The following is a 60,948-nucleotide window of genomic DNA, read 5'->3' on the forward strand; positions in this document are numbered from 1 at the left end:
TGAGTCAATATTTAGGAGAAAATGAATGTAAATAGTGTAAATATTATAGTCATGTTTTAGGAAGAATATATTTGTGTCCTTTATTGTTTCCTTATGGAACAAGGATTGTATGTACTTATATTCATAATTATGCAATACATGAAAATTAAGCCGTATATTTCTATTTGGCATCCGAGCCGAGTAGTAACCCTAGAAAAAAATCCCACCATGATGTTGCTGTCATGCCCAAAAAAAAAATCTGCATTTTTTTGTTCTTCAATGCATCCCTGCAAGGAGCCGAGATTGTTGTGGTATTTCTTGCTGCTTGTGTATGTTGTCGCAATGGCTAATGTTGAAGAAAATTCACGGCTGAAGTTGGAGGGTGGTTCAACCACCAACAATTCCTATGTGAGCCTTGTAGTGATACAAAATGATGCTTCAAACGTACCAAATACTGTAAAACTCAATGGATCAAATTATCCTCTTTGGTCCAAAGTATTCGAGATGCATATTGCTAGACGTGGTAAGAAAGGGTTCGTGAAGGGGAATATCAAGGAACTCAAGGAAGAAAGTGTCGAATATGAAACATGAGAAACCGGGAACGCAATTGTGAAATGATGGTTGATTAATTCCATGGATCCTACCATTATGGGTTTTTTCCTCCATCTTCGTACTGCTAAAGAAGTATGGTAAGAAGTTGCTCGGACATATTATGATGGTTTTGATATTTCTTAGATTTATGAGTTAAAGGTAAAGTCGTTTCGACTTCGTCAAGAAAGGCATCCTATTGGTGTGTACTATGTCGATCTCAAGGCAGTATGGCAAGAACTGGATCAAAAAGACCAATTAAGATGGAGTGTGCTATTGACTTGAAGACGCTTCGAGAGGAGATCAAATTGGACCGGGTTTATGCCTTCCTGGTAGGCTTGATTACATATATGATAGGGTACGTAGTGATATTTTAAGAACTCAACCCCTACCATCTGTCGAGGAGGTGTTTTCTGTTGTTAGGCGTGAAGCCCCATATCATGCTACCATGATGGGAGGAAGTAGTGTCAGCAGCCAAGGAGAAATCCCAACACCATCTATAACCATGGTGTCACGACCACTCTCTGCTGGCCAGCCATATGTTTGACCTTCGTCAACAAATTCCCGTCTTTTTACTCAAGAAAATAAAGATGATTGTGTACTTTCTATTGTCAAACCCATCATACTGAGGATACTTGTTTTCAAAAGCATGGTGTCCCTGAATGGTTCCCTGAATTGAAGAAAAAGTTAAGTGTAAATGAGGGAGTTGGTAAAAGAGCAAGTGGGAGCCATGCATCCATTGCCGTTGCCGCACCTAGTACCAAGGAAGCCATGCCTACCCCTGGAGATTCGAGTCAAAGCTTGTTGACTAGGACTAATCCCAGTGAATCATCATCCAATACAGGTATTATAGGGCGTGTTCTTTTAGCCTCCGACACTGAACATTATACAGGTTAGATTCTGGACTCTGGTGCAACAAACCATATGACATTTGATAAAAATTTGTTTACTTGTATAACAACAACTCATCGGAAGTGTGTAGTAACGGCAAATGGCACTTGGTATGATTTTTTACGTCTATGCAAATACGGTCAAAATCACATGAAATACTTGCAAGAATACAAGGATATTGTAGTATAGATGCTCATGCAAGGTCGTTTTCCTCAAGGACTATTTGGATAATTTATGTAGAAACAATTCCTAATCAAATACTTAGAATTAAAACTTGAGAAAAGAGAGTTTGAGAATGGATAATATCAAAAACGAATTTTAAGCAAAAACAAAAATAATCGAAGAAAAGAGTTTTAAATACCAATTTATAAAGGCACTAGGGTTCCACCATCACCTAGCAATCCTATGAATTTCTACCAATTACTTACGATTTACACATGCTACTTTGAAGGTTAGGTTTTCCTAATATATATTATCCTCGTGATATTCAAGCAAGAACGTATATCTAACATGCAATCCGTCTGTGATATTCAGATCAAATATGAACATGCAAGACTCATTAAGATTTATGAAAACCTTTTGAAGAACCATGCAACCCCTAAGAACGTGATATTCGCCTTAGATGGAATTACAATTATCAATCACAAGAAGCAATACTCAATCCTCCGGTGATATTCCGACCGAATTGCATCCACTTACTTGTCTAAACATCCTAATGGTGGCCAATCATCAAGATAATTAGATAGTTTAAAACACTGATCAATAATTCAAAGTGTGCATGCAATCAATCATAAGCAATTAAATAAAAATTACATATTCATGCTAAGGCTCAAGGTTTCGCCCTAGCAAAAGAATTAGTTACGCATATTCATAATTGAAATCATAGAAAATATTCTTACGAAGAAAATGGATGAAAACACCTTAAAGTATAAAATCTCCAAGAACCCTAGCCAAGTTCTTTGTCTCTGAAGTTGAATAATAATAAGCGTAGAGAAAAATTGTAGACAGCCAAAGCAATATATTTGCTCAGCCCTCACAAACCCTAAGACATAGGTTTTTTTATTCCAACTAGGAAACTAAGAAAAATAATAAAATACCTTAGAAAATAAAACCCTAATTAAACTAGGAGAATCTGCCAAGTACTTGTCCAGCCACGTTTTAGCCTCACATCTCCTCCAAATCCGGCCCAAGATAGCTTGTTTTAAAGATAAGGACCTTCCGAACACATCTCCAGAAGGCCACGAAACCATCCGAGGTCATCTTGGGCTCCAAAAATGCAATTTAAGCCCAGAAACGTCATTTTCCAGCACCGCGCATTGCTCCTTTATTTTATCACCAGAAAATAACCACTTGATGGAAAAATCCCAAATTTTGATAGGACTAAGCTAAGTGACTCACGAACGTCTTCTAACTAGAATTACTCCAAAATTCGTCCATTTGACCACGTTTTGCTCCAGAGGAAGTCGAAAGTCCTATATTGAAAATACAATTCAAAGTATCAAAATTCTTCCAAAATATACTAAGAATAGGGTTAAATATATAATATAAAATTCACTTATCAGCACCATTGCACCAGTTTTGGGGCCGGTATTGTGGATCTCACACCGGCCATCTCCCTTCATCATTGCTTACTTGTTCTGTTGTTGTCTCATAATTTGTTATTTATTCCTCAAGTTATTGAGCAACTAGATTGTGTTGTACTTATGTATCCACTCTTTTATTTCAGACCAAGGAGATAATTAGGCATGGAAGTAAGAGAGAGGGGTTGTATTATGTGGATGATGTCGTTCCTAGCAGAGCTAATGCAATTCGAGGATCCCGTACCAATAATTTGCAAGAAGTTTGGTTATTGCATCGTCAATTAGGACATGCTTCGTTTGGTTATTTAAGGCATATGTTACCTAGTTTATTTCATGAAATAAAATAATCAAACTTACATTGTGAAGTATGTATTCTTGCGAAGAGCCATCATGCTTCATTTTCTCCTAGTACGAATAAAAGATTGTTTCCATTTGATCTTGTGCACTCTGATGTTTGGGGACCTTCTCTCGTTAGTACTCTTTTCGGAATTAAATGGTTTGTTACCTTTGTTGATGACTGCACCTGTATGACTTGGATATATGTGATGAATATATGTGATGAAAAATAAAAGTGATGTTAGTATGGTGTTTTGGTCCTTCTCTCAGATGATTACAACATAATATTCCTCCGTTATTAAAGTTCTCCGCTCTTATAATGGAGGGGAATATATTAGTTCTGAATTGGCTGGCTTCCTTCGGGATCAAGGATTCTCCATGAAACTACTTGTCCTCATACTCCACAACAAAATGGGGTTGCTGAGAGAAAAAATCATCATATCTTGGAAACTGCTTGTGCCTTGCTCATTGGTGCGTCCATGCCTACACGGTTTTGGCCTGAAGCCATTACCTATGCCATGTATGTGATTAATTGTATGCCATCTCGGGTTATGGAATTTCATACATCTCTTCAAATGTTGACGGAACATGTTCCCGTAGTATCCACCAATACTCTTACTCCTCGTGTTTTTGGATGTGTAGCAAATGTTCATATTCATAAGATTCATCGTAGCAAAATGGATTCATGTGCCCTTTGTTGTGTCTTTGTTGGTTTTGCCTCCCAACAGAAAGGGTATAAGTGCTACCATCGTGAAACTTGACAAATGTATGTGATAATGGATGTTACTTTTTCTGAATATGAGTATTTTTATTCTCTAATCCCATCACCTTCATATCATAACGGTGAAAACGCCAGTGGTGATTAAGGTGACTTTGGGTGGTTATAGGTACCAGAAAATGTGATATGTACTTCAGGGGGAGCGTGTGTTGAAGAAAATAATAAAAATGGGGCAACAGTGTCTCGGCAAGAAAATGCCAAGAATGATATGGGCCTTCAGCTGCTCCCTGTTGAGATTGATCCAGATTGTCGGCAAATTTTTGCCAAGGAAACTACAACAATCTAGTAACAAGATGTTGCCAAATCGAGTACACCAGGGGATGAATTGACTCTTGTTGAGCCCACATCACCCTTTCTTTCTAGCTAGATAGTGCCATCCAATGTGTCTTGTCTGAATATCCCTAAGGTAAGTACTATAGATGCTCATGTAACTAATCCAAATGATGTTGTAAGTACAGTTAAGTTGACGCCAAGGCAAAATTGTGGTGTTCCTCCTGACAGGTTTTCTCCCAAAGGAAAAGTGAAGTATCCAATAGCAAATTATGTGTCATGCAAGAACCTTACACTTAAACGCCGAGCATGGAAATAATGTGGAAACGATCCAAGTACCAACCCGAGTTGAGGAGGCCTTGAGGGCTCCTAAATGGGTGGCTACAATGGATGAAGAGATGAAGGCAAAACATAAGAATGATATATGGAAAGTAATGGAACTACCGAAACGAAAAAAAACCAAATGGATCTAGATGGGTCTTTACAATTAAATACAAGGCCGATGGATCAATAGACAGGTATAAAGCAAGGTTAGTAGCAAAAGGATATACTCAAACGTAAGGTGTTGATTACCAGGAAACTTTTTCTCCATTAGTCAAGATGAATACGATACGTGTTCTTATCTCATTAGCTACAAATTTGGATTGGTCACTGAAACAATTTGACGTAAAGAATGATTTTCTTCACGGGCATTTGGAAGAAAAGGTATATATGGATTTTCCTATGGAGTATAATGTCGGAGGGAGAACCGGAGTGTGTCGATTGCAAAAGTCACTTTATAGACTTAAGCAATCACCTCGTGCATGGTTTGGTATATTTACTCAGGTCATGAAAAGAAATGGATATTACCAGAGTCACTATGATCACACGTTGTTTTTAAAACAGAGAAGTGGTAAAGTGACAGCCTTAATTATTTATGTGGAAAACATGATAATAACAGGTGATGATTTGGAAGAGATGGTAAAACTAGAAGGGAATCTTGCCACTGAGTTTGAGATGAAAAATTTGGGAGATTTAAAATATTTTCTTGGAGTAGAAGTAGCTCGTTTGTCTACTCATTCGTCTAAAGGTATTTTCTTGTCTCAACTGAAATATGTTTTGGATTTATTGAAGGAAACAGGTATACTTGGATGTAAACTTGTGGACATTCCTATTGTAGAGAAGCATTATTTAGGTATTTATCCAGATCAGAAATCGATTAACAAAGGCATGTATCAGAGACTGGTAGGTAGACTAATTTATTTGGCCCACACCCATCTAGATATTGCATGTGTAGTAAGTATGGTGAGTCAGTTTATGCACTCACCAACAGTGGATCATATGGCTAGAGTTACGCAGATTTTGGCGTATTTAAAGTTTTCTCCTGGGAAGGGGCTTCTGTATGAACGTCATGGTCATATAAGGATTGAGGGATTTACTGATGCCGATTAGGCAAGTGATGTGACTGATAGGCGCTCTACATCTAGGTATTTTACATTTGTTGTAGGAAATTTGGTTACTTGGCGAAGTAAGAAATAGAAGGTGGTGTCAAGGTCTTCCGTAGAAGCCAAGTACAGAGGCATGGCGTATGGAGTATGTGAGATCCTTTGGTTACGAAAGTTGCTTTGGGGTCTCAGGTTCAAGCAAAAAGAGGCGATGAAATTGTATTGTGATAATAAGTCGGCAAGAGAAATAGCAAAGAATCCAGTACAACATAATAGGACGAAGCATGTTAAGGTTGATCAACACTTTATTAAAGATAAGCTTGAGAAGAAAATTGTGTCATACCGTTCGTGAACTCGAAAGAGCAACTGGCAAATGTTCTCACTCATGCAGTGTGTAGTAGGAGCTTTGATGACTCACTTATCAAGTTAGGCATGTGTGATATCTATGCACCAACTTGAGGGGGAGTATTGGCATGAGTCAATATTTAGGAGAAAAGGAATGTAAATATTAGAGTCATATTTTAGGAATGATATATTTACGTCCTTTATTGTTTCCTTATGGAACAAGGATTGTATGTACTTATATTTAGAATTATACGAACCACTAAAACCTGTTTATCATTAAGACAAACAAGCACCAAAAATTGTTGTTGACATGTTATTCAACACCAACATGGTCTAAAAAAAAAAAACAACAAAACAACAAAAATCAACATATACAAGAACATGCAACCACCAGTCAAACAAACTATCAAAGTAACGGCCAAACTAGCAATCTGGAACATTAAACTATAAACATATACAAATTTGTGCTACGTAATGAGAAGAGTGCAAAGATATGCTCAAAACCATATGGTGTTCATAAACCACATAACTCGTGCAAGTAGACGAGAAAAAGAACAGCGGCTGAAAAAGCAATGGAGGTGCACAATCTAAACCAGTACATTGAAACTGGATACAAACATGTGGATTTTCTATCTTTAAGTTTCAATGTATTTTTCATATCTGTGTAATGTACAAGAGACAAGGTATATATGAGAGAGGGAGGAAAGAAGAGGACTGGGAAGTTAGTTGCAGCAAGCAGCTGACTAACAGGAAGAAAGAGAGGGTTGTCTATCACAGCCAACTAGAGCTAACCTACTTCACCCAATCAGTCACCTTCTTGAGATTAAGGAAAGGCTTTATCTACTTTACACTAATCAGTCACTTCCCTTAAATTAAGGAAAAACTGATTTACAACAAGTATGGGCTTAAGCTTACCCTAGAGATACACCCATAGATGCTTACCCTAGAAGCTAACCCTAAACCCATCAGGACACACTTCATTCCTTCAACACTCCCCCTCAAGCTGGATCGAGAAGGTTAATTAAGCCAAGCTTGCCCAAAAAACGATGAAATGGAGCTGATGACAGTGCCTTGGTAAAGAGATATGCCAATTAATCATGGCTTCATATGAAGATGGTCCGTATGACTTGAGTTTGAACTTGAGCTCTAATGAAATGGCGGTCTACTTCGATATGTTTGGTTCTTTCATGAAACACAAGGTTGGCAGTGATGTGCATGGTTGCTTGATTATCACACATAAGGGACATAGAGGATGGAGTAGGAAACCCTAAGTCTGAAAGAAGCCCTTTAAGCCAAATAAGTTCACATGCAGTGGCTGCCATGGCTCGATATTCAGCCTCTGCGCTGGAACGAGCAATTACTTGTTAGTTCTTACTCTTCCAAGTAACAAAATTGCCCCCCCAACAAATGTACAATAACATGTGGTTGCTTTTCTATCAAGAGCATTCCCTGCCCAATCTACATCCGTGTAGCCATTAACGACAGTGGAGTTATTATTACGCATGATGATTCCTTGCCCTATTAAACCCTTGAGGTAGTACAAAATTCTCTTAACAATGTGAAGATGATCAACAGTGAGAGATTGCATGAATTGGCTTGCCAAGCTCACAATATATGTGATATCTGGACGTGTGATAGTGAGATATATAAGCTTTCTTACTAACTGTTGGTAATAACTCACATCATGCATGGCTTTTCCATCAGTGTTGAGCCTCAGTTTGCAATCCACGTGAGTGATAGCAGGTTTGCAGTCAAGCATGTTTGCTTCCTGAAGAAGATCCAATACATATTTGCGTTGATGTAGAAACAACCCCTTTGAAGATGTTGCCATTTCAATACCCAAAAAATACTTGAGCCGCCCCAGATCTTTGATAATGAATGTTTGATGTAGGGAACGTTTCAGTGCCTCGATTTCAACAACATTGTCTCCTATGATAATGAGATCATCCACATAGATGAGAACCACCAATTTCCCACTAGTACCAGTTCTTACAAACAGTGAGGAATCAGCATTACTTCACATAAAACTGGCCTTCTCAAGTACTGAACTGAGCTTGGAATACCAAGCTCTTGGGGATTGTTTCAATCCATATATTGCCTTGTGCAATTTACACACCATGTTGCTTTCAAGACCATTATAGCCAGGAGGGGGCTACAAATATACTTCTTCTTGTAACTCTTTGTGAAGAAAAGCATTCTTCACATCCATTTGATAGAGAGACCACCTATAATTTACAGCAACTGAAAGTAAAACCCTCACGGAATTCATCTTGGCCACATGTGCAAATGTTTCTTTGTAATCTACCCCAAAGGTTTGGGTGAAACCTTGAGCTACAAGTCTAGCCTTGTGTCTCTCGATAGAACCATCAGCCTTGAATTTGATCTTGTAAATCTAACGATTTCCAACAGCCCTTTTTCCTGGCGATAGTGGAACTAAACTCCATGAAGCTCATCTGCCATGGCATGATTCCATTGTGGGAGGAGTGATGCTTCTCGGAAACTCCTAGGTTCACAGTGTTCATCAATTTCACTGAGAAATGCAGCATGAGATGTGGATAACTCACGAAAACTGAGGCTTTCAGTGATAGGGTGTCGTGAGGCATAAGTAACATAATCTTGCAACCTAGTTGGAGGCTTCCTTGTTTGAGGAGGATTTCTTTTAATCACTTGAGACTCTATGAGAGATTGAGAGTGATCAGAATGAGACTCATCATTCCCCTCACTTGCAGGAATCGGACTAGCAGTGATTGAGTCAGCTTGCACTTCTTCACTATCCGAAATCACAGAGACTGAGTTTTCTTCCAACACAGGAGGATTAAAGTTCTGAGGGAGTGGAAATAATTCAAACAATTCCTCCCCCTAACTTGTAGTAGTTCCTTTGGAAGCGAAATAAGAATAGTCTTCTTCAAACTTCACATCTCTTGATACAATGCACTTCTTAGTGATTGGATTAAAGCACTTATATCCCTTTTGGGTGGAAGAATAATCCATAAACACACACTTGGTAGCCCTGGCATCTAATTTGGCATGATTTAAGGCTTGAATGTGAATGAAGTAAACACATCCAAATACCTTGAGCTGTGTCAAATCAATTTTTTCTACCTTCGAGTACATCATAGGGAGATTTGAACTCTAGCACTCGACTTAGGAGTCGATTGATGAGATAAGTGGCAGTGAGGATTGCAAGTGACCATAATTTCTTTGGAACATGCATCTGAAGCATAAGGGAACGAGTTTTCTCCAAGAGATCCTTATTCTTTCTCTAGGCTACTCCATTTTGTTAGGGAGTTCCTACACAACTAGTTTGATGTATGATGCCCTGAGAATTTAAGTATTGAAGCATGTTGTTGGATAGAAATTCAGTGCCATTGTTTGATCTTAAAACTTTAATGTTTGATTGAAATTGAGTTTTAATATGCAGATGAAGGTCTTTGAAAATGTTTGGGACTTCACTCTTTGATTTCATAAGGTATAAAAAAACTCATTCGAGAGAAGTCATCAACAAATAGAACAAAATACTTAAAACCTTTCATTGATTCGGTTGTTGGTCCCCATACATCAGTGTGTACCATTTCAAAAGGTTTACTTGTCCTAGACATTGAATTACCAAAAGGTAGTCTAGTAAACTTAGAAAATTACCAAGTATCACACTTAAGATGAGATTTACAAAAATGTGGAAATATTTTAGACAAAACAACTTATGAGGGGTGAGCTAATCTCTTATGCCAAAGTTGGTTTTCATCTATGGACTTCGATTGAGCTTGAAGAGCCTGAGTAAAAAACAGGCATTCTTGCACAGGTAGTAAAGTCCATTTATGAAGACCCCTTCCCCAATCATCTTCATGGTGAGAACATCTTGAAGGAACACATTATCTGGTGAGAAAATAGCATGGCAATTTAGGGTGTTAGTGATTTTTCCAATTGACAGAAGTTGGAAGGGAAAGGTTGGTACATATAAGGTAGTGGAAGGTGTTTTGTGCGAGAATAAGTTTACTTCCCCTTTGACCAAAACTAAGACATTTTTTCCATTGCAACTAAAACATGTGAAGGACTCGAAATATGTTTAAAATGATGCAAGTTTGTGACTTTTTTTGTCATATGATTTGTAGTGCCTGAATATATTACCCAACAATCATTTTCAGTATTAGTCAATAAGGCAGTAGTGAAGGCTTTGAGTATACCTGGTGCTTCCTCCGATGGTACCTTCTCATTTCCAGCAAGAAAGCCGGCAAACTATCCCAACATAGCTGTATGACTGTCCTGATCCTTGCCTTAAGTTTGTGAACCTCCTCCATGTCCCTTACTTTGAAGATAGGTTGCAAATTCATTGATGAGTGACAATGGTTTGGTAGTGAACTCCATGGATCCTTGTGAGATAGTAGGAGAGTGAGCATTCACAAGTTGAGTCTTGGGTTGAGAATGAAATTGTTGTGAAGACCTTGGTATCATCTTCCCATCTTTGCTAAACTTAAGCTTGAGTTCAGGTTGAAGTTCCCAACACTTGTCTTCCACATGATCAACACCATTGCAATATTTGCATTTTAGGTGTGTATTTCTTCCTTTGTGCCCTTTTGCCTCTAAGCTCTTGTAGTTTGAGGCATATCCACGAGTCTCAGTCAATCTCAAACTATGCTCAGCATTCATCACTTTCTTCCTTGCTTCTTCTCATTGAATAGTTGCACAGACATTGTTGAAGGTGGGTAGTTCTTGACTCATCAATATGTGACTCCTTAGGTCCTCGTATTCAGAGTTCAAACTCCCTAATAGCTGATAGATTTTGTCTTTCTCAGCTCGTTTCAAAAGAGTGGAAGGGTTTGTGGTATGAGGGAGATATACATCCAACTCATTCCACATAGCCTTGAGGCTCCCAAGGTGTTGAACAAATGCCTTTCCTTCTTGTTGGGCACCAGCAATGTCCTTCTTAAGTTGAAAGACACGTGCATAATTGTTTTGATTTCCATACACATCCTGCAAGGCTTTCCAAAGATCAAGAGACGAGTTGTAATAGCTGAAAATCTCAGCAACATGTTTCTCCATGGTGTTGAGGAGTAAGGACATTACAAGTTAATCCTTGCAAAGCCATGCACTGTATGTTGAAGATGAGCTGTCTGTAGCCTCCATGCTTCCATTGACAAACCCTAATTTTCCTCTGCCTCCAAGAGCTAGTGAAACAGCTCGAGACCAAGGAAGATAATTGAACTCGTTCAAGAGAACTGAACACAGACGTTGATTGGTGTTAACCTTAATGTTTGAGAAATTTGGGGAGATGCTATGTCGAGTTTCTTCATCGCGGTTTACTGAACTTTCTTCAGCCATGGCTTAAAGATGAAAGAAATAATGCAGCAGTAAGAATGGCAGAGACAGGTTACGAAAGAACCTGCTCTGATACCATGTGGATTTTCTAGCTTTAAGTTTCAATGTATTTTACAGATATGTGTAATGTACAAGAGACAAGGTATATATGAGATAGGGAGGAAAGAAGAGGATCGGGAAGTTAGCTGCAACAAGCAGTTGACTAATAGGAAGAAAGAGAGCGATGTCTATCACAGCCAACTAGAGCTAACCTACTTCACCCAATCAGTCACCTTCCTTAGATTAAGGAAAGGCTTTATCTACTTTACACTAATCAGTCATTTTACTTAAATTAAGGAAAAACTGATTTACAACAAGTATGGGCTTAAGCTTACCCTAGAGATACACCCATAGTAGCTTACCCTAGAAGTTAACCCTAAACCCATCGGGACACACTTCATTCCTTCAACAAAACAGGAAGCGAAAATAAATAAGACCACAAAATCAATCAAAATTTCAAACACCGCATCCAAACGAAACCGGCCCTTTGCAATCATAGTTTCCTCTGTCTCACTAAACTCAGCTCAGTTAGTTCCAACTTTTCCCTGTATATACATACTACCATTCCCACACCAACGTAGACCACCTTTCGACTGCTGAAAATCATTGATAAAGACTTCCCAAATGGTAAAAGCAATATGGGACATGCATTAAACAACGATCGTGTGAGATTTCAAGTCAATCCTAATCCTCCACATTGTACTCCGTTTTTGTTTAGGCTTGCACATAATAATGTAGAAATTCTAGGATGGGCTTGGACCAACCCTGGCCTCAAGGTTCTAAAAAACGCTAGGCGCTAGTCGGGCGGCCCGCTGGCGCCTAGCGCCTAAGCGGCTAGGCGGGCACCTAGGCGGCCTAGGCGGATTTAGGTAAATTTCTTGTATATCTTGTAAATAAGTGCATATTAACACTTACAAAAAATTATTCTTGTATATCTTGGAATAAATATATTATATACCATATAAATTAGTTAAATTTATTTTATAGTAGATGATTAAATATTGAGGAAGACATTATTTAAAAAATATATACATATCTAACATAAGAGTATAATATAAGCTGATCTTATTTTGATCATAAAAAGAAAAATAATAAAATAATGTAATGCAAGAGTGTAATATAGACTTTAAAGAGATAAAGGTGTCAAATATGTGGGTGTAGAATGCAAAGTGGGACATCGAATGCATAGAGATGGGGAGCTACACCAATACTTAATAGCAAAAGTACACCTAGGGACTCACAGCCCATGTTTTTTTATGAGAACAATCAATAGCTAGGTACTGACAGCTCATTTTTTTCTTGAAAAATCATCTTGATGCTAGCTGTCCAAATGTGATTGGACAAAATTAAAAAATTAATTAAATAGAAAAGTTTGAGAGTGGTCACGTGAATGAAAGGAAGAGAGAAACTTAATTTCTCATTTTCTTCCTTGTTCGTCTTCGCAAGAACACAGAACCAGCAACCCAGAAAGTTTAGAACGCACTGCATTCATCCTTTCTCAAGCTCGAAAATAGAAAAAAATTGAGATTCCAAACCGCTTAGGCCAACCAATCAGCCGCCCAGGCCACCTTGACGCCCGCCTAATCCCTTTGCCGATTTTCCTTTCGATTAAGAGTTAATCTTGGCGGCTACATGTGGTTCCACCACTAATGAGGACTTAAATAGGAGGAAAGGACGGGAGAAACAAACTTCGACTCATTTCGATAATCACTCCTGATCCTTTTTTTTTTAACAAATGATATTATCTATACTAAATAAATGATATTATCTATACTAGAGGGGTGGGAGAGTGGGCAAAGCCTCAGAATGGACGAGCAATAATAATTTGGTTCAAATTTGCCTATGGCAAGAATCAAACCTATGACCTCTCTCACTTACAAGTGAAGATATTATCTATACTAGAGGGGTGGGAGAGTGGGCAAAGCCTCAGAATGGGCGAGCAATAATAATTTGGTTCAAATTCGCCTATGGCGAGAATCAAACCTAGAACCTCTCATTTACAAGTGAAGATGAATACCACTAGACCGTAATACTAAACGACAACTCTTAATATATTTACAATAATAAGAAGAACATGATTTCTTAATTGTAGGCTAAACACAACATATGAAGGTATGTTGGATAAAGCATTAAACCCTAGCTTTGCATCGTATCCTGGGTAAACAACTAAACCCTAGATGACTACGACTAATGAGTGATTTGTATCAATGAGACTCCCAATAGCCTCCAACTTCCAATAGTGTGTGTATCAAACCAATTATTTTCATCAGCATTCTAAAGGGCAGCATATCACTCTTGTTTACTCGACATTTCGCTTCTAATTTCCAAATGACGAAACGAAAGCGTGGGGTGGTGATGGCAGACCGAATCAGCGAGTTGCCAGATGAAGTTCTTGTTAGCATAGTGTCTCTCTTGTCGCTAAGGGAAGCAGCAGCTATGCGTATCCTTTCTACGCGATGGAGGAATGTATGGAAATCAACTTGGACCCTCAATTTCGATGCGGATCCTAAAGCTTTGGAAAGGGAAAGGTACGTCACTGACGCTGAAACCTTAAAAGAAAGGTACGTCAAGTGGGTGGATAGTACTTTGGAACAGCACCAAGGAATGAGTATCGAACAATTTAGGATTTGTTTTAACCTCAACGAGAGATTTTCAAGTTCCGTTGATAAATGGGTTCGATTTGCAATGAAAAAAAGAGTTCAAATTCTTGAGTTGAACTTCTTAGAAGAATTTCCTCCGACATATGAGGGTGCTCTGCTCCACGTACCATGCTATACTTTTTCTCCCCGCCAACTTTTAGGTGGTGTTCCTAGTCTACAACCTTGTTCCGACGTTGGCTTCAACTTCCTCAGAGTTGTAAAGTTCAAAAACGTTTGTCTTGCTGGAGGTCTCGAGTACTTTTTGTCTAACTGTCCAGCTCTCGAACGATTAACAATATATCGTGTTCTAGATTTGCATAAGCTGAGAGTTGTCGGTCTGTCAATTCCGTTGAAGTACTTGGTCATAAGAGGTTGTGACAATATCGAAAGCATTCTGATACGTGATGCAAATCTTGTTTCATTCACTTATCATGGACTTAAGATGAACTTGATTACTAGGAATGTACCGCTGCTCACTGAAGTATCCATCGGTGGGTACCCAAAAGTTGATTTTCTCAAAGTTGCCTTCACCCAACTTGAATCTTGTCGTTCTCAGCTACAGATTCTCAAACTGCTCCAGTATAAAATCCCCTACGACGAGGATCGTGTTTTTCCTATCTTCTCAAGTCTCAAGCAACTGGAAATTGCCGTCACAGATCAAGATTATTGGCGTCTTCATCTATTAACATCCTTCATTGAGGCATCTCCTTGCTTGCACAAACTGGTGTTGCACTTGCATCACTCATCTTTTACTGGTCAAAGAAAAATATTCAAGAGAGCCGAATGCTCCCATCGTTACCTCAAGGTTGTGGAGATGGTAGGGTACGATGGTAGCACAGGTGATTTTGGACTTGTCAAGTACTTGACAAAAACTGCTGTCAACCTGGAGGAAATCGGTGTTAGTCATTTCAAGAGTTGGTTTTACCATTACACAGACGAGAAACCGGAAGAATCAGAAAGGAATCGTGCTATGAAGGATCGTGCTATGAAAGAGCTGAAACAAATAGTGCCATCAACTGTAAAACTAGTATGCTTGTAGGAAGTAAAAATTGCAGTGCTCATAAGAATTTGTTTTGGTATTTCAATATTAAGGTTTTCTGGCCGTGGATGAGGGCACAAGACACAGGGTTTTGTGGCCGGAACACTGATGCTACTGAACAATTGAGGTTTTTGGTACTTTTAAGTTAAGTTTGAACTATGCTCCTAGTTTGTGCTTTTGGTTTGGTAAAACTTTAAAGACTGATTTTGCATAACAGTTGAGGTTTCTGGTGTTTATTATTGCTTCTTTGCCTCTCTTTTCTTTCTCAATCGAATTTAAATTACGAGCAATTAACTAGTTCGAATGTAACTCAAAATGGTTAAGATCGTTTACTCTTATAACGTCTTGAATAGCCAGTTTAGGAGCAATTAATTAGAGCGAGGAATAGCCGTTTCTCATATAACGCCCTGAATGTCATACACCTGCAATTTGAATAGAAACACTCAGAATTCTCCCTTTTTTGGTACAAATATTTAACCTCTGGACGCAAATTGTTTCTGAGGAAGAGGAAGGGCTCTCCAGCCAATATCACAGCGGTAGAACCCTCCCGGCCAATTAATTTCTTCAACCCCTTGATATGCCCGATCGCGTGCCTCTTTGAGATCTATTCCCTTGGCGGTCACCCCAAGAACACGTCCCCCAGCAGCAATGAAATTGCCATCTAAATCCAGTGCAGTTCCAGCATGAAATACCTTAACAGATGGAGTAACAGCTTCTGCTTCATCAAGGTTCCGGATCACACTTCCCTTCTCATATGAACCCGGGTACCCCTTACTTGCCATTACCACCACCATGGCTGACCCAGCCGACCAGTTCAATGACACCTCGCTTAACTGTCCTCTACAAGCTGCAAGTAGAACTTGTGCCAGATCAGACTCCAAGCGAACCATTAAAACCTGTTGATCATTAAGCCAAACAGGCACCGAAAGTTGTTGTTAACATGTTATTCAACAGCAACACGATCTGAATAGGACGGAAAATAAAATACCTAATTTCCATGCCTAAGTTCCAAACTTCCATACAAGAGGCTGATCTACCATTAAGCCTAATATTTTGATATGACACAGAACCACCAGTCAAACAACCTATCAAAGTAACGGCCAAACTAGCAACCAGAACATTAAACTATAAACACTTACAGATTTATGCTACGTAATGAGCAGAGTGCAAAGATATGCTTGAAACCATATGGTGTTCATAACCCACATAACTCGTGCAAGTAGACAAGAAAAAGAATAGTGGCCGGACAAGCAATGGAGGTACACAATCCAAACCAGTACATTGAAACTGGAGATAAACAGGAAGAGAAAATAAATAAGACCACAGTCCATCAAAATTGCAAACACCGCATCCGAATAAAATTGGCTTTTGCATCATAGTTTCCTCTATCTCACTAAACTCAGTTCAGTTCAGTTCCAACTTTTTCCCTGTACATGAATAATACATACTACCATTCCCACACCAACCTAATAGGTAGACTAAGATAAATTCAAATTTTCATCAAATCATTCCGCAACCCATTCCTTCGATTAAAAGAAAAGGATTTGGAAAGAACGAGAGACAGACATAAACCACCTTTCAACTACAGAACCTAAATTGTTGGCTGTAAAATTAGCAAAAATTTTTTGATAAAGACTTCCCAAATTGTAAAAGCAACATGAGATGCATTAAACAACGATTGTGTGAGATTTCAAGTAAATCCTAATCCTCCGCATTTAAAATGAACAAATGAATCATTTAAATAGGTATCTACTAGTGATCTGTTTACTGACCTGACACTCTGGATCACCAAAACGTACATTGTACTCTATCAGTTTAGGTAAGCCAGACTTTTTTTCTATCATGAGTCCAGCATATAAAACCCCAACAAACTTGCGGCCCTCGGCTGACATGCCTTTCACTGTGGGGTAAATGATGGATTTCATGACTAAATCTTCAAGTTCTTTAGTTAGGATGGGGGCTGGTGAGTATGCACCCATTCCACCAGTATTAGGCCCCATATCACCATCCCCAACGCGTTTATGGTCCTGAGCAGATTCCAGAGGAATAGCATTCTCTCCATCCACCATTGCAAAGAAAGACGCTTCTTCTCCTTCCAGATATTCCTCAACAATGACACGACAACCTGCAGACCCAAAAGAACCTTTTACTAGCATTGAGTCAACAGCATCAAAAGCCTCATTCAAAGTCATAGCAACAATAACTCCTTTCCCAGCAGCCAATCCATCAGCTTTAACGACAACAGGCACCCCTTGCTCTTGTATATATTGTTTTGCAGCAGATGGGTCTGTAAAGGTTTGATACTGCATCAATTAATCAATTCATTAGTTAACTCTTGTTTTTATGAAAATATCGACACAAGAACTGAAAAGGCAATGCCAATCGTTTTTCATTATCATTTTCGAGTTCTAATGATCATAAGCAAGCAATATTTGAAGTTAACAACACCCTTTTATAACATAATATCAAACGTAATACAAACCTTAGCAGTAGGTATTCCATACTTGTCGCACAAACTTTTCATAAAGTTCTTGGACCCTTCCAAAGCAGCAGCCTCAGATGAAGGGCCGAAGGCATGGATTCCAACCTTAAGCAGATCATTTACGAGACCAGCAACAAGAGGGGCCTCTGGTCCAACAACGACAAGCCCCACACCCCATTTGCGGCAGAATGAAATGACAGCTGAGCTATCAGAGATGTCAAGGTCTGAAATACAAGTGGCATCCCCAGAGGTGGAAATTCCGGGGTTGCCAGGGGCACAAAAGACAGTATCACAAGAAGGGGATCGCTTCAATGCGTAGCAAAGAGCGTGTTCCCTTCCACCTCCCCCAATCACCAAAACCACCACCCGCTCTACTGTAGCATCAACAAGTAAAACTAAATCATTATACACATACATTCCTACCTACATAGTTATCTACACCAAATATACATACACAAACATAATTAAACTTTCATGCATTGCATAAACATATATACATGGCGCGGGTCCGTGGCACCACTCTTTTACACAAACTTTTGACGCAAGTTTTTTTCTTGCCACTGTAATATATTTCAACGATTCAAACCATCAATCATTTAGAACAAGATTCATCGATCATGAATACCACTGTAATATATTTCAACGATTCAAACCATCAATCATTTAGAACAAGATTCATCGATCATGATCGATCATTCATTCCGTCCCCTATATAGGTATTGCCATATTCCACTAAAGTGATGATGGTTGCAATTTTTTTTTCAATAAAAAATAAAACTCAGAAATACATACGAATTAATTTCTAAAAAAATAATAATAAAAAAACACCAAAAATCAGATATGATTAACCAGAAAGCATGAAAATTTGAAAGAAAATAAAAATCAAACGAAGTAAAATATGAGAGGGGTGTTTTTAATTTTTGCCGAAGTACCAGGAGCAACAGTGGCAGATTGGGCGCGAAGGGAAAAGGACGGCGGTGATTTGTGAGGACGAAAAGTGAGAAGGGTGGATGGGGAGCCGTTGGGATGGCGGCGAGAGCGGATGGACCCCACAAAGGCGAGGAAGGGCTTCGGAGAGCAGCGGAGGAAGTGGGTGTTGTTGTTGAGTTTGAGAGAAATAGCTCCGGCGAGGTCCAACGTCTTACAACCCATTATTTCCTACGAATCAGAGAATCTATGTGTCCTGTCTGTTTTCTCCCCTTTTGTGTTCCGCAAATCAGAGAATCTATCCTGCGCGCGAATTTAAATTGGAAGGAAGAATAAAGATGACGATGGGTTTGGGGGGTTTTGGGTGTTCGTGTCATTTTCCAAAGAACTGAGGGTTTATGGCGCTCAAACTAATTAAAGAACCAAGAAATTTAAAAAGTAAAGTAAATTAAATGAGATTTTTTTTTAGTACATCAACATTTTTACACTAAAGAGAGGAAAAGTTCGGTAAAACCACATAATAAGCAGCCTGATTTGGTATCGAATTTGTAATCCACAATATTCTAATCTAAGACCTCACTTTCAAGTGGAGAGAAATACCAAAAGACCGCAGTACTAAATGATTCGTTAATTTGTTGACTACGGCCGAAAAAATTAAAATAATTGATTTGGATCGCAAAGGATTGAGAATAGTGTTAAAATTTGCTACCCAAACTTAATAAGTTCAGCCCTAAATATATAGGATTGTCTCTAACGCACCAAAAATATAATCAAGGCGATTTCCTCCTTTCTTTCGCCCGGTTCATATACACGTAGCTTTCATCTGTAACCTAGGGGCTCCAGTCCTTTGTGTGATCTTTTTGGTGTTTTGTATAAAGACGTTGTATATGCGTGTATCTCTCTCATCGCTTTACAAGTAATAAGAGAAATATACACATACATAATTTGTACAAGTACAGAAAATCATCGCGTTCCCTTGCAATTGCCATGTTCCCTTCCCCCATTACTAACTCTCCTAAATGCTTCTCAAAATCCAAACAGCCTTCTCCCTCGAACTGCTTTTAGCACTTTAAAAAAGTATCGTGCGCTCTTCTCCAGACGAGAGGAGGGCGCAATGTTGTGTAGCTAGCTGAGTTTACGGTATCAAAGCTCACTGTGAAGAGTACAGGATCAAATTCGAACAGTCCGAGACTGTTTTCAATTTTGCATTCTTTTTCTTGGTTCAATCAAAGCAAAGCCAATCCAAGTACATGCTCCGTTCTGTCCATCTCGTAAGCACTTCATTCGTATTAAAAATCAAGAACGAAGAGGAAGCACAGCATCAACGTAACTCAGGATACGCGAGATTCACATTGTTCAAATTGAAAGCACAAAGACTGAGTCAAAAAATTAAACAAATTATAGTAGACAAAAGGGCCGTTCAACCATACAGCAAGGGAAGGAAGAAAGAAAAAAGAAACTCTTGGCGTATACATATTACCTGTCTTTATATCTCATGTTCCTCGCGGTGGGAGTCACAATAACATACATATTATCTATATTTGGTCTTCAAATAAGCATACAAAACTACCTCTATCCGCATGCAAACTTAAATCTTCGGATTCTCCTAACTTGTTTCGCAAACAGTTGCAACACTCGTACTACTCACAATCACAGGAAACACGATGACAAGTGAAAAGGTAAGAGAGATTTTACATATGTTGATACAGGAACATACTGGAGTTGTGATGGTATGCAGACGCAACAGACGCTCGTGGAAGTTGCTAGGCGTGCAAAGCCATGAATAAGTTCTGCTTACGGGCATGCTCTGGAATAAGTCGGTTGACTATGTCGGTTGGAATTCCTTGAAGCTCTATCAAAGAGAATAGAAGGAAACATAAAAGGAGCATTAGAAACATGGAAACCAAATATAAAAAATTCCGGTGAATGCAAAACTGCACGTTTATATAATAAGAATAAAAAAGGACACAATCGAGCCTTTTTATTCACATTAGGTTAAAGAACTTGCAATTATCATAATAGCCAATGCCAGCAATCTCCACAAAAATTTCTAAAAAGGTGAAATGGTACTATGTTTTATGTAAATGATTCAAATCAAACTCACCCTGGGCGTTAAAGTTAAATAGAGGAGGAAGAGGGCGACCATTAGGAAGACGAGTATTTGGGTCTCTCAATTCATCAAAGAAAGGGTGAATGCAAGCTTCCAACTGCAAAACCAAAGCAATAACGTAATTAGCGCTGAATTGTTTTCTTTCTTTTTTACCGAAGGAAACTAAAATTGAAAGTCATACTTACAGCAGTACATCGCAGGTTCGGGGAATACTGGAAAAACCTACAAACAAGATCTACTGCCTCTGGGGGTAAGCGTTTTTGGAATACCTGCAACATGACAAGAATATCATGGTTAATCTCCATGATGAATAAATTCCTATTTAGAGCAACAGCTTATCACAACCGAAATGAACAACAGCAATAATGATGAAAGCTACATATGAGATGGATATAAATATCACATCAATGGGAACAGGTATAATGCGTTCCGCATTAGATAATATAATTTGGCTGAAGACGTGTTAGGCAGTCAAAGATTCATGATTAAGCTCTTTACTTTCGTGAGTTTATTTCAGCATCCGAAAGACACTCAAGAAAATTATCAATATTAACTTCAGAAAAGAAAAAAAAAACATAGGATTCCCAAGCCATAAATAAAATATTAATGCAAGCCTTGGCCCCATACAGAATTTTTAACCTTCAATACCTATATGTCATGACCTCATGATTTCTTAATGAATAAATCTATGAATAATAGTCTCCATCTCCATGCAAATTGCCAATCCCACTTTGCCAGCTCCGCATATACATTATTTTTGCACGCCCACTCATCTTAAATATATTAGAAACTAAACGATACCAAGGTTCATATCAGTTCACACCATCATGCCCCTAATCACCACCCAATTATACCTTAAAAAGTCTCATACACATCACAAACAGACAGTGCATTAATCTCTGAAGCAGATTCCACTGGACAAGGCACTAGTCACATACCAAGAGTTCATACATCCAACCTGGAACAAATTTATAATTTCTATTGATGTACTTTCATCGGATTTTATGTCTTATTAGATACATGAGAAATGCAACATACAGTGAAAAGTCATCCCTAACTTGACCAAAGAAGCCAGGAAAACTCAAACTCATCAAAGCCCCGCTTACTATACTTGAAGTTACTCAATTTTCAGTCACCAATCAGTTCCACGTAGACTATATCCTTAGAGCATCTCCAATGGGTTCCCTAAATGAGCTCCTAGCTAAAAATTAGGGAGAATTTGGAAAAAAATTCATCTCCAAGACACTCCCTACCCTGCTCCTAGCATAGCAAATCCTCTAAGAACTCCTAAATTTGGGGAGGGAAAAGGGATCTCCTAGCATTGATTACTTTTCAAATATAAACTCTGTTTGTATTGGTTCATAGTTACTATGACTCCCCAAATTAGACAATATGGTTGGAGTAGAAATTTTCTAGGTAGCTCCTAAGATAACTTTCTAGTCTTTTCAGTTAAATTTGACTTGAAAATATAGAGCATGATTGGAGATGCTCTTACATGATAGGATTAGGACATCACCTTAAAATATTTTCCTTTTCTTTCTTGGCATGTTTACATGGTGCAAATCATCCCTAGCTCAACCAAAGAAGCCAACGAAACTCGAAGTGAAAAACGTCATGCTTTACTAGTTAGAGCCTACAAATCTTCATTCATCAATCAGCTCTCTCAGGCTATATCCCATTACGGCAGGTCATCAATTTAATGACATTTTTTTTTCCTGTCCCTTAACATGTTCTTGGAAAACACTATACTTAAGTGCACAAAATTCTATTTACTTTAGCAATCAGTGTAATCACTTATCAAAACCATTGTGGAGATTCTTCATAACTAAACAGCAACATTTCTCTTTGCAATCTACTGAGTACAGTCTCCTAATTTAACAAAACTTGAGAGTGGCCTGCTAAGGACACCAACCAAATAAAAAAATTAACCCTAGTCTCAGTACAAAGGATTAGTCAAATTATTACTAGTATTTCACACATAAAGACTACTTTCTGAATTAGCAACAGCAGGAGCATTTTTCATGCTAGGTTTGACGATGACAATGTACACATATCAGCACAATAATACACTTTAAGGTCTAGCAATACATCATGGCTTGATCTATAAAATAAAATTTGAAGTCACAAGCATGCATCTAAGAATAATATTAGAGTACGCGCAAAGACACACCTTGTGCCACGGATGAGGCTTTATCTGTGGGAATTTAAATTCAGTATAGTTTGGATTCATGCACTTTATCTCCTCCCTGGTTGGAGTCCCCAAAACCTGCACAAAAAAGTATAATTAACCGTATGTCTATTCATTCCCTTTTTCATAATTGTGGAAATTTGAAAGCGTGAAAACAACAGCTTCTTAAAGACTAGAGAACTGTAGACTTTTAAATCATAGAAGATTTCACCACCAAAAAAAATGATGACATTCTAAGGAGTAACAGTTTATAATAGTTGATTGAACCTAGGATGACCAAAATCAACCCAAAAAGAGTCAAAGCGAACTCATATACTCAACCCTGATGATTTTGTTTTACAGTTTTAATCCGATATTCAAAGTTCGCTAAATAAATACAAAATGGCAATCTACACAGAACTAGATTGGCATCCTCACCTTAATTATCTCAACTAGTTGGTCCACTCCACTTTCGCCAGGAAACAAGGGCTGCAAGAGAATTTGGCTAGACAATATTAAATATTTTTAAGGACAAGAGTAACAAAAACAGCAAGTATTCACATATTTGAGTACCAAATCACCTGGCCAAGAAGTAATTCAGCCATCACACAACCTGTAGACCATATATCAATAGCTGTTGTGTACTCAGTGGCACCAAATATCAATTCTGGAGCACGATAATATCTTGAGCAGATGTAAGAAACATTTGGTTCTCCTTTCACCTGATAAACACAAATGGAACAGCCTTGTAAGCAAATGAAATTAGATAACAAGACCATAAGACACCTTCATCAGTAAAAAGGATGGAGTGCAAAACTCACCAACACTTTTGCACTCCCAAAATCACAAAGTTTCAGCTGATGCGTGTGTGGATTCACCTGAATGACATGAAGCATTAGAACATGACCAACAAAAGGTGAATGGCAGAGTATAGACACACGCATATAGATGTAGAAAAATTATTCAAAGAGGAGGCCCGCATTTTAAGAAAAGTGTAGACATCCTTGTAGAGGCCATCCTGCAGTGTAGTCCAATGAATCGAATCCTCTACTTTCTCAGACCCTTCCGAGGATACTCCTTGAACATTAGACAAATTGAATACAATTTAGGCCTTGTGATCAGATAAATTCTTAGAGTGGGACCTAAAAAGTGGATGGCTCAAATTATTGAAAGACAATGCGGAACGTGCCCAACAAGAAAGTTCAAACTTCTGCAAAATGTGCCCCAAGTTATTCAATACTATCTATCTTGTTTCTTTATTAATTTCTTGGTTATGGTATTTGACCAACTTTCTTTTAAGCTTGCTAGGCTGACAATGATAATACAGCCTTACAAACTGATAACAGCCTTACAAACTGATAAGGAAGGGTAGTAACTTCCTATTTACGCCCTTTAAGAAATAAAAATCAAGTCCTTTCCATAGACACCAAAATGCTCAATATAATATAGGCTCTAAGAGAACTAATATCTAATCCTCAAAGGAAGAAGAGAAACTGCAATCACTAAAATCACCCCAAACCCATGAATTCTAAAAGTTACGCATCAAACTACTTTCTTATTGAAATTGAAGGATATCATATGAGATAGCTTGATGAGAATGTTATCCATAACGCTGCAGGGAATTTCTGAAATTGGAGGACTCAAGGTACATAAAATAGAGGCACAGAAGCAGCATGGTGTGGAAACTTAGACACACACAAAACACATATAGAGATATACATGGAAGGTTCAAAGTCTACCAGCTACTAAGTATTGATCCTGTAATCATTAGAGCAGCGTGTTGTCAGAAGAACTACATTGTGCATGTGCAGCATTACCCTAACTCCCTAAGCGCTGCTTGATTTAAAATAAAGTCTAACTTAATTACAACATTTATAGGAAAACACGGAAAGCTTATGGTAGTTCAAGAAGCAACAAAACGCTCATATTATGCCTTCGACTCTGAAAACAATATTACCATCTAAATAACAAAGGTATTGCACCAATTTGACACATATATGAGAGTTGACTAGTAAAAGCAATCACTGGCTCTGCTTAGTAGACCAGGTTATTGGTCAGACAGATAACTTGCAATGGTGTAAATCACATATTTTGTCATACAGGAGCTCCCAGTTCCTTAGGAAGAAAAAAAAAATCTTACAAGTAAGTTCTGAGGCTTGATATCACGGTGACAGATTCCAATACAATTATGTATATAAGCAAGTGCCCTGCATATCTGCACCACAACAAAGTTGAAAAAGAGAAGCCTTAGATTGTGTTCGTTACAATAAACCAAAAGACGGAGAAAGTACAAATGAAGACAAATTCATACCTGATAGGTATAAAGTTTAACATATGTTATGGGCATTCGCTGGCTGATCCTACTATAGTTCCTCGCAATGCGGTTAACCGTTTCAGGAACAAATTCAAGTACAAGGTTCAAGTAAACCTCTTCTTTGTCTGTGGTTGAGAAGAAGCAATGCTTTAGGGCAACAATGTTTGGATGATCCAACATCTGCATAATCTGTAACTCCCTGTTCTTGTAGCGCTTGTCTTGGAGCACCTTCTTGATAGCAACAATCTCTCCAGTTTCTCTACATTTCGCCTGTGCAAAGAAGTTAAAAGTTTTATCAACAATGTATTTCATTGGAAAATCAGGTGGATTCTATTGAGCAAAGTATATAGACTATAGTTCTACCTACCTGGAAAACAACCCCAAAAGAACCAGTTCCAACCACATGTTCTGAAATATAGCTTACTGTCTGTAGAAACCAGACAAAGAAACAAGATGTAAGTCACCGAGTTATAGAAAATCACTGCTTCTGATTTGCAATACCATTACTAGATTAAATTTGAAGAAAAATAGAATCTTGTCCAACCTGCCTAGATTGACCACTCCGACCACCAACAGTCGTTCGTATTACACGTCCTGTTTCAGCACCCACTCCATCAATTACATCCGGTTCGCTATCCTACAACAGAAGAAATAGTAATGACTGTCAACAGTGTAATAAAAACACCAAATTCTAGTCAAAACAAGTCGCATTCAACTAGAGCGGGGCCTTAATCTAGACCAAAATGCTTGAGAACCATTTTGCCCATCAGTTGCTTGTGGCAATGTAAAGGAGCCATTTCGTTATGTGATAGTCGCAACAAATGACAGTTAATGCAAAAATTTCACATTATATTTAAACAGTTTAGAACGAACACCGCTTACTCTATCGTCATCGCGATCCGGCTTGTCCCGCAAGCTCATCTCGAGCATCTCCCTCCCCAGCCAATCAACCGAACTAGACGAACCCTTGAAGCCATTCACAGACCTTGAACTGCCAACTCCACCATTCCCTAGGCTAGCAGATGCCATACCGACGTCTGATCACTTCACTACTGCAGCACAGCAGATGATGCTACTACTTCCCCTCCTCGCACGACTCCCTGCTCCTGTGTCCACTCCCATCCAAGCACCTATCTTTCTATTAAACAACATAAAAATAAAAATAAAAATTCAAATTTCTTTCCACAAAAGCATTAATTAAAATTAAAATTCATAAAACATAGAAATTGAGCTTGAAATTGCTGAGACAAAATTCAAATGAAAAATTAAAAAAAAAATTGCAGAGTCAATTAATTACTTAATTTAGCTCAGATCCACACCAAACTCACTCCAATTTTTTAAATTAAGCAACAAATACAAATGCAAATTTAAAAACCACCGCCGATCCTCCGAAAGCAATCGGACTCCAACAAAACAATTAATTTTCGGCATTTTCATAAGCAATACATCCAAAATTCAGAAAAACGGATCGGTTCGGACGACTGACCTGCAAGCGTTTCGGGGAGGCCTGGAAGCAGAGCTCGCGCATTTTAAATTCCGCTCCGCTCCTGGAATTTTTGAGATTTGAGTAGAAATTTGGGAAGGAGAAGAATTTGATCGGAGAGAGTGATCGGATTACTGTTATTACTGCGAGAAAATTCAATCTACTTTTTGATGAGGCTTTATTCTCTTTTTTTCTTTTTTTTTTAATTACTTTTGCTGTGAGTTTGTTTGAGGAGTGAGTGAGTGAGGAGTAAGAACACGTAGTTGACGACAGCTTTGGGTACTTGTTTAAATACAAAGAAAGAATAATAAGGGGTTAAGGACAAATGGAGGTTGATTTTTGCTTCCATTGCTCTTCTTTATCTAAAAAACATGAGGAGGGGAATATAATATGGTTCTATACTTTTAATTTTGCTTGTTTTTTTCATTATTATTACGGTCTACTAATATTCAATTGGGAAATTTTATTTGAACCCAAATATTATCTCGCAACACCCAACTTAAAAGTTTTGTCTCATAAACTTCCTATTTTACGCTAAAAAGTAACTTCAAATAAACAAACTAAGAAACCCACTGAGCACGTTAGCAGCGACTGCCGTCGACCTTCTACCCTCACTTGTCGTTGTTTAGTTTTTCTGAGAAACCTCCATAGGGATGGATCTTGTTCCGGGTATTTTATTTTCTTCAATGAACTAATAATTAAGCTCCGATTGTTGCTTGGGAGATAGAGAGAGAGAATTGTGAATTAAGCTGGTTTTTTATTATGGGGTTGATGTTTTTCTTGAGATTTTGGGTTTGATGATGGAGGAGAGTGAAAAAATAGAGAATTTGGGTGGGGGTGGCAACGGTGAATTTGAGTTTGCACCATACCTTTTTCTATTAGGGTTTATGGTTACAATGAGAGACCAAAATTGAGAGAGAAAGAGTGGTGACTCGCTACTCGACAGTGGCCGATGAGGAGGAGGTGGAGGCTGCTGTCGTCTACAACACCATAACCGCTCTCTTTTCCCTTACGAATCTAATCCAACTCTGGCAACATTTCTCCTATTCCAGCAACCAAACTCTACGATCCCTCTTGATTTCCGACGACCCACCCATTTTCCAGTTGGTAATTCAATAATTTTTTCTTTACACCCATTTTTTATTTAGGGCAAAATTGGAAAATAATTTTTTTTCTAAAAAACAATGGGTGTAGAGATAAGATTGCAAGGTTCAAATAAAATTTCTCTATTCAATTTCACTTGAAAATGAGAAGTACTGAGTCTTAAACTTTTATGGAAGGTAGTAGTAGGGAATTTTTCGCAATGAGCAAAAGTATGACGGAGCAATGCCGTGTAGAGGTAGAAGGCCTATGGGTCATAAAATTCTTTTCTTGAAGAAGAAGCAATGATTATATCTTGGAAAAAAACATCGGTTGACTTTGTGCCAACAACTATTGTAATATAGAGGATACAAGTATTATTCGGAATGATTTGGTGTAACTGTAAAGTGTAAGTGGTTCGGATTATTTCTCCACTGTTTAGAATAAGGATAATATATCTTTGTAAATTTTACTTGTCTTTTATCATTTTATCCAAATTTTGCTTGTCTTTTAATCAAGAAGTTTGTTTTGAATTAAAGATCATGGTTACATTTTTCTTTTAAAGAATCGTGTTGACCTTTTTTTCAAAGTTTTGGACTGACCACCGTCAGTATGAATTTTTTTTTTTTAAGGCAAAGATTGATATGAAGTCCCAATGTTTCTTTTATTTCTAAAGAAAAAGAAAAAGAAAAAGATGTTTATGTTATAACCCGAAGCAGTTGAGCTTGGTATCGATTTTTTATTTTTTAAGTTCTCTTGAGTTTTGACCACAAAAAAAAAAACAAAGAAAGTTCTCTTGAGTTAGGCTCGTTTGAGTTCGAAAAAAAAAAGTTGAACAATTCAAGCTTGAGCAAAGTGATATTCAGTTTTACTCGACTTATTAACAACCCTAGTCTTATATTACAAATTTAATTTGTCTAATATATTTATAAATTGAAAAAAGAAAAACTGCTTTTGCTTTTTATATTTGTAATTTTATTTTTTTTGTACGTTGTAACTGGCATGTTAAGAGGAAATAGTCTTTAGAAAAAAAATCTTATCGAAGTAAAATCACATGAAAAAATACCGGTTAAGAAAAAAGAGGCCACAAATGTTGATACAAACATCATGACTCAATAGTTACATAATCATCGTGGATACAATTCCTCAATTATAAAGGTCCCACACTTAAATCAAATGTTAGAAAAAAAATTCGAGTTCAAATATTCCCACAACTTCAAATTACTTCAAGACTAACTGAATGAACAAAAAATGACTTTTCAAAGACTAAATGCTCAAACAATTAGGATAAGTCCCAAGAAGAGGCCCACAAGGCAAACTACTTGAAAAGCATGCCCTAAAAGTCAAATCATCTAAAGTGCTTTTATGGAAAGCAAGCAAACAATTTTTTTTTAACTACCCCACCCCTTACCCACCCCAAGTCTTAGAGAAAATTTTTATTGTAACAGGAACACAAGTGGTACATTACATGTTTTAATAGAAGTAGTGAGAAATTTTATTTTTTAAGTTATTAATTTTTTAGCATACATATCACACTATTTGTATAATGACACGTGTTATATCACCCCTCGTACCGATTACACTAAAAAATCACCCCAAACCTTGAACCCAAGACCTCCTAGATTACCCCACCCCTTACCCACACACTCACCACTAGGCTAGCCCTAGTGGCTTGGAAAGCATGCAAACATATCCAAAGCAAACGAACGTAATAGAAGACAGACATGTACTTTGACTTCACCCTCCACGTCTTAGCATGTTGAAATTATTTCGATTATTTCGTTTTCACTAGACATCCCAATATCAAAGTCGATCCAAAAAATAGTTTCCGAAACAGTCATTTTAAGCAGCCTCAAATTTTCAATTCAAATTCCAATGGCATCAAGAAGTTCAGAGTTGAGACACAGAAACAGTGAGTTGGCTACAATCGCACCACTAGCAGCAACCGCAGGGACTCCGATGCCGAGAAATGTAGAATCTCCACAACAATATAGCTGCGGGATGGAAGTTGAAGGCCCCCGGAAAGAGTCTTGACCGGCTTGTGTTGCTGGTCAATACATTCCGCGGTTCCTTCGAAGAAACCTCTGGTGTGTCAATGAAGATCAGACTAACTTCACCTCGCATTTCTCTCGGCTAAAGCCAGCACCATACCGCACGCTCCACGGCTCTCCACATAACCTAAATTACAAGTGATTAATCATAAGCAATGCAGTAAATACATGTTTGGAAGGAACCGAGGAACATGTCCTAGTGTTTGTTTACTTTCTTGTAATTCAGATCATGACATGGTACTCAGAAACGTGATGACATGTTACTTATGCTATGTTTCACTAGTCTCAGCTACGTTTCACTAGTCTCAGCAGATCAATAAAGTTTTGAGAAACCATAACGGAAACGAATTTGATCTGTTAATTTATACGCTATCAGCATGCTTGTTGGGTTTGTTAATTTCTGCAGCTTCACACCTTCTTATGTTTGGTCGCAAGATTGAATGAATCAACGATCAATCAAGGAACATAGACAAGCAAGGAGTGTAAGTGAAGAAAATGTGAGTGTGGAAATCATTTTCCTTCGAGCTTACGCGTTCTTGGGAGAATGCAATAGTATGAACCTTATACTTCCAGCTGTGATTTAAATAAACCCGATACTGTAAGCATCTTTTAGCAATAAAGCCAGTAATTATTTCAAGCGAAGAAACTGAAGGAATTGAAGCTACCAAACAATCACAACAGCATGCAGTCCTTAATTTGACACAGCACAAGAAGAGTGTTGATATCACAGACAGTTTAGACCCAGCTTTTTCTGTATGTGCGGCTGAGGCCTGTGCTTCACTGACTGCGGTCCACCTCCTCCTCCTCCTCCTCCTCCTCCTCCTACCATGGTAGATGTTTTATTCTGTTGTGCCGCCGTAATTGGCAGCTGCTGCTGGTGAGACAAGACACTTCCATTGTCAATAGTTGTGGTAATAATATCATGGATGATTGTCCTTGATCTGCTCATCCTTTCTCTGAGCATGCTCTTCCGAGCGAAGTATTTCTGTGCGTGGCTTGCAACTTGGGCTGGAGCGAGTCTTGGAAATCACAGAGTTTCTTGATATGCTTTCCCAATCCCCCTCTCCAAACTTTTTAAGTGAAGAACATGGTACAAAATTTTATTTGAAAATAGAACTGAAGAGACACTAAAAAAACCAAACCGACGACAATTAAGACTTTCTCCGAAAAAAAAAAATACTTTCTCCGAAATGATTCATTTGTGAACTATGTTGCATGCAAAAAGATTCATATTGCCACGTGTATTTTGAATCCGACTTGACTTAATTCTACACTTTTATCATTTTTTTTCTCGTGAAAGAGAAACTTACCTACATCCGGAATGTAGGTTTTGTTGAGGAAGCAATAAATAATAAAAATCTTACTAGGGTAGGAATGGCTTTATTTTTTTTGTCGAACTCGACATGTTTAGGCTAGGGTTTCTTGGTGACGCTGGAGAATGTGAAAAATGATGAGGAGTCATTTGTATTCCCTTCTAAGGCTGCGACGTAGGGTTTGTTAATTTCTGCAGCTTCACAGTCCCAATTGGCTTTGATCGTTATAGAGATGTATTCCGTGTATGTATTTAGTCGTACCGGATGTACGTAGTTCAGTTTGCATACTTCTCTAAGCCTGGATGATACGAGTCTGTTTGAAAGTGAAGTCCTCGCCAAAAATGCTTATGATAAATGATTTCAATGTTTAATAGAAGCGTTTTACCATATCCACAAGGCTTCTGAGCATAAGTGCTTTTTGAAAAAGCAATTCTGAACATGAATGTTTCTACTGTCTAGTGTTTTTACTGTTTCATATATATAGCTCCGCTAGCTCCAAAACCAAATAGCTACCACATGGATATATAGGACTTGAAATATACAATTCCAATCATCAACGTTGCATTCCAACTCTGTGTCATCACGCATGCCCTAAAGCTTCCTCGGCCCGGTGGTCGGGCTTCACCGGGCACTTGCCTTGGCAAGAATGGACCACTGGAGGCCATTTTTTGAGTTTTTTTCCCCAACGGTACAAAAGGAGAGATGGCAACACAAACTACATTCCAGTAATTAAAGCACAAACTACTGAAACCTGTATTCGATATAACAGCAGATATATATATATATATATATAGAGAGAGAGAGAGAGAGAGAGAGAGAGAGAGAGAGAGAGAGAGAACACAAACTATGTTCTGGCAATTAAACACTACCACGACCTGTATACAATCTCACTCAGAGCGATGTCTCATCCGTTAAAACAAGGTGACACACCGACAAAACATAGACTCAATCAATCAGTCACTCGCCCGGCCATCAACTGCAAAAGGGTATCGGCGAAAACCCCAGGGCCTTTACACAATACTAACTGGTTCCAGATGCTAGACTGCTCGCAACAAGGCAATAGCATACAAGAAATAATGAAACCATGAAGCCGTATATAGTGCGCCGCTTCTATATTTACAGTTTTACTAATGGATGACAACCATCTATAACATAAATACCTAAATATCCCGATAACCAGTGAAGAGCGACAATGACTGTCAGCAACTCTTCTGGGAGGAACCCATTGGTGGGGCACCGTGATGAAAACTGTGTTATATACTCTGATGACTTTTATTATTCTTCCTTTCCCCTCCTATTTCCATATCGTCAACACCAAACTTGGCAGTTTCTTCAAAACACATTATCTTTATATACCGGCTTCTGTATGGCTTTCCAAAAAGGAACATCTTTGCCGCCGAAGCTTTTTGTTTACACCTGGTAATCTGTCCGGCAAAAACAGACAGCTTCAGGGTGCTGCTATACGCTCACTATGAAGGTTCTCTTTTTCTTGTTTTTTGGTAATTCGCTCTCAAGGTTCAAGTAGCCACACATGACACTACAAAGTCACAAACAGAAACCAATTTAACTCATTTATAAGACAAATCCCCATTTAAGCCTCTTATCAGAAGCGTCGATTTCCTCTGTTCTCTATTTCTTGCAATATATACTAATCATGCTTACATGGATTTCTTAACTACCCATCATACATGTAACACAATATCTATATGTTATTTTCAATGCTGGTAGATAAAGCATGGATTCAACAATACTGCAGGAGGGAGAAGCGTCTGGAAAGAGAGCTTCAAAATGAAATGCTAGGCTTTGATAGCAAACTAATGCAGTTGTGCACACGGTAGTTCTAGAAAATGGTAGAATAGCTAGCAGTTTCCATAGTCAATAAAAAAATAGCATCTTCGGCAGTGCTGACAATAGTGATTGTCACAACATACAAATGCAAGTGAGAGACTCCGGGAATCTCAAATGAAAGCCATAAGAACAGAACAAGAAACTTCATATAGTGCATTAGGGTACCCCAATTCATAATAGAAGACAAATGATCTCATTTCAATTTAACTGTCCTGCTATGATTTACCACTCTTGATGGCTCGTACCATTGGTGTCCAAAAGAGTCATTATTACATACAAGAAATTTAATTTCTCAAAAATAGTTCATTAGACAGTTAATTCCCTACTTGCCGGTCACTAAACAATTAGAAGACTCAGAGCAATACCTAATTAATTTTTTTTTTTATCAAAAGCAATACCTAATTAATTAAAAAGATTAAAAAAAGAGCCATCCGTATTGCAAATGAATAACGTGTTAGTTTTGATCTGTCTCGTGGTGTTTTACCTTTTACCTTATACTTTCACCGCTCTACCTTTTAGAGGTCTATAATGCATATATTCCTACCACCTAAGTTAGTTTCTCTCTTATCATTAACAGGTATCACTCTTTTTCAATCGACTTGTATGGGCTTTTAGTGACTCCTATCAATTATCCATAGCACAAAACAGAATGAAAGCAGGATAATTTAGTTGATGATCAGAATAATTCAGATGATGTGGATATAAAACCGATCCAAAATAAGTGCTTACCAGTTTAAGAAAAAATAAATCCCTAGGAACCAGAACTCGACTTCTGAATCCACACTTGTTTCTGCAGACACATCAAGGTAAAAGTTTAAAAGCCTATTACAGAATGAGTAAAAGACAAGATAGTGAACACAAGTAAAGCAGCATGCTAAAAACAGACTTCATGCACCTCGTGGGAGCCATAGCCTTTCTTCGAATGTTTTCCTTCACCTGCAACTGGTGAGCCATCAAGTTCCTTACCATGTTTTGCTCCACGGCGACCATGATGTTTATGAGAGCCTGCATTAAGTATTAGTATTTGTTATTACTACATTAAGAAAAATGCACCAAGCTCCTGCCTAGCTAAAGATGCATAGATCGCGCAAATGCAGAGGTGCTTTAATGTGCAAAACATTTGCTAGTCATACAGAAACATCATTTAAAGTCATAAGAACCCAAATTTTGGTCCTGGAATAATAATGGCATAAAACTGCCATTGCCTGTGTTTGGTCAAAATTTCAATAGCACCACGAAAATTTAGGCTTGAGAATATCACCTACATACAAAACCTAATGTAACATATATATCACATGCGTTGTACCCTATTACCTAAACCTCCCCCACATTATCCTGTGTTGAAGTATTACAAGTGGAAATTTGACACAATCCAATCAGTCACTAGTCAGTAGTCACTACAACAGTTTATGAGTAAGCATGTAAGCTGCACAGCCTGCGCCATATTTAGAAAGTGGGGCGCCCTTATGAACCTATATTTAACTAGTTTTTTATAGTCGAAATAGTAGATAATCGATCAAATAAACAGCATTTGAAGTTTCACAAAAAATTGTTCCTCTTCAATTTTACCAACATAGAGACGTTTGAATTTTTGTCCATAATTGTGTTTTTGGAACTTCCGCAGATATCTAATAGCTGGGTTTTAAATTCCCACTTGTAGTATTTAATATAAGAACTCTACACAGGAATTTTTTTTATCATGAAAAATTATGCCTGATAAGCTCTTCAACATTTCAACAATAGCATTTTCTTACCTATGTCCATATTATCTTCAATTATTCATGGAAAGGAATAAAAACATTGATGCACTGTAACCCAAAAACAAAGTTTTCTTTGAATAGGAGTCGCACCTTCTGAAGAATCTAAAAGTGAGTGATCCGGTTGAAAAGCAGATGAGAAAGACTCATCGCTTGCAGATGATCCATCTAAACGATTAAGAGGCGTCCATACACCACGATCAGGTCTGTCCTTATTTTTTGTCCGTTTCTCCTGCTTCTCACTATAAATATCATGCAAGTCATTCCCAACTATCTTATGATCTGGAGTCCCATTTATATCCTTTAAAATCAATTGCACATGTTGCGATCGAGGAAATCGTTTGTCCCTATCTGAACTCGAACTCTGGATTTGCTGCCCCGAGTGAATCCCAGAAGACTGACTTTGACGTGCCTCCTTGTTTAGAAGTATGCCTTTTATAATCCTTCCATTATCATGACAACGCGGGTTCTGTTTCAGTGCAATTGAACCACCCATGTTTTTAGAATATGAACTCTGCTGCTGAGACATGTTTGGCGGCACCTGCACAAGGAGTGATAGACATGAGCAGAAGTCAAAGAGACCATATCTCTAAGTGTGCATCTTCAACCAATCTTAATACGCAAACAAAAAGTTGCACTTCGTGATTTATTTGATGACCATTTTTCAGAAGCTAAATGTTTATTTTAAATAACATAATGCTTAAAATACGCAAATTAATACATAGTTGCATCTATGTTTTTTCCACAGAAACATGCGCGCAATAAACAATATAAGAGTATGTACATGCATGTCTTTATCACTACAGTATATGCACCTATAGCCACTATCACAACTGAATCTAGCATTAAATTATATCATGCTGTACAAAAAGTGCAACAAGTTAACTAGTATGTAAGTTTTAACTGGCATCATTTGGCATATTAATAGAACTACATCATAACATCTCCAGCTTTGTGGAAGTTTCGTCAAGTTCCTTGAGTTCGAACTTTGATTTTAGGAGAAATCTGAATGAGATGGAGATAGAAGAGGCGGCCAGCTTATTACAGAAAGTGGAAGTGGTTCGCTTGTCTCCATCAAAAATGGATAACATAAGGTGGAACCTAGAAGTTTCAGGTTTGTTCACATGCAAATCCTATCGTTCATTACTGAGCAACAATGGGATTGGGCACTATTATCCACCCTACTCTCAGATTTGGAAATCAAAAGCTCCTCCAAAGGTTAAAATACTTGTATGGCTTGTGGCCACTGGGAGTCTCAACACTTGCGACAAAATTCAAAGGAGAAACCCTCTGATGTGTTTATCCCCACATTGGTGTAGTTTATGCAAAGCTAAGGAGGAGAGTGTAAATCACATCTTTCTTCATTGCTCCTACTCGATCCAACTGTGGTGGAAACTGTTTCAGGAGGTCAAAGTAAGTTGGGTCATTCCTAAAGGGTGTTTTGAGCTACTAAGCACCAATTTTAAGGCACTTGGAAAAGGGAAAAAATCCAAAGCTTTGTGGGGTTGCCTGGTATCGGCAATTTTTTGGAATATATGGCTGGAACGCAACAAAAGGATTTTTTAAGACTATACTGGAGTGGGGGCAGAAGTACTTTGGGGGAGAGTAAAATATTGGGCATCTTTTTGGGCTTCGGTTACTAAAGAGTTTAATAATTGCTCTCTATCTCAAATACTGTGGGATTTGTTAGCAGCAGTTAAGTGAGCTAGGTCTAGAATTGGCTGCTGTAGCCAAATCCTATTGGGATTTTCCTTTCTAATTTGTTGGTGGACTTCTTATCCACTTCTGTGTATTTCACTATTCTTTAATAAAATTGTTTCTTCTCAAAAAAAAATAAAATAAAATAAAAATAGAACTACATCATAAAACATAAATAAGCCCTCCCGGCCCACCATTGAAAATTAATATATGTAGAGAAAAAGATAGCCAATAGTAAATGAGATCAGGATCAAGCAGGAAGGAGGTTTACATGAGATATCTCCTTCTCTTTCCCTTTCACAAGCAAGACTTTCTTTTTCCCAGCATCCACACCAGAAACTCCTGAAATAGTGGTAAGTACTTAAAGATCAAACTTGAAACCAACTCACTGTCAGAAGAAAAAGGCATACCAGAATTCAGGAAACAACCGCAAGAGAAGGTTTTGGGGGTGGGGACATCAATAAAAGAAAATACCATACAACAATAACAATCCAGTACCAGAAAGGGGAATACGGACAATACTTAAAAAGGGAACGATAGGAGGGAGGAAAAAACCTACAAACTTAAATGTGAAAGGATGCAAGGAAGAAGCTTGCAAATGCAGAACTGTGTCGATTTTCTCCAACTAAAACTTAAAACTATATCAAGCTAACATGAAAATTAATTGAAACAATGAAAACTACCAAAAAAGTTTCTTAGCTATGAAAGCATTTTCTGCAACCAAATCAAGATTATAACCGAACTAAGACCAAAGTTTAACTCAACAAAATTTAAAACCTTAAATTCTGTAAATGACCAAAGGCACAAAGTCCATTCCTAAAACTATAGTTCTGCAACATAATCACAAAATCACAAGAGCCACAAGAATGAAAGGGAAAAGAACTTTGACGTCAAAGTACATTTAAAAGAGCCATCAAAAGTGATAACTCCAATTCGCAGACGAAGAAAACCAGTGAGTCATTGCATGTGAATGAAGGTACTAGGGGCAAACAATGTATAGTTGTCAGCAAATACTCTCAAACAATCAAATGACATACCACTCTCTTCCGACAATTCAGTTCCAACTGCAGATGCCAAAGTGGCAGACTTCTCGGAAGGTTGCTGATCCTCGCGCTTGGGTACCAATATATGTGTTGACTTGTTTTTGTCACCGGTGTTCTTTCTAGCATCCCTCACAACATACTGCAAATCAGACAGGCCCTATTAACAACCATAAACAAAATATTTGACATGCAATCAATTATAAATTACGAGACAAATACGGAACTAGGAACTGCAAAAATTGAAAAACTAAGAAAACACCATAGGCTGGCCAACTACAAGAAAACAGAATAATGCAAAACCCCATGAATAAGATGAAAATGGTCCGGCTGGAAGAGGATAAGCCATGGATTCTACAGTATGATACCTTTTAATACCAGAAGTAATGCAGAGAACCAACAAAGTTATTCAAATTTTGGATATACAACCCATACCCAAAAGTTAAAAAAGCAATTACCCTTACAAGTTTCATCTCTTCTACTTTTTGAACAATGACATATGATAACAATAACATTGATCAAATATAATGACTACAATGTTTCATATATGAGTACTAGCACTATTAAATTCATGTTATTATAGCTTTCAAAGAACATAAATAAAAAAGGGGGTTACCATTGCTAAAAGTATTTGTTCAATTCCTGAGGAACTCCAAAGGTTAAAAGTTGAGAAATATCAACCCCTCAATTCGATTATATGGAAAAGTCTGGCCAATGCAAATGTCGAACTCCTAGTGAACCATTGTTAAACATAAATATCTACCAGCCTTCGTCATATTTGAACATGAAGTCAGAGTTTCACACAAGCAGTGAGAAGAGAGATGATCTATAATTTGAAACTTAGGACCATGTTAACCAGGATTTCCAAGATGATGTGGGGAATGGAAAGGATTCCAAAGAAGGTGGAGGTCGTGAATCACTGGGTGTTCTAGATCAATAGTTCTCAATTCTGATCAATGGGAGGCTAAGAGTGAGATTTACCACTCAAACAGTTATTCAGGAAAAATATAACAGAATATATAGTGATTTCATAAACTGGCTTTCCCCTACGTGAACTTCATATGCATAAAAAAATACGTACCATTGAGGCAGAATTCTTTTTCCTCTCAGAACCTCGTTTGGTCATAGGTAAAGTAGGACTTCGAGAAGATGATACACCAGCTCTTCTGCTTGCTTTACCATTAGACAGTAACCTCTGTCAACAAACAAGAAGTATGCTTAGAAAGTCATCAATCATTATCTAAAATTCAATTTTAACAGCTCCTAACAGCACTAAAATGCAATAATTGAAAATCATATTGAAAATATGAATTTCCACTAATCAATTGTCTCCTAGTCTTCAGTAATATAATCCATAAAATACCCGAGATCCAGCCTTGGCAGCCCTTTTTTGACGAACAAAGTCCATTAATGGTGTAACTATAGGAGCATCCTTTCCAGCACCTTTAAAAAATAAGAAAAATGAACCATTTAAAAGAATGCACTATGAGAATTTCAAGTTTTCGGAATTTTCTTTGTTGTCTAAAAATACAAGCTCCAAGCCTATATTATATTAAGAGATCTGTCTGACTAACCAGATCGTTCTGCTTCTCTTCTCTCCAATTGTAACTCTGCACTTGGAAGATTCTCAGCAGGCTTTGCAATAAATTCAAGAAACTCCAGATACTCGGGATCTAGATGTTCATCAAGTAAATACTTGTACTTACTAACAGGAAAATGATTGTACATATAAGTCCACACGCAACAAAACAAGCTGTCGAATTTTTATTTAAATGAATGTTAAAAGTTAAATTATTACCACTGAATATGGTTCCTTCACGACCATCCTTCTTAGACCAATGTTCTGGAACACGTTGTGATGGAGCATACTCAACAATAACTTTAAATTGACCGCCTGAAAATGGAAAATAAATACGTTTAAATTCCATGTCTCATATAAAAATTGTGAAAGGTTCCCGAGACAAATAGAATATAAACAAAGACAAAAACATGAGAACGGCATGTTAAGTCTTCTAAAAAAATAAAAAATTCAGCGTTTATATTTCTTGAGCTGCAAGTAAAGCACAAGAAAAAACTTCCATACCACCCTGAGTTTGGAGTGCGTCTTAGCAAAAGAAAGAATAAATATAATTTAAAAAACAAACATGCGTATAAGCTGAATAAAGATATATTTCAACAAGACTTCCAGCAAGAGAATTGATGTGTGTGATAAATCCGCAAATGCATGCTCAAACAGTACCCTTCTCATTAACAAACAGATGACCATCAAAGAATTCAGCAAACTCGAATACATCCTCTGGCCTCTTCAAATCAATGTAGGCTCTAGAATATGACTGATTCTTTTGGCTGAAAAATTAATTCAAGAAAAGAAAATTAGATAAGCTTCTATCCTGCAGAACATTCAAAGTTTCAAACACTTGATGCTCAAATGTGGCTAGTCATTATGCTGTTACAATTACAATTTATGCCATGAAAGGAAGTTTCAACATTAGAACAAGGAGCCCAGAATTTATAAAATAAAAGTAGGAAACAAAGCCGCAGAAACAAGCAACAGCCGGAATAAAGGATTCTTGAGATACCACCAATACTGGAAACAGTCCCTTAGACTAAAATATAAATGGAAGAACCTGGAGATGACACAGTAGCTATGAAGAACTATGCAATCCGAACCATGCAAACTGAAATGTGAAAAATCTTAAACAGATAATGGCAACAATAAAATTTCTGACTTTCCAATTTATTACATTCATCAATGACCTTCAATAGCACAAATAGAAGGTCAAAAGACATATTTCAATTGCAATTCCATGTTAATGACGATCACAGGAGCGATCAGAAGAACCCACCCAACATTCCCATCCGATACAAAGTCCACATTCCAAGTAGCATGAACCTATGGTACTCACAAACCATGACTTCATAGCACTAAAGCAAACTCACAAACACATACATTTGCCCCTTTTGATTTCTATGGAATAATTATGCTAACCCATCAACAAAATGACGAAAACAAAGCCAAACCGACACATAAAACAGAAAAAGAAGTTGTATTTCAAGTAGAACCAATAAAAAAATTTACAGAAACCCCTAACCTCCTCTTGCCCGGACGAAAAGCAACCCAACTGTAGCGGCCAGCAAAGAAAACGTCGATTTGTTCCACAAGCGCAGCTTGCGAAATCGAAGGCGGCAAGTGTCGCAGCACCACCTTGGTACGATCCAACTGGCCCTTCATCATCTCCCTTTCCAAAAACTAAAAACCCTAGAAACCAACTAAAAGCTTCGCAGCAGACTCGAGCGGTTTTCGCAAATTGCTTCAAAAATACACGAAAATTTGTCCGTTAAACTACATCTTCTTGGCTTCTGAAGAACCCTAATTCTCAATTGAAACCCCAAATTCACCAATCGCTATGCACGGAAAAGCTACAGACGCAAGAGTGAGTTGGAAACGGTTGCGTTTTGCGCTTTCAGGTCTCCTTCCCCTCTCCTCTGTCCTTCTCTCTGGGTTTTTGAGTGCGAAGAAGTCGTATATGTATGCATAAGTGGGCGTGTTGGCACGTGACATATGGAAGTAATAACGTAGGACGCACCGTTTAGACTCCTAATTTTAGGGGGTGGTTTCGGTATTTACTTTTTTTTTTTTTTTTTGGTGTTTTTGAGGAAACGATATTTTTTATACTAAAAAGATGAAAAAATTAATTTCGGTTTTAAATGGTTCATTTTCTGCAAAATCAAAAACCAAACCATCTTTAACACTTCCAACTTAAAAAGCTCCAACTTCTAGTAATTTGCTTATGCTTGGAGGCTATAGCCTTATATAGTTAAGTGTAAAACGCCAACGTTTTGCCTATTTTGGTTCGGTTTATTTTTTAAACAACTAAATTGAAATTGAACTAATAAATTTTAGTTTGGTTAAGTTCTTCAATTTCAGTTTGGTTTTATTTCAATTTGGTAAAGAGTTTCATTACTATACTCACTTCTACTCATTTCTCTCTATCATTTTTTTTTAGTTTTGTAACAGTAATGTGTTAAAATAAGATACAAATATGCAATAAATTTGGAAAAGAATTGAGAGTATTAAATATTTGGAAAATTTGAGAGAAATTACGATATAATTATGTATTTAACAAGTATTGGAGCTTGAATTTGTAACTAAGTAAAATATTAAGTTGTCATTTAGTACTAGGGTCTAGTGGTATTCTTTTTCACCTATAAGTGAACGTATTCACATTATTGCTAGCCCATTGTGAAGCAAAACTCATTATTTTTAGTATAGATAATATCGTTTGTTCATAAAAAAAGAAGTGATTAATCGTATAAAGAATAAGTTGAGTAAGTAAGACATTTAATATTAATTCTTGTTAATACCAAATCAAATATGCTCTAAGTGATTACCAAAAAAAACATATGCTCTAAGTGTGCGGGAAAAAACAATTCAAGTATTATAATACAAGTGCTTAGATTTATTTTCATCGTTCCATTTCTTTTTCAACTCCGCCTATGTCTTACATGGCCGGTCCCAAGCCCGGATAAAGGAGGAGGGGGAGGGCGTCAGGTAGTCGACAGCCGGCACTCCATGATCACGTCGAATCCTTATGAAAATGAATCCAGAACAAAATCGCGCTAAAGCTAGGGCGTCACCCGTAAGTGGCGCGCTGTGTGGCCTGAGCACAGTGATAAGTGAGCAAGGGTCGCTGTATCTCCATCGGCACCCGGATGCAGTGTTAAATGAGCAAGGGGGCCATAGAAACTTCTTTTCGAACGACTCCACTCAAAGTTGTTTGGGAGCATATGCTCCTATCAACTTTACCCGGGACACACAAAAGAAGTACTTTGATCCTATTAGACGGGGGAGAGTGAAGAAGCTAGGACAGAAGGGTAGAGTTCAAGAGAGCAAAATGCGTTTAGGAACGTGGAATATAGGAACCTTAACGGGAAAATCTATGGAAGTAGTGGAAGTTATGGTGAGGAGAAGGATAAATATTATGTGCCTACAAGAAACTAAGTGGGTTGGTAGTAAGGCAAAGGATTTAGAAAACTCAGGGTTTAAACTTTGGTATTCGGGCACAAATAGAACGAGAAACGGTGTTGGCATCATCGTGGACAAGACCTTGGTACAAGATGTTGTAGATGTCAAGAGGGTAGGAGATAGAATCATGGCAATCAAGATTGTAATAGGACAAGAACTTATCAATGTGATTAGTGCGTACGCACCTCAAGTAGGGTTGGATACGAGTTCGAAGGAGAAATTTTGGGAAGATCTTGGAGACTTGGTGCAAGGAATTGCTCAGACGGAGAAGTTATTTATAGGAGGAGATTTAAATGGACATGTGGGCAGGGAGACAGGCAACTATGGAGGTTTTCATGGTGGCCATGGTTTTGGGGAGAGAAACGAGGATGGGGAAGCTATCTTGGATTTTGCAATGGCATATGATCTCTTCTTAGCCAACACCTTCTTTAAGAAGAGAGAAGAACATGTGATCACCTACAAGAGTGGGTCGTCAAAAACACAAATAGATTTTCTTCTAATGAGGAAAGGGGATCGTATAACTTGTAAGGATTGCAAAGTTATACCAGGAGAGAGCGTGGCTAATCAACATCGCTTGTTGGTGATGGATGTACATATCAAAAGAGTAAGACAAAAGAACAAGACTTGGAAGTGCCCAAGGACTAGATGGTGGAATCTAAAAGAAGAAAAACAAGCCATTTTCAAAGAGAAGGTAATCACCCAATGTGTGTGGGATAGAGAGGGGGAAGCTAGCCAAATGTGGGATTCCATGGCTAGTTGTATCCGAAAAGTAGCAAAAGAGGTATTAGGAGAGTCCAAGGGCTTTGCCCCACACCAAAAGGAATCTTGGTGGTGGAATGAGGAGGTACAAACAAAGGTGAAGGCTAAAAAGGAATGTTGTAAAGCCTTATACAAGGAGAGGACCGATGAAAATGGTGAAAGGTATAGAAAAGCGAAGCAAGAGGTGAAGAAAGCTGTCAGAGAAGCTAAGTTAGCGGCTTACGACGATATGTATAAACGACTAGATACCAAAGAAGGAGAGTTGGATATCTATAAACTATCTAGAGCAAGGGAAAAGAAGACAAGGGACCTAAACCAAGTGAGGTGCATCAAGGATGAGGATGGAAAGGTTCTTGCTACAGAGAACGCGGTTAAAGACAGATGGAGAGGTTATTTTCATAATCTTTTCAATGAAGGACATGAAATGAGTGCTTCTTTAGGGGAGTTGAGTAACTCAGAAAAATGTAGAAACTACTCTTTTTATCGTCGAATCCGGAAGGAAGAAGTGGTTGTAGCTTTGAAGAAGATGAAGCATAAAAAAGCAATAGGCCCAGACGATATACCAATCGAAGTGTGGAAACTTTTGGGAGAGACAGGTATAACATGGCTCACTGACCTTTTCAATAGGATTTTGAAAACGAAGAAGATGCCAAATGAGTGGCGAACGAGCACTTTGGTGCCTATCTACAAGAATAAGGGCGACGTACAAAATTGCATGAACTATAGGGGTATTAAGCTAATGAGTCATACAATGAAGCTCTGGGAGAGAGTCATTGAGCATAGATTGAGGCAAGAGACACGGGTTTCGGACAACCAATTCGGGTTCATGCCAGGGCGCTCAACCATGGAGGCAATCTATCTCTTACGAAGATTGATGGAAAGATATAGAGATGGGAAAAAGGATTTACACATGGTCTTTATAGATTTGGAAAAAGCGTATGATAGGGTCCCAAGAGACATTCTTTGGAGGATTTTAGAGAAGAAAGGAGTACGAGTAGCATATATCCAAGCTATAAAGGATATGTATGAAGGAGCAAAGACTGCCGTAAGAACTCATGAAGGACAAACCGAAAGCTTTCCTATAACTGTAGGATTACATCAAGGCTCATCCTTAAGTCCTTACCTTTTTGCGTTGGTAATGGATGAGTTAACAGGACATATTCAAGATGATATTCCTTGGTGTATGCTTTTCGCAGACGATATAGTGTTGATAGATGAAACTCAGGAAGGGGTAAATGCAAAGCTTAACCTTTGGAGAGAAGTGTTGGAATCTAAAGGTCTTCGCCTAAGCCGATCAAAGACAGAATATATGGAGTGCAAGTTCAGTGCAAATGGAGGCCAAAACGAGTTAGGGGTGAGGATCGGAGATCAAGAAATACCAAAGAGCGACCGTTTTCGTTACCTAGGATCTATCTTGCAAAAGAACGGAGAATTAGATGGAGATCTCAACCATAGAATACAAGCTGGATGGATGAAGTGGAAGAGTGCATCTGGCGTGTTGTGTGACCGCCGTATGCCATTGAAGCTCAAGGGAAAATTTTATAGGACGGCAATAAGGCCGGCGATGCTGTATGGCACAGAATGTTGGGCGGTGAAACATCAACACGTACACAAAATGGGTGTAGCGGAGATGAGGATGCTTCGTTGGATGTGTGGGCACACGAGAAAGGATAAGATTAGGAATGAGGATATCCGGGGTAAAGTAGGAGTAGCCGAAATTGAAGGAAAGATGAGAGAAAATCGGTTACGGTGGTTTGGACATGTGCAAAGAAGGCCTACTGACGCTCCAATTAGAAGATGCGACTATGGGACAGAGGTTCAGGGCCGAAGGGGTAGAGGAAGACCTAGGAAAACTTTGGAAGAGACTCTAAGAAAAGACTTAGAGTACTTGGATCTAACGAAGGACATGACACAGGATCGAGCACAATGGCGTTCTAAGATTCATATAGCCGATCCCACTCAGTGACTTGGATTTTCCAAGTCTCCAACCGAGAAGTTTTCCTCACTCGGGAAATTAGGGGAACACTACCCCAACCTACATGCTCCACTCAGAAAGCTTCAACATACAAGCTTCAACAAAAGAAAATTCAAAGAACTTAGCGAAGAAGGCTTTGGTGTATTTAACACAATACGTTGAAATGAAAGAAAGCTTATTTATTGATATCCCCGATCAGCTACAAATATGTACATATACATGAGTCAAAATAAACACACAAGACGGAGCCTTCACAAAGGTTGCTTAGGAGAAGTCTCAGCAGTCGGTAGAGCCCCAGAAAGAGAAGGCACCGGAGGGGGATCATTTGGAGCCTCAGTACTGGACAGAACCCTAGAAGGAGGAGGCATCAGAGGTTGATCATTCGGAGCTTCATTACGCGGTACAGCCCCAGAAGACGAAGGCAATAAATGCCTTTGGAACAAACCCACAAATCTCTGATGATCAAGTAAAACCTGACCATCAGTTTCCTTCATCTGGTCAAGCTTCCTCTTCATGTTTGTAGCATAGTCATGTGCGAGCCGGTGCAACTGTTTATTCTCATGCTTGAGCCCTCTAATCTCCTGTTTGAGACTCATCACTTCAGCCGCCAATGATTCAACTTGGCGGGTTCGAGCAAATAGGCGTTGGGCCATATTAGACACAGAACCTGCACACTGAACACTGAGAGCCAGCGAATCCTTAACAGCTAACTCATCAGACCGTTTGGAAAGTAGTCTGTTATCTTTGGGAGTGAGAAGGTTCCTGGCCACCACCGCAGCGGTCATATCATTCTTCATCACGGAATCCCCAACGGTAAGAGGACCAGTAGGGGAGACGAAGGATGGGCGCCATATGTTGTCTGGAGAAGGCGGGGCTGCCTCTTCAACAAGGTTCAAGTCAAAACGACGGTCGGAGGGGCCAGACATTTTCAAAGGTGTTGAAGAGAGAAGAGGTCGGACAAATCAAGATCTTAGAAGTGCAAGAATGAAGCTTCTACTGGTGGAGATTCAAGTGTGCTTTGGAACTTAATGCCAGCCTCTATAAAAATCTGCACTCGACGGAGCTTCAGAAATCGAAGAGGCGCCTGCTCAGAAATCGAAGAGGCGTTTGCTTTCTCAAAAGCTGGGCTGCTTAGAGATCACGAGGGTTGATCTCAGAAATCGAAGAGGCGTTTGCTTTCTCAAAAGTTGGGCTGCTCAAAGACCACGAAGGCCGATCTCAGAAATCGAAGAGGCGCTCGCTTTCTCAAAAGCTGGGCTCCCCAGAGACCACGAGGGCCGATCTCAGAAATCGAATAGGCACCTACTTTTCCAGCCTTGTCAGCACCCGTCACACGCACACTCAGCTTTGCGGAAATTATGGGCATTCTGTCGAAGACTTCTGGGGAAGTAGAAAACACATGAATCTTACTGTTCAATCACCCACTTCCCACACGCAACAATAGCTCATGGGTACCACAGATAACTTTGCCAAAGTTCTCTGCCAAAGTTGAGCACGTGAAGCTTGCAGCTCCCACTACATCGCTCTGACCAAGAAGGGTAAAAGAATAGCAAAGAACCAGCACTAACAAAGTTTAGACCCATAAATTTTGAAGGTCTAGCTACCATATTATTACCCACAAGGGTAAAGGAACAGTACCACTGCTGGATAATTGGAAAGTCCCTGTGTGTCAACCTCTGTGCTTCGTGGCAAGGTAGACTAGCAAACATGCCCAACCTTTACTCACATTCGAGAAAACACTCCCAATAAGATTGCTTGCTCCAAAATCGAAGAGGCACCGTCTTCCGAATCTCGAGAGCCAGACTTCCAACATGACTACTTTCTTAAAAATCGAAGAGAGGGTAAAGGAACAGTACCATTGCTGGATAATTGGAAAGTCCCTGTGTGTCAACCTCTGTGCTTCGTGGCAAGGTAGACTAGCAAACATGCCCAACCTTTACTCACATTCGAGAAAACACTCCCAACAAGATTGCTTGCTCCAAAATCGAAGAGGCACCGCCCTCCGAATCTCGAGAGCCAGACTCCCAACGTGATTACTTTCTCAAAAATCGAAGAGACACTGCTCCCCGAATCTTTGAGAGCCAGACCCCCAGCATGATTGCTTTCTCAAAAATCGATGAGGCATCGTTCTCCGAATCAATCGAAGAGGCGCTCGCTTTCTCAAAAGCTGGGCTGCTCAGAGACCACGAGGGCCGATCTCAGAAATCGAAGAGGCACCCACTTTTCTAGCCTTGTCAGCACCTGTCACACGCACACTCAGCTCTGCAGAAATTATGGGCATTCTGTCGAAGACTTCTGGTGAAGTAGAAAGCACATGAATCTTACTGTTCAATCACCCACTTCCCACACGCAACAATAGCTCATGGGTACCACAGATAACTTTGCCAAAGTTCTTTGCCAAAGTTGAGCACGTGAAGCTTGCAGCTCCCACTACATCGCTCTGACCAAGAAAGGTAAAAGAATAGCAAAGAAACAGCACTAACAAAGTTTAGACACATAAATTTTGAAGGTCTAGCTACCATATTATTACCCACAAGGGTAAAGGAACAGTACCACTGCTGGATAATTGGAAAGTCTCTGTGTGTCAACCTCTGTGCTTCGTGGCAAGGTAGACTAGCAAACATGCCCAACCTTTACTCACTTTCGAGAAAACACTCCCAACAAGATTGCTTGCTCCAAAATCGAAGAGACACCGTCCTCCGAATCTCGAGAGCCAGACTCCCAACATGACTACTTTCTCAAAAGCGAAGAGAGGGTAAAGGAACAGTACCATTGCTGGATAATTGGAAAGTCCCTGTGTGTCAACCTTTGTGCTTCGTGGCAAGGTAGACTAGCAAACATGCCCAACCTTTACTCACATTCGAGACAACACTCCCAACAGGATTGCTTGCTCCAAAATCGAAGAGGCACCGCCCTCCGAATCTTGAGAGCCAGACTCCCAACATGATTACTTCCTCAAAAATCGAAGAGACACTGCTCTCCGAATCTCGAGAGCCAGACCCCCAGCATGATTGCTTTCTCAAAAATCGAAGAGGCATCGTTCTCCGAATCTCGAGAGCCAGATACCACAGACCACTTTTTCAAAGTGCTCTGACAGAGTTAAAACATGTGAAACTAGCAGCTCCCACTACCGTGCTATGACCAAGCAGGGTAAAGGAATAGCATTACTACTTGTTGTTAGGGAGACTCCTATATATGTCGACCTCCATCCCCAACGGACAGGCAGACCTGCAAAAATGCTCAACCCTTCATCATATCTGAGAGGGCACTCCCAACGAAGCCTTTCGAAATATTCAGCTTTCTTTCCCCCCGATAATACCTCTGCAAACAAGCTATACTAGAGCAAGAATATCTCATATCATCAGGGTTAAAAGCAAGAGTATCCCATATCATGCTTTTTCCCTGTCTTTTCCTTTGGCCTTGTTTTTACCTGCAAGACAAGGAGAAAGAGAGCAATCAGTCAGCACTTGGAATCAAGCTTCCAGCCAGGAACTGACTGCCTGGAACCCCTTACCTGATTACTTACCTGGCATTGCTCTCGAGTACTCATCTTCAACATCTTATGTTTCCAGGGAAGATTCCGCATCTGCTTGAGGAACAGATAGGGCAAGTGCGAAGGATACAAGGAAGCATGTGGAGACAAGCGTAACAGCACACGTGCTGATACATCTATTACTCTGTCAAAAGCAAAAGTATCCCATATCAGCAGGGTGGAACGTACTCTAGATTTGATGGACTTGTTTTGACCCTCAAATTCTTCAGTCGGCCTTATACTCTGGAGGAAACCAGAAAACCCTCCAGCTCAGTTCAAGAATAAACCTGTGGAAAGTTACTTCTTCAAAAGCAAAAGTATCTCATATCATCTCTTCTCATTTTTCTTCTCTTTATCCTTCATGCTGCTGCAAGATGGGGAGAAGGTGAACAATCAGTCGGAGCTCTGATTGCTTACCTTGTCTGTCACCTCTTTCAGCAGACCCCCTAGCTCGGCGACTTGGGGGACTCCTACTACATGGTTTGTATCGCGCTTGACCAAGCCTGAGACTACAAGTAAGCTTCAAGTGAAATTGATACATTACCTTGTGCATCTCCACCAGTTAAAGATACCACCCCTGGATGGAGGAAGAGTACTTCCAGAGAAGATGCCACATCTACCTATGAGACAGATAAGGCAAGTCAAGACGACAACACACTCCGATACTTAGAAGTTTCGTGATTACGAGATCATTCTCCCACAATATTTCCTAATGTCATTTGTACTAAATCATTCACTTGTACTCACTAAAGGAGAGCTTGAACCTATGTACTTGTGTAAACCCTTCACAATTAATGAGAACTCTTCTATTCCGTGGACGTAGCCAATCTGGGTGAACCACGTACATCTTGTGTTTGCTTTCCTATCTCTATCCATTTATATACTTATCCATACTAATGACCGGAGCAATCTAGCGAAGACCACAAAAAGCGACCGTTTTCGCTACCTAGGATTTATCTTGCAAGAGCACGGAGAATTAGACAGAGATCTCCACCATAGAATACGAGATGGATGGATGAAGTGTAAGAGTGCATCCGGCATGTTGTGTGACCGTCGTAGGCCACTGAAGCTCAAGGGAAAATTTTATAGGACGGCAATAAGGCCAGCGATGTTGTATGGCACAGAATGTTGGGCGGTGAAGCATCAACACGTACACAAAATGGGTGTAGCGGAGATGAGGATGCTTCGTGGGATGTGTGGGCACACGAGAAAGGATAAGATTGGGAATGAGGATATCCGAGGTAAAGTAGGAGTAGCCGAAATTGTAGGAAATATGAGAGAAAATCGGCTCCGATGATTTGGACATGTGCAAAGAAGGCCGACTGACGCTCCGGTTCGAAGATGTGACTACGGGACAGAGGTTCAGGGCTAAAGGGGTAGAGGAAGACCTAGGAAAACTTTGGAAGAGACTCTAAGAAAAGACTTAGAGTACTTGGATCTAACGGAGGACATGACACAAAACCGAGCGCAATGGCGTTCTAGGATTCATATAGCCGACCCCACTTAGTGGGAAAAGGCTTTGTTGTTGTTGTTGTTGTTGTTGTTCCATTTCTTTTTCAAATACCTTAACAATTATATTATAACACTGGTATATCGAACCGTCTTTCCAACAGATTAAAAATCTCTCCAAAGTCCGGGGGTTGTAAAGCATGCCCACCGCAACGTGCGGCAGCAGATGAGGTCGAAGGCACAACAAAAATAATACAGCAGTGGCTAGTGAGTGGTACTTGGTCAGCAGCAAAAGGATATAAATACAAGGAAGGGATCATTGAGACTGATGATGTAGTAGGGATTTTGCCTCTTTGTTCACTCTCTCGCACCAACCCCCACCTCTAATAAGGGGCAGAAAAGATTTGAATCTCTCTGCCCCCACCTCCCTCGTCTCTCCTTCCCGTCCGGTAAGCCTCTCTCTCTGTAAGTACATGGTATTTTTTTTCTTGCTGGGTTGTGTGTTGTTCTAGTGGGTGCTGCGTGTCTTCTTCAAAGTGGGTTCAATTTTCTTGTGAAGGTATTGCTTTATCGGTGTTTTTCTCAACTGGGTTTTGCTCATTTGACCTTTATATAGTGATATGCCATTTTTCTGCGTTTTCTGAAGTGGTTTTGTTCATTTGTTTTGTGGGTTCTTTGACATGTACAGTAGTCCCTGTGTTATGGGAGAGAGAATCCCTCCTAGAAGTTACTTCCAGTACCCACCTCCTGGAGTCCATGCTTCTCCACTCAGGTCTTCTCTCCCTGCAGATCGAGAGAGGTCAGTAATTTGCTTAATTTTTAATGTTTTACCTGTTAATTCATGTCATTTCGTTTCCTTGTTGATAGTTTATCAGTGATATGTGTAGCTGGTGGTTCCATACTTGACGTTTTCTGTCGTGTGAGTGGTGGTTTTATCATTAATACATTATACATTGATGGCTGTTCTTCATTTTGTCTTTCTTAGAAAGTACTTTAGTTTTCAAGGGATTATGTGTTTTATCCCATACATGTGGCTGTCCTATGCTTTTCTGATGTATTTGGGTTTCAGTCCTTATATTTCCTCTAGTATCTTTAGTAGGATTAAGATTGTACTGCACTATGAACTTTCGAGTCCTCGAGCATGCTCCATGAGTTTTTGGGAGTTAATTACATAAACCCCATTTGATTTTCAGTTTCAGATGGAAAAATATTTAAAGGGAACTAGTAAATGATTTCATATTTGGGAGATTGTTCTTGCAGACATTTCACTTTACCTTGTAATTTAACTACTTTTTTTTTTATTCCTGAAGTGTGATAAATTGTATCTAGATTGCCGGTTTCTTTTACTGTTCAAGAAAAAATGTTTATGTTTTTATAGATATGTCTTGTGAAGGAATTTCGGACTTTATTTGAAGTAGAAATATTGTTTAAACGCCATAAATAGTCAATTTGTTTTACCAATCATGAAAAAGATTGATTGCTACTTCGTACGTGCGTTTGGGAAGTTGATTTTGATACATTTCATACAAAATTGACTTCTTTTTTTTTGTAAATGCCATTAATTGATCTATATAGGCAGCGAACCCCATTGAATATCGAACAAAGTAATCCTCAGGAACTTGTTAACATGGATAAGCTTCAAAGGGTAATTTTAGTGCTTGCAAATTGGGATTTAACCAGACAAGTTCTTATTTCACTTCACATCCGCTGCTTTCATATCATACATTGTGCTTTTCTAAATATTGAATCAAAGCATAAAAGGAAAAAGACAAACCCACTCATTCTTTTGTTGCGATCATGCTTTTCAGTGGAAAAGTGTTATTAGCATGGCAGGTGAAAGTCGTGAGACATAGTTTTAAACCTACTTTCATGCTCACCTGCTTTTTCTCTGATCTTTTAAGTGGAACCCAAATCACTGTCGTTGTTATGCTTATTGCCGTTGTTATGCTCACCTGCTTTTTTACTGTTGGGAGGGAGTGGAGTTTGGGGACAAATTTCAATCACAGTCTTTATTGTGTCTTTTCGTTTTGCTGTTCTTTTACAGGCTGGAGGGGCTGCTTTTATCCTTTTAGTCATATTAATGTTCTTTATTATGTTGGCTTCCAGTCACCTTGTCCATTGTAATGATGTTCGTACTTTTCTCAATCATTGATGCACATCTCACTTCATGCATACAAGTGAAGATGAAGTGACGATGTTTGAGCATGCTGCTCATTCCCTTTGAAATCGTGACCATTTTCCAGTAATACTTCAATTGAGTTTGTAAAAAGAATCATTCAAACAACGTTGTGATTTCTGCATATATGATATAACATGAATATTCTTTCTCGAATTACATTAATACACTTCACTTTTGGAATGTCAACTAGTAGGGGGCACTACATAATACTGCTTTTTGAAGTATGCTAGGAGTTGACACATGATTTGGCTGGTGTAATGGCAGATATTTGGCTGAACTACTGGCAGAGAAGCAAAAGTTGGGACCATTCCTGCAAATATTTCCCCTATGTAGTAGACTTCTAAATCATGGTTAGATGAAATTTCTATCTAATGTTTTTCCCCTATGTAGCCCACTTCTAAATTTATGTCGCATTAAATTTTGTTCTCTCTTGTGAACTAACTTTTTTTGTTGTTGAAAATAAGTTTTGACCGCCTTTTTATCTTTTAACCCATAAACAATATACTTTTTTGATGCCATGACAGAGATCAGACGAGTATCAGGCTTCAATCAAACTCTTGCAGATCATGAGAGATTTGAGCATGACAGTCCATTTAGGTCATTAAGTCAAAACGCGAACGGTAGACCAATGGATTTGGAGGGATGGCCAGGAATACACATGGAGGTAATGGTAGTTATAGATGTAGGCTATGCGTATTTTGTAATTTGTTTGACTTTTTTCCAGAGTATTAAAAGCATACAAGGGCTTAGTATTTTCTTGCATGTGTGACAGTATAACCTTCATTTCTTGAAATGTAAGATGAGATTTTGAATTTTTATGCATGTTTGAGAAGCCTGTGAGACACAATGCCAGAGCTGTAGTCCAGTTTGTAATGTTTTGGTGGCCATCCAAGCACAAATTCCAATATGTTACTGTTGAAACAACTCTACCATTCGTAGTTCAATCATCTACCCGTAGTTGAATAATACTCTTTGATGGTGTATGATTTAGTGGGAAGAGAGTTTAGGTTTTGCTCATGTCTGATGTTGTTTGTATGTGTGAATCTTCATTCATGATAATTTCTCCTATAGGACAATGGACATATCCAGAGAATGGCCCCGTTCCAATCTCCTTCTATGGGCTGGCCTGGGGCGCAAGGAATTCCAGCCACCCCTATTGTAAAGAGAGTTATTAGACTTGATGTTCCGGTTGACAAATATCCACATGTAAGAAAGGAAGGGGTTATGATTTGTATAGAGTTGATTTTCAACATTTTTGTTTTAATTAACAATTTTTCACTCCCAACTTGGCAGTACAATTTTGTTGGCCGAATTTTGGGACCACGTGGGAACTCCTTAAAAAGAGTTGAAGCCATGACAGAGTGTAGGGTGTACATCCGAGGCCGGGGCTCTGTGAAGGATTCTGTAAAGGTAGTGTTAATATTTTTTGGAGTAGTTAGTTGGCAATGGCATGGTTGCATGAAAATTTAATTCTAAATTTGCTCATCCATATTTGTTTTAGAGGCATCAATCCATGCATTCTACAAAAGATATTTTTTTCTGATTTACGGTGGAGTTTGGCTCGTTAAAACTAAGTTCGTAGATATCTTATTTTTTTGTCTGCAACCTGCAAACTTCTAAACAAGGACATATCAAATTGTAGGCGATGGCATAGATAGCTCTTATCCATGTTCATCTAGTGGCGATGTGTGTTTCCTTTTTAGTTTTTACGTATTTCAATGCTAACAATGCTCATGAAGTTTTCAAATATGGGAATCGTAGCGAATCAATTAGAAACTTAGAAATAATTTCTTGTTCTGATTACGGTTGTCGATTACGGTTGTCATTAGATATATTGCATTGTTGTTTTGGTAGGTTAGATGTATATATTTATTGTTGTTGGTTGAAGTCAAAAGATAGTACAGTGAAACCTCATCACAGTGATACTCTATATAGTAATAATCTCCATTTAATCATGAAAAAAGTTCATACTGCAACTCACTGCAAACAGCTTGATCTATCGAAAATGACGTAGATGGAGATAGCTAGGAAATTACTGATTTTCTTATCATCCTCAGCTGGGATGGGGTTTTACGTGATTATTCTTGTACATCTTATCTTTAATTTGCTTGCCTAACATTTTATCCTTATATTTTTGTGGTCTCAACATTTGAATGACAAATAAGTTGGACATTTTCTGAATGGCATTGTGTGCTAAAAATGGAAGGCGGTGTATCGATTTTCAAACTTCATTGAAGAGTTATTTGTTTGAAAAATACTCATGTATCCTTGTCAAATTTTAGGTTTCAGTGATATCATTTGGCTCCTTACATATTTGTACTGATTCTGATTTTCATGATGCGCCGTCTACATTGTTTTTATTCAGGAAGAGAAATTAAAAGATAAGCCTGGATATGAACATCTTAATGAGCCGTTGCATGTGTTGGTGGAGGCTGAATTTCCGGAGGATATAATCAACGCTCGGTTGGATCATGCAGTGGCAATTCTAGAGAACCTTCTGAAGCCTGTGGTATGAATAGTATCGATCATGTAGTTTTGACTCAATTCATTTTCTTGGACAAGTTTTAACCCGTCTCTTGCAGGACGAGTCCTTCGATCACTATAAGAAGCAACAACTTAGAGAATTGGCTTTGCTAAACGGTACACTGAGGGAAGAGAGCCCTAGTATGAGCCCAAGTCTAAGCCCGAGCCTGTCGCCATTCAACAGCACAGGGATGAAACGAGCAAAGACAGGAAAATAATAAAATCCTCAAAATATGCTGATCGCGAGTAGTTTAATCGCAGAAACATCCACATCTGACTTGTCGAAGGTTTGACTTCCAACACATTGGGAGGCATTGTTGACAAACTGATGAACTGATTTCGAGCCCTTCTTCCAGCCTCTCAGACGGGTCAACAGCTTCTTTAGATCCGTTCGACATGCCTTCAACGTCCACGGTAATATATTCTTTCGTGTGTTATCCCATTGATAGCGAACACATTACTATTCTTTAGTTATATTGCAGCTTATAGCCTCTAGCTTGTAGGCCGTCGTTTGAATCTCTGTGATCATATTCCAGTATCTTGTACAAGGCAAAATGCTACTCATTGACTAGTTTTAATTTTGTTTTTGTGTGCATATATTGTGCAATTGTTTGCAATAAAAATAAAATGTTCAGATGAGTTTCTAATTAGTGCTACTATGTTTTGGCTTCACTATATTCACTTTTCCCCATTAGCATTGTCAACGTTACGTTGCAAGTGGTGGATTATTTTGATAGATATAACCCTTTTTTTTAACTCACTGTGTCTCGAGTTCAAACTCTCTCCTTTTTCCTTAGTGTAGCTTATGTTAGTGATATCATTTGTAATAAAAGTACATTTCATTTATGTTAAGGAATAGAAAGAAATTTATACAACAAATGACGCTTTACCGCAGTTGCCAAGCAAGTGCACTATGGTGCAGGTTCGATTCCTAGAGAATCCCCTTTCCCCTAACAACCAACTACATAACCCACTAACAGTATTGTTTGTAAAAAAAGGAATGAAATTCATACATATTTACTTGAAATGGGAAGAGAGAACGAGAATTGAATAAAGTATTTCACCTAATCAGTCCAATTCATGGGTTTTTCCAAGTATTTAAATTATGGTTTGTAATGTCGAATTCATTTGTCCTTTTCACGGCTAATAAGGTAGGAACTATCAACCCATTTGAGTCCCATCTCAACAACGACAACGCTAATTGCAAACCAAACCTTCCATTATTTCATATGTACACAATCTGTTCACATATGTGCTACTGTGACACTCATCTACAACACATGAACAACGGACTCGACTTTTCTTTCGGGTGCTCATCAAGCATCGTTGGAGGCAGTGTTCAGTCACAGAAACAGGGTTTTGAATGAACAGTTTCCGCACCTTCTTCGGTCTTTACTTTAAAGACAAGGCAACGGGCAATATAAGCTTAGAGATACCTTTAGATCATAAGACATAGAAAGGGAGAGACTGGAGTGGGCAGGAGGAAACATCAAGACAACTATATATGAGTTCTAAAACAGAAATTACGGGTTCGAAGGTCCTACATGAACATCCACAGCTCCCTTCCAAACTAAAATAGCAAAATTCTACAATCCGTTCAAAAAGTTCAAGAACAAACCACAACTGAATTATTGTTCCAAAAGTAAGGCAGCATAAGCCCCCAAATTTTGGGTAAAGAACAGATACAACACACAGAATGCATTGCTAAAACATGGACAACTGCGCTGGTAATAATTCAAAAATAATAAAAAGATGTCTCTACGTTATAAATACTTGGCTCCAACCTGCCTAGTATCTGATTTCCCCTACAAGTAAACAGGATCATAATGGAACTCATGAAATGATCGCACGGAAAGCATACCGCTGTGCTGGTAAGTGGCAAATCATCTGTAAGATAAAAAGATTTGCCCGAAATCTTGTAATATCAAATTTTTCTAAAAGAAGATCAACATGAAAATCAAACAATGACAAAAAGAAAACAAGTAGCTTTGAAACATTAGAAATGATACCCCTATCTAGATCCAGATAACTAGGTTCTCAATAGTTTTTGTATTGAGAAAGACAGCCTGACCCCGCAAATTGTACTGCCGTCATTTTCATATAACCTCGACAATGAACCCTTCAAAAGTTAACCAACTGAAAGCAGATGGCGCTAATGGCTTACTAGACTTACGGTTGCCTTAAATCATATCAACATTCAAGCAACTTACTAAGACTTTGATGTCAATCAAGCAGGTGAATTCAAAATCAAGGTCATTTATACACACTGATTGTGAACCTCAGTGTTCCATGTGAAATAGTATCCTTTCTTTAGCTCAAATATGGTATGATATCATACTAAAAAACAAAACGCAATACAAAAGGATAAGATTACATTTGAAGATATGATTACAAATGTCACAATTTGACAGAAATTATCTAACCTCAACCCCAGACACCAAACTTCCATCCTGGTTAGGAGACTGAGTTTTTCAAACACAAAATCCTTTCCACCCTGCAAAAACAAAGAAGAAAATTCCCTCATTAGGAAATAATTCATCAACCAATAATCATATAGATAGAAGTAACCGTATGGAGAAATACCATAAACCGACTGACTTTCCAAACTTAACCAGGATACAGTAAGCGATGGATATCTCAAGGATTTGATAAATACTCGCAAATTTTTATTTTATTTTTTGGTAAAAATGCTCGCAAAATTTTTGGTAGATCATCTACATAAATTAGAGTATGATCAAGATTCAAAACACAAGCAAAAAGGAAAATGATACTCAAAAAACCATCAGAGTCTAGATTTCTAAATGAAAACAAGGGAAGATTAGAAACTGATATTATCTCACTTTATAATGATCCATATAGGCTTCTGTACACAAAGTGGTCTTTCCCTTTTACGATACACTATTAATAACTCTTACTCTTCCCTAAACACATCTTTAGAATTCCCACTATACCGTTGGTGTTCCTATAAAAGATTGATGTCAATTTTGATATCTTTAAAAGCATCTACAATGGGAGATGCAAAATGTCTTGGGGGGTGTGCATTTCACAGTTCTTGTTGGCCAGAAAGCCCTCCAATCGGTGAATTTTAAGGGGTTGTAAAATAATACCCATCTTGCTGGAAATTGTAAGTACAAATGTAAATTTGCATCTCTCAATTAAAATGCTCTAAGTAGTTTCTTAGTATTCTGACACCCTACTAATTACAGAGTAGAAAATCTAAAACAATTTTCAAAAGAAGGAAATAACAGTTTGCACATTGAAAAGAAGAAGAAAAAAAGGCTAGGAGGCACACCTTGAATATAAACGCACAGTACATCAATCCCGAAGACCGAGTTCGAGCTCAAGCTCATCATCCTCTTCAAACAACTTCAAAAGCCGAGCATACTGTTCTTCTCGTTTCTTCTTTTGCCATAGCTTGAAAAGGAAAAAGGAGAACAACGCAACTACTACAAGTCCAAGGAATATGATGAACAATGTAGACCCAGTGTGGCTGGAAGTAGAACGACTCTCAGATTTTTTACCATCTTTGGAACTTGATGAATCATCAGAAAAGCCTGAACGAAAAGGACCAAAAGTTAATAGATCTTATCATGGTAACATGAGAAAAAATTAATCATATACATATCACATCATCAAGAAGCATCACATCTCATTCCTTCATCTGTTCATCTAATTCCCTCATGTCACATAAAGGCGCGTTCTACGAGAAGCAAGGATCTAGTCTATCGTAAGGTCGAATTTCAAGACTTAAAAGTTATAGAACAATTAAATCATGCGATGCTTGCGGGGTGCTTCACCGCCAAGAATCTTAAAACATAATTAATTTGCAGCTACCAAAGCAAGTACTCAAACTTGAGATGTTGCAAAATATGTACATTTTCTCTTTTGTTCATTTTTCAAAGGTTCTAAAGCCACACCTACACTCGACCACAGATTTCCGCTAAGATTACATTCGAAAATCCAGCTACGATACTTGGATTCCATAAAAACAGATAACCCAGATACACAATCCACTTCAAAGTTGGCAACAAGAAAGTACATAACAAGACAATGTTCCAAAAAGAAAACCAAAGTTCGGATTTTTTTTCTTAATCTCAAATTTCAAATTTAAACATAAGCATTTCCTTTTGCGGGGAAACCAAATCAGGACAAGATTAAACAAACAATGACTAACTTGGGTTTGGTTAAGGTAGGTTTTTAGCTAATTAAAAACAGAAAAAACACAAATTTGGAACTTTCTTTTTCTCAGAAACCAAACAAGTGATTTGAAACGGACCCAGAAAGCAACAAACAGAGATAATTCAATTACCAAATATACTAGCAAAATAATCCAATAAATTAAGTAAAATTCGTTTGCTTTGTGATATACAAAACAAATATATATATAAATCAACATAATTAATGCATAATTATTTTGAAATTGAACCTGGAAAGAATTGCAGAGAAATTGAAGCGAATAATAGAAACAAAGTCGGCGATCTGCAACCAGAAAATTCACTCATCTCTCCAAAACTCTGCGTCTCTGAAACTTTCGCCTTCTCAAAGTTTGGAGAGATCGCTCCTCTTTCACGCAACCACGCTTTTCGTGTTTTTTTTCTTTATTTTTTATTTTTTATTTTTTTAATTTGAATAACAACAAAAATATTGTTTTCTTTCAGTACGATCCACGTATTTTCCATATTACTAGTTGCACCATGTTCGAATCTTTTTTATCCTGACTTGAGACACGATGATGCCAAACCAGAGTTTGTCAACTTTATTGAGCATATGCGTCCAGTTGTTCAACACCAAAAATCCGGTAACATAATTGTTAGTGTAATTTAAAAACTAATTAGTAATTCATAATATCCTTTTAACATAAAATTAATTATTATTTATCATGATGCTAATTCAAGTGATTGTTAGTCAGTGCTTGCAAGTTGTGTATAACTGTATCATATGAACACCAGAATTTGGATTTTGCTCCCCATAAAATCTTGTGGGTTGTGTCCCAAAGGTTCGGTGGATCTTAACCTACCACTACAACAAAGGCATGTACATGTACATGAAGAATCATGACGTTGTATTGGAAAGCAACAGGCCTTACATGGACAACCCAATCAACGTAAGCACTGACTAAGCACCCTTAAATTCAAATATTTACAAATATGCTAATTAATTATTGAACCTTTTTCAATTCTACTCTCAAAGACATGACTTAAAAATCCGATTTGGAGATTACGGGATACTAAGGGCCCAACATGAAATAATTAAAAATCCAATTTTGTGTTGGCCCCTTAGTATCCCGTAATCTCCAAATCGGATTTGTAAGCCATGTCTTTGAAAGTAGAATTGAAAAAGGTTCAATAATTTAACTATCATATTTGTAAATATTTGAATTTAAAGGTGTTTGGTTAGTTCTTACGTTGATTGGGTTGTCCATATAAGCTCAGTCCCTTTTCAATACAACATTATGATTCTTCATGTACAGTAGTGCGTCCAATATATGGTTGGACTTGTGTTTGATTAGTTGTTACGTTGATTGGGTTGTCCAGATAAGCCCAGTCGCTTTTCAATACAACATCATGATTCTTCATGTACAGTAGTGCGTCCAACATATGGTTGGACTTTGTCATAGTGGTAGGTCAAGGTCCTCTTCTTTAGGCGCGGATGAACCCTAGGGTCACAATCCACAAGGTGTTGTGGGGAGAGCAAAAGCCAGATTCATGTGTTCATGTGGTACATGTAAGCACTAAATTGTCCATCACTAATTTGAATTGACATCATGTTTTATAAATAACTAATTTTATGTTAAAATAATATTATGGTTACTGATTAGTTTCTAAATTGCACTAATAATTATATTACTTACTAGCTTCTTGGTGTCAAAACAACTGGATGCATATGCTCAATGCGGTTGACGAACTCTGGCTGAGTTTGGGTGTCATTCCATGATATAGAATTCGTGATTGCTCTACTACTAGTAAGTTTTGTATCCAAGTAGTTTATGGGCCATTAGCTAGCTCTTAGCTCTA

At 38.4% G+C, this 60,948-nt stretch overlaps 5 protein-coding genes and 1 long non-coding RNA gene across 12 annotated transcripts; 2 read left to right on the forward strand and 4 right to left on the reverse strand.

Annotated features, from left to right (window-relative positions):
• Nucleotides 1–13,871: 13,871 nt before the first annotated feature.
• LOC103402489 (F-box/LRR-repeat protein At3g26922-like) lies at nucleotides 13,872–15,221 on the forward strand. The gene has a single exon (XM_008341242.2). It carries the CDS (start codon nucleotides 13,872–13,874, stop codon nucleotides 15,219–15,221), a length of 1,350 nt encoding a protein of 449 aa, XP_008339464.2.
• Nucleotides 15,222–15,593: 372 nt separating this feature from the next.
• On the reverse strand, nucleotides 15,594–19,024 carry LOC103402433 (phosphoribosylamine--glycine ligase-like). Of its 2 annotated transcripts, none has more exons than XM_070814602.1 (4): nucleotides 18,636–19,024; nucleotides 17,704–18,077; nucleotides 16,994–17,524; nucleotides 15,594–16,117 (listed from the first exon to the last, which is right to left on the reverse strand). In XM_070814602.1, the coding sequence occupies exons 1-4, from the start codon at nucleotides 18,853–18,855 to the stop codon at nucleotides 15,695–15,697; spliced, it is 1,548 nt and encodes a 515-aa protein (XP_070670703.1). In that variant the 5' UTR covers nucleotides 18,856–19,024; the 3' UTR covers nucleotides 15,594–15,694. The 2 variants fall into 2 exon arrangements, with proteins under 2 accessions (XP_070670703.1, XP_070670704.1); XM_070814603.1 differs by having other exon boundaries at nucleotides 17,704–18,074; nucleotides 18,636–19,008.
• Nucleotides 19,025–20,070: 1,046 nt separating this feature from the next.
• Nucleotides 20,071–27,082, reverse strand: LOC103402434 (shaggy-related protein kinase kappa). 2 transcript variants are annotated; one of them, XM_008341188.4, is made up of 13 exons: nucleotides 26,708–27,082; nucleotides 26,104–26,359; nucleotides 25,766–25,858; nucleotides 25,589–25,648; nucleotides 25,219–25,491; nucleotides 25,048–25,122; nucleotides 23,729–23,785; nucleotides 23,489–23,629; nucleotides 23,346–23,396; nucleotides 22,911–23,006; nucleotides 20,926–21,009; nucleotides 20,735–20,837; nucleotides 20,071–20,482 (listed from the first exon to the last, which is right to left on the reverse strand). In XM_008341188.4, exons 2-13 carry the CDS (start codon nucleotides 26,248–26,250, stop codon nucleotides 20,394–20,396), a joined length of 1,269 nt encoding a protein of 422 aa, XP_008339410.2. In that variant the 5' UTR covers nucleotides 26,251–26,359; nucleotides 26,708–27,082; the 3' UTR covers nucleotides 20,071–20,393. The 2 variants fall into 2 exon arrangements, with proteins under 2 accessions (XP_008339410.2, XP_070670706.1); XM_070814605.1 differs by having other exon boundaries at nucleotides 26,104–26,355; nucleotides 26,708–26,975.
• A 4,901-nt stretch (nucleotides 27,083–31,983) lies between these two features.
• LOC103402492 (regulator of nonsense transcripts UPF3-like) lies at nucleotides 31,984–41,032 on the reverse strand. 4 transcript variants are annotated; one of them, XM_029093850.2, is made up of 12 exons: nucleotides 40,584–41,032; nucleotides 39,731–39,837; nucleotides 39,290–39,385; nucleotides 39,066–39,164; nucleotides 38,855–38,934; nucleotides 38,573–38,686; nucleotides 37,489–37,633; nucleotides 36,723–36,793; nucleotides 34,847–35,294; nucleotides 33,892–34,001; nucleotides 33,726–33,786; nucleotides 31,984–32,685 (listed from the first exon to the last, which is right to left on the reverse strand). In XM_029093850.2, the coding sequence occupies exons 1-11, from the start codon at nucleotides 40,724–40,726 to the stop codon at nucleotides 33,748–33,750; spliced, it is 1,452 nt and encodes a 483-aa protein (XP_028949683.1). In that variant the 5' UTR covers nucleotides 40,727–41,032; the 3' UTR covers nucleotides 31,984–32,685; nucleotides 33,726–33,747. The 4 variants fall into 4 exon arrangements, with proteins under 4 accessions (XP_028949683.1, XP_070670705.1, XP_028949682.1 ...); XM_070814604.1 differs by having other exon boundaries at nucleotides 31,984–32,572; nucleotides 40,584–40,992; XM_029093849.2 differs by having other exon boundaries at nucleotides 31,984–32,572; nucleotides 37,489–37,651; nucleotides 40,584–40,992.
• A 9,359-nt stretch (nucleotides 41,033–50,391) lies between these two features.
• LOC103431794 (KH domain-containing protein At1g09660/At1g09670-like) lies at nucleotides 50,392–55,573 on the forward strand. Of its 2 annotated transcripts, none has more exons than XM_008369964.4 (8): nucleotides 50,392–50,681; nucleotides 50,921–51,031; nucleotides 52,676–52,761; nucleotides 52,936–53,075; nucleotides 53,483–53,617; nucleotides 53,705–53,821; nucleotides 54,777–54,920; nucleotides 54,994–55,573. In XM_008369964.4, the coding sequence occupies exons 2-8, from the start codon at nucleotides 50,934–50,936 to the stop codon at nucleotides 55,150–55,152; spliced, it is 879 nt and encodes a 292-aa protein (XP_008368186.2). In that variant the 5' UTR covers nucleotides 50,392–50,681; nucleotides 50,921–50,933; the 3' UTR covers nucleotides 55,153–55,573. The 2 variants fall into 2 exon arrangements, with proteins under 2 accessions (XP_008368186.2, XP_008368187.2); XM_008369965.4 differs by having other exon boundaries at nucleotides 50,395–50,791.
• A 1,601-nt stretch (nucleotides 55,574–57,174) lies between these two features.
• Nucleotides 57,175–59,913, reverse strand: LOC103425372 (uncharacterized). The gene is made up of 3 exons (XR_003769051.2): nucleotides 59,361–59,913; nucleotides 58,227–58,488; nucleotides 57,175–57,428 (listed from the first exon to the last, which is right to left on the reverse strand). It is a non-coding gene; the product is annotated as an uncharacterized lncRNA (long non-coding RNA).
• Nucleotides 59,914–60,948: the final 1,035 nt, after the last annotated feature.

This window comes from Malus domestica, chromosome 15 (assembly GCF_042453785.1).
Source record: "Malus domestica chromosome 15, GDT2T_hap1".
Taxonomy (NCBI): Eukaryota; Viridiplantae; Streptophyta; class Magnoliopsida; order Rosales; family Rosaceae; genus Malus; species Malus domestica.

Excerpts from the sequence above, each read along its gene's own strand:
- LOC103431794 (XM_008369964.4), top strand. The coding sequence starts at position 50,934 with ATGGGAGAGAGAATCCCTCCTAGAAGTTACTTCCAGTACCCACCTCCT. Across the intron at positions 53,822-54,776 it reads CTGTGAAGGATTCTGTAAAG|GAAGAGAAATTAAAAGATAA; the intron begins GTAGTGTTAATA and ends GTTTTTATTCAG. Across the intron at positions 54,921-54,993 it reads AGAACCTTCTGAAGCCTGTG|GACGAGTCCTTCGATCACTA; the intron begins GTATGAATAGTA and ends CGTCTCTTGCAG.
- LOC103402489 (XM_008341242.2), top strand. The coding sequence starts at position 13,872 with ATGACGAAACGAAAGCGTGGGGTGGTGATGGCAGACCGAATCAGCGAG.
- LOC103402492 (XM_029093849.2), bottom strand. The coding sequence starts at position 40,726 with ATGATGAAGGGCCAGTTGGATCGTACCAAGGTGGTGCTGCGACACTTG. Across the intron at positions 37,652-38,572 it reads AAAAGAATTCTGCCTCAATG|GGCCTGTCTGATTTGCAGTA; the intron begins GTACGTATTTTT and ends GGTTGTTAATAG. Across the intron at positions 36,794-37,488 it reads TGAATTGTCGGAAGAGAGTG|GAGTTTCTGGTGTGGATGCT; the intron begins GTATGTCATTTG and ends CCACTATTTCAG.
- LOC103402434 (XM_008341188.4), bottom strand. The coding sequence starts at position 26,250 with ATGGCATCTGCTAGCCTAGGGAATGGTGGAGTTGGCAGTTCAAGGTCT. Across the intron at positions 23,397-23,488 it reads CTGAATTACTTCTTGGCCAG|CCCTTGTTTCCTGGCGAAAG; the intron begins GTGATTTGGTAC and ends ATTCTCTTGCAG. Across the intron at positions 23,007-23,345 it reads AACTAGTTGAGATAATTAAG|GTTTTGGGGACTCCAACCAG; the intron begins GTGAGGATGCCA and ends TTTTTTGTGCAG.
- LOC103402433 (XM_070814602.1), bottom strand. The coding sequence starts at position 18,855 with ATGGGTTGTAAGACGTTGGACCTCGCCGGAGCTATTTCTCTCAAACTC. Across the intron at positions 17,525-17,703 it reads ATGGAATACCTACTGCTAAG|TATCAAACCTTTACAGACCC; the intron begins GTTTGTATTACG and ends TAATTGATGCAG. Across the intron at positions 16,118-16,993 it reads TTGGTGATCCAGAGTGTCAG|GTTTTAATGGTTCGCTTGGA; the intron begins GTCAGTAAACAG and ends AATGATCAACAG.